This window comes from Spea bombifrons, chromosome 4 (genome assembly GCF_027358695.1).
Source record: "Spea bombifrons isolate aSpeBom1 chromosome 4, aSpeBom1.2.pri, whole genome shotgun sequence".
NCBI classification, from domain to species: Eukaryota; Metazoa; Chordata; class Amphibia; order Anura; family Pelobatidae; genus Spea; species Spea bombifrons.
In genome coordinates, this window is record NC_071090.1 from 49,782,018 (window position 1) to 49,854,106 (window position 72,089).

Consider the following 72,089-nt stretch of genomic DNA (forward strand, 5'->3'; position numbering starts at 1 on the left):
TTTATTATACTTTCCCAATATGCGAGAATAAATTGAAAATAATAGAATGCAAAAATAGAATCTTGTTTTTTTATTTTACTTGTCACTCTACCTTTTCAGCTATTCTTCCCCCCCTGATATTTTTAAGCGCTATTGAGAACAATCAATTGTGTATTATGTGTCTAGGTTCTGATCCTTACTGAGTTATCTAGCAATTTTACCCCTTTAACTGTAACATATGTACACTATATAACAAAAAAGTATGTTGACACAATGGACCATCACATCTATATGAGCTTCTTGCTCTCCCCTCCAATTTGCAGCTAAAACAGCCTTCACTCTTCTAGGAAGGCTTTCCAAAAGATTTTTGGAGTGTGTTTGTGGGAAAGTATGCCCATTTAGCCAAAAGAGCATTTACGTGATCAAGCACTGATGTTGTACGAGAAGGTCTGGCTCCCAAATGGCATTACAATTCATCCCATAGAAACATAACATTTAATAGCAGATAGGAACCATTCGGCCCAAGGTTACTCAATGGGATCATGCTACTGAGGACAGGCAATTTTACGTGCTACACCCTCCAGCACTCAGCAGCTGGGGGATTTGTATTTTTTTTTCCAAGAACTCATTTGGTACAAACACTACATAACTGATTTCCTGATTAAAATTGTGCTGGTCAACAGTCACAATCAATTATTAAGGCTTTATTTAATTTAGATTAAATGATGCTGCTTGCTCCAAGATAAGATTGTATTACTTGTCTATGTATACATTAAAACATGTATATTTTTTTCCTATATTAAAAATTAATGTCATATTTAAAAGGGTTTACTTTTTAGTATGCATGGAATTTTTGATAATTTACTCAATTATTAAAAGTACTTTAAGTTTTACATATATTGATAGAGCATAAACAGATGGAAGATCGGGTTTAAACAGGGAATCAGTGTTGCTGGTGGGAATTCTATTGCTTCCACCAGCTGTACAAGTGAACTGGATGTCATGGACTTGACAGACTTTGAATTGATGTGTTGGGGTAAATAAGTTTTTTTAGAAACGCAAATTCAGTTGCTCACTGGAGTTTTTGCCTATATATTGGCTTCTTAAAGTTTGTGAGTTAGGATGTTTAAATTAGATTTTTTTAACTATTATTTACAAATCTAATTTCCACATAATTCCATAATAATGGAAAGCACTGAACAAACTTGACATGTTTACATATTTAAACCGTTTGCTGTTTAATATTTCCCACAAGCATTTGGACCACTGAGTTAACAAAAAATACAAAAAGGAAACCATATAAATGTAGAGTTTGGGGTACTGCTAAAACGACCAATTATGTACATACAACAAAGCAAAGAATCAGCGCACAAACAGCAAAACAATCTGAAATATAAATATTGGGGATTCTGTCACACTACTGTATATACCCCTATTTTGTTGAGGTGTTTATGCTTGTGCCTGACAATAAAGGACTTCATAAAGGATATATTTCCCCCTGTGTGGCGATGTTTGAGTTCAACTACTGTAAGAGTCTACTAAACTGTAAGTTGATGAAAGCAGAATAGTCAGCAACAATACTCAGGTAGGCTGTCACGTTTAAACAATGCTCAATTGGTACTAAAGGGCCCAATGTGTGCCAAGAAAATGTCCCCCACAGCATTATACCACCACCACCAGCCTGAACCATTGATACAAGGCAGGATGGACCCATGCTTTCAGTTGTTTCTGCCAAAGTCTGACCATGCCATCTGCATGTCACAGCTGGAACATGATTGGCTGATTAGCTATTTGTGTTAACAAGCAATTGAACAGGTGTACCTTATAAAGTGGCCAGGGAGTGTATACGTTTATAATTAAGTGGTTGACAAATATGTTTCCAAAACCTGGCACAAATGAAAAAAGTCACTGTCTCTTATTTTGCAAAACTCCAAAGTGTCCCCCTTTAAGAGAATCTTCTCGAGAATCCCTTTCTTCCAGTGATACCCCTGCTTCCTAGGAGCCCAAAATATTATTCTTTTTTTCATTTAAATGCCTAATTTGGTTATATGGATATCATTAGGTCACATTTGCATCAAATGTGTTGGCAAAGTTCTACACTTCAAACCATGGTCCCTAAAAACTAAATGGTTCCTCCACAGCCATTTGAAATATTGGGAGCTATGCTTTTGATACCGTAGCCCACATACCATGCAAGGGACATTGTGGCATTAGGTAGCCTATTGAATGTGTGATTAACTAGTGACAAAAAGACAGAAAGAACAAGGAGTATAAAGGAAACAGAATGTAATTATATCTAAATTAAAAGGCTCTTTCCTTGAAAGTTTTTTTCCCATTATTATTAAAAACCTAGCAATATTTGTGTTTCAACATTTAATATATGGTGTACCAAAGTACATTTCTACGTTACATTTGATTAATAACACGAGGGGCATGTTGAGTATAAATGCAGATCTAGCACAATAACCCTGCAGAATATATACATTTTATTAGCTATTATATGCAGAGTGCTAGTTATTTCCTGCACAACAGTAGGTTTGACAAGTTCAACATTGCACTTTTCCTGAGCTTGGGGCTCCCTCTGCTGTTTGAAGGAAATATTTTAAAGTTTAAACTTTACCGTTATCACAATAAGTGGCAGTTTGAACATTTTGGGGGTTGATATTTATTCCTTTATTACTGTGAGATATTTTGTACTTAATATATTCTTTTTTCATGTTTACCCCTGTGTAAACAAGAGACCTAAATGCAAAATTGTTTGTTCAATTTTTGTGTACACTACATCGCTTGCTGATGAAAAAACAGCAAATGAAAAAAATCCCAAGAGATGAAATTGAAGCGTCTGTGGCACTCATTTTTCTTTTCTCTTTTGTTTTCTTGTGCAATTAAGGTTTTATCCAAGTGAAACTGCACATTTAAAAAGGGACACAGTATAGCATAATGTATTATAGTCAATGTAAAAGAGAGTTGAGACATTTTTAAAAAGTTGGAAAAAAAAATCTGGGTTTATTACATTTCAGGTGGGGGTAAGCACAACAAAATAAACAATTTGTAAAATGCCTATATCTATTAATTTCATGATTGCAATAAAATCACACGAGGAAGTTGATTTTTTTTTTGGCTGAACTCGAACTCATTTTCAAAGATTGGCATGGTAACGGTCCCGGTTTTGAAAATCCCTGTAAGCGTATTTTGCGTCTTTTTTGCTGTGGGGGATCCGTCCAAAAGGCTCATGGTCATTGAAGCAAGAATCAAATACTTCATCCACTGCTTTTTCAGCCGTTTCTCGACTGACGTTTCTAACAGCCAAAATGGATCGAAGAGCTCTATCACGAATACAGACCTTAGAAGACAGAAGCACAGCTGTCAATTTTTATGCTATTCGTGTTTAAAAACTTTAATTTCCTCCACTTTTCATTTTGAAGCTGCCATGCTATGTCAGTTTGATCATTGTTAGGCAGACATTTCGAGTTTGAGGGCATTAGTTATCTTTGTAGTACTACCAGTGTTACGCTTTAGCATGGTTTCTTTTGTTACATAACGGGCTGGAACAGGTTTAGTTTACAGTCTACTGATATGAATGATTGGATACCATGGATCAAGGGATGACATTGCTGGGGAACAACAGCAAATGAAAGTACTGCTGAGGAAAGCTCTGAAACACTGAAGGTCTGCCCAACCAACAAATACACAACTCTAAATACAAATTCCTGAACGGACGTTAAAGCGCTGTAACTTCAACATTTTAGCACCTTCTTTGCAGTGGTGCACGGTCGTCTTAAGCGCAGAGCCACTGCCCAGTTCCCTCTAATGACACGACATCCTGGGTTGTCAAAACATAGATTAAGTAACAAATAAGAACTACAATTAAATAAAGTCACATACCTTATGGTGCTCTTTAACACCGAATTTAAATCGAGAAAGCTCATTGCCAAGTGAGCAGTCTCCACTGAGATTGGCAGCTCTGATCTATAATGGAAAAGGGCAGAGATTCATTTGTGTAAATCTCAATTTGCCATTTGGTTTAGATTATGAACAATTGTTGTATTAAAGAGGTATAATGAGCAGCTTATTAAAATTATATATTTGACCCTTATACAACTGATAAGTCATGTAAAGCCTTGAGATCTAATTGGGACAAAAAAAAGGTACATCGATACTTACATGCATCTAGACAGCACTAATCATTGCAGCCTTAAAGGGCTACTCCAACCATTCAAGTGTCACTTTTAACTTAATGTTTCTTTCATCATGCAAAGGCATGGAATGATTCATCAGAATATGTTCTATGTGTTTGCACTGTCCCCCTACCCTGCTACACACCAATGCACATGCGAGATACAGTACTGTGCAAAAGTTTTTGACAAAAATAGACATGTTAATTTTTATCATTTAACAAAATGCAAAGCGAGTGAACAGAAGAAACATCTAAATACAGTCAATATTTTTATTGCTTTCAAAACAGCATCAATTCTTCTAGAAACAGTTGCACAAGACAGGGATTTTGTAGGCATATAGTTAGGCGTATGATTAAACAAATATACCAAACAGGTGCTAATGATCATGAATTTAATAATAAAGCTAAGCAAAAAACCGTTGCATTGACAATGCACACCTGCTTGGTGCCTCTGTTCCTGTTTCAAATAAAGCACACAGGCGTAAACAGCTAATTAACAGACTGAAAACGAACCTAAAAGGTCTCAGAGAGGTACTGCAGTGAAGACAAACAGAGCGGTCCACACCTGCTTTGCTTCCACTCACTTAACATCACAATCTGAATGTCTTAATCATAACGGTAACTAAAAGGCAACTTATTCCGTATGGACAGTCTCAAGCACCAGACTAGGGCTGAAACAACTAATCGACAAAATCGATAATAATCGATAATGAAAATCGTTGTCAACGAATTTCATCATCGATTAATCGGATCGATTTTTATCGATTATAAAAAGAGGTTTTTTTCAGAGCAAATGCTCTGAAAAACTCCTCTCCTTATATAATCCGACCTCAAACAGAGATCGGATTATAACACCGGAATCCAGATCCCCCGCTACGCTGCAGGGGACCTGGATTCCCCTCACTGTCGGCCGGTCTCTCACTTCCGTCTCTCTCCCCCTCCCATCTGCCTCCTCCCCCCTCCCATACATCACTCTGCCTCTCTACCCGGCACCGTTACTGACAGGCACTTTCCCTGCAGCTTCATAGAAGCCTCAGTGTAAGTGAAGGTGAGTAACGGAGTCTGTCTGTGCAATGCAGACCCCCACCGGCTGACGGAGAATCATCCTCTCTGATAGCCGGTGAGGGTCTGCATCGCACAGACAGACTCCGTTACTGCCCTTCACTTAGACTGAGGCTTCTATGAAGCTGCAGTGAAAGTGCCTTCAGTAACGGAGCCGGGTAGAGAGGCAGAGCGGTGTATGGGAGGGGGGAGGAGACAGAGGGGTGTATGGGAGCCACCCTCCAATACACCACTCTGGCTCCTCCCCCTCTCATACGCCACTCTGCCTCTCTACCCGGCTCCCTGGTGTCTTGTCAGAAACGGAGGTTCACAGGAGGCAGAGTGGAGTATGGGAGGGGGGAGGAGGCAAAGTGATGTATGGGAGGAGGCAGAGTGGAGTATGGGAGGAGCCAGAGTGGAGTATGGGAGGGGAGGAGGCAGAGTGGTATATGGGAGGGAGAGGAGGCAAAGTGATGTATGGGAGGGGAGGAGCCAAAGTGATGTATGGGCGGGGGAGGAGGCAGAGTGGTGTATGGGAGGGGGGAGGAGGCAGAGTGGAGTATGAGAGGGGGGAGGAGCCAGAGTGGTGTTTGGGAGGGGGAGGAGCCAGAGTGGTGTATGGGTGAGTTATAGTGGTGTATGGGGGGTATTATGAATTTTTAGGGCATATAGGGGGTATAGGGCATATAGGGGGTATAAGGCATATGGATATTAGGCATATCAGGGGGGGCATAAACATATCTGGGGGTAAAAGGTATATCAGGGGGCTCAGTGGCATATAGGGGGTATAAGACATCGATATTAGGCATATCAGGGGGGCATAAAACAAATCTGGGGGTAAAAGGTATATCAGGGGGCTCAGTTGCATATCACTGGCATATAAGGAGTATAAGGCATATCAGGGGCACAGTGGCATATCAGGGTGCACAGTGGAATCTGGCATATAAGAGGTATAAGGCATATATGGGGGCAGAGTGGCAAGCTGAGGGTCAGATGTGCATAACTGGGGGCAGTTTGGTAAATAAAAAAATTTAAACAAGGCTTTTTCTTGGTTTTTATTAAATATGAAAAATAGTTAACATATGAATTCATATTTACTAATAACTTTGTATTAAAACCTAGTTTGAGAAACACTGTGTTTGGGTTCTTGTAGCTTTTATTATTATGTCAGTAAAATAAGAAGGTGAATAGAGAGGCCATTACAATAAAGTGTAAATTGTAAGTTTTTTATTGCAATTTTTCTTCAATTTAAAATAATGTATTTTTTATCCGATTAATCGACAAAATAATCGGCCAACTAATCGATTATTAAAATAATCGTTAGTTGCAGCCCTACACCAGACACAACTTTTTACTGTTGTATGTTTTTAACAAATGCAAGCATCCTTTTTTTCCCATAATCACTTTACCTGGAGCTACTAACTTAGCAGCCACAAAAAACACTTCAGAATTTTGTTTTATAATCATTCTACTATATCTTTAGTGGGTAAATAGCTATGTAACAGACAAAAGATGTGCACACTGAGTTATACCCACACTTCATCACTTCTGCTTTAAGGACGCATGGAGAAGAAGAACCATGCATGTAAATTAAATATATACTTTCCTTCCATGAAGATGAATTTTAGCAATATTTCCTTTAACCAAAAATATAATCATGAATATAGCATATTATATACCTCAGAGCAGGCCAAATGCCGAACATTGTTGAACCAATCTACATGTGCACGGCAGTGATCAAACGCATGAATCAGCTCGTGGGTAACCACACGGTTCATATGGGATTGATTCTGAATGTTGTTTTGACACAGTACAATCTGTAAGAGTAAAATCAGTATTAAAAATGAAAGTGTTTTGTTTGGCAACATATATCTTTTACATTTATGTTACAATTACAAAATGTATATTGTTTCTAACAATATTGTTTTTCTGACTTCTATTTTTTCTGTTGAAGACAGCATTCACAGCATTTCTATGTACTATTGTCAATATTGTAAATATGATGTTATGACAAAAACAAGGTGGAATTTTAAGTAATCATATAAAAAGAGAAGATTCTGCAGACTCCCCTCAAGCATTTTCCAAACTGACAAGAAAACTTAAAGGGACCACGCAGCTATCACATGCATAGGATGGCTGGTAGGAATCCCTTCCCTGCTACAATCAACCACAAATACTATTATTTCATTTGTAGATGCATAGACCCCATAATGCAATGACTTAACTTATGGTTAACATTTGTTTACCCTGATTTGTATGTTCTATGACTATAAGGATATGATTGGTGGCGGGGGGAACTTATTTACCTCTGAGGTAGCTGCATCAAACCCTCCACTCACCGCACCATCACATTCTTCACAAGAAAAGTGTCTGTCTTTGTAAACTGTGCTAGAAAATAGCAAGGTAATTTCAGGTCTACATTCCTACATCTATACTACAAAAAAATGTATTTGGCTTGCCCACATAGATATGTATGCCATAGCAATCAATTTAACTACGTAAACATCAATATACTTAAATACGTTTTATACATTTATATGCATGCAAGGATAATTTAGTCCAGGTAATACTGATTAGGCTCTAAGTACATTATTTCTAATATTCTATTTATCTGAATACTACATATTAGTTTAAACACTAATGCAGATAGCATCATACGTGTTTGGTACACACAGTGCTACATATCCTGCCATTTTCATGTTAGGAAAGGCGCATTAGGATGCTCCTTAAAGAGTTGTATGACAAGATTTGTTTGCATGGCTAGAGATGAAACACACAAGGGTCTATATACAAACTCAGGAGATTGCAAAAATAATAAAAAAGCTCAGCTACATGACTCGGCTTAACTATGGGTCATAGTGAAGTCAGGTAGTAGAAACCGTTAACCCTATTGCTAACTCCTGCTTTAGTCAACACACCACTAACATGTGTTTATGGGGCCAACAACCATTGTAAAAAGTCTTTATGTTTCTGACAATGCATCATTTTGCTGACTGCAACTAAATCCCCATTTTGCAGTAGACTAGCCCACTCAACAGTGCATATCCCAGTGTGCTCGATATTAAACATACAGGAAAGGTGTTTGTAGTGGATGTAGGAACTAGTTCTATACTATGTTGTATAAGCATACATCTTATTTGAGGTTTGCTGTCAGTGCGAGCTATATGCAGGGTGCACTCTATGATCCTTCCAGTGGACATATTTGTAGTTCTCAATCTGTTCTGTAAGAGTATTTAAAAGATGTAATATTACTTACCATCCATGCTGCTTCATTGCATCCAAAAGCAGCTTGGCATATGGGCCTAAAGGGTCAGAGCACATAATAAGGCCAATCTATGAGAACTAAACATTACAACCTACATTTAGCATATCTCAGAGTGATGTTCCCTTAAACCTTTTCCAGTGAGGTACTAATAGCAAGTTCATTCAAATAACATTTTATTCATTGAGTATACCCAACATAGTTTTCTGAAGTCAAGTAGGTTTTTAAGTACCCAAGTCCTGTCATATGTACAAAACATTGAGAAACCATTCTATATATAGTGATTTAATTCCATACAGTAATTTTTGAGGCTAAACAATCACATATTAAATCACTACATGTCAAAGCGTGTCCATGTTAGAAAAGGAGACTGCACTTTGTGAAATGCTTGTATATTCAGACACCAAAAGGTAGTAGTACATACTAGACATGTGCAAATGGACCAATTTGCACAATTTTTTTGTTTTGTTTTAAGTCCATTCGTTGTCAATTAATTTTGGTTCCTGCACTTTCACGATCAGACAAAATCAGAGGGCATTTTACATTTGGAAGCGAAATTAGTAGTCGCTCACCATCATTCATGTTCTCTTACACTCATTCACTTTTTCTCTCACGTTCTCTTGCTGAATGCCTCCCTAATTTCTCTGTTGACTACTTCGGTGTCCCTGTCTCATTGCCACACAGCTCTGCTTCTTCTCTTGCATCTTTCTTGTTCTTCTGTCTTCGTTTACCTCTCCGTGGACATGGCCCCTCTGTGAACTTCCAAAAAAATTGGCAGAACGGGGAAGAGGCTATCCCCATGGCTCGGTTCTTTTGCGCAATTGCACAGAAAGGCTAAAATAATGCAGATAGAAGTGTTTCTGTGCAGACCTATTTCTAAGTTGTTCTGGAACACCCTCTCCGATTTTGTAAGGAGCAGCGGACACAAAAAAAAAAAAAAAACACATAAGAACAAGAAGATGCAGTGAGAAGCGGAGCTGCACGGCAAGGAGACGGGAACAAGAAAGCGGTCAGCAGGGAAGATATTTAGACATTCAGAGAGAGCGTGAGTGAAAGCGAACATTGTGAGAGAGCATGAGTGAGTAAAATTCAAATGAAAATTCTGCACTCTTGCTTTGTTTTTTTCATTTTCGGTCTTTGGAGATTCATACAAAATTGAGTAAAATTCATAGAAATCTTAATGCACAAGTCTAGTACATACCACAATACAAACGTACAAAGTATCAGAAGCATAATAGCAGAAAGAAGAAGAGCACCATGTGAGATCCCCCAATATTTCAGTGCTGTACATTATCAAGGGCAAGGATCCACCAAAACCATTGCGAAGAGGCAAACCCAAGGAGTTTCTGCTGCTAAAAGCGCTTTGCTAGCCCCGTATAATGCATAGTTAAATCAGCTAAGTCTCCTCACACTTAGCATTTTATGGGGTTAGCTCAGCCCATCATGCTGGATAAACCTGCTGGTGTTGGCCATTCATAATGAATAGAGAAGCAGGGAGTTGAAGCCACAATACTATTGCCACCACTCTCTTTAGTGAGTTACCCTATTAGTGGCAATGCAGGTAACACTCATGTGCTGCAAACATTCTGGGCACCAATAAAAAAGGAACAACAGTGGAGGTAAGAGGGGACAGAAAGACAGGACTGGCCTTACTAAAATGGTCCCCCAACTGCATATGTTGCATGTGTTTCTTCACATTTACAGCGCTGTAAGACTTACTTGTTTCTAGAGCTATATTCAGCATAACCTGGCACTTTTTATGGTTGTTAAAGAGTCTGTTTAGTGCTAGTCCTCCCTTCTTGCGCTCCCCATTGTGTCTCTCCGGAAACAAATGATACCCGAGATCAGGTTCCTCTGATTTATTTTGCTCCATGAGTTTCTGTGCAAGACTCCAGTCCGATAATGAACCTAGCTGACCCTGTCAAGGAGGCCGCCATGTATACGCATGACTGGTACGTAACCCCTAACACTGGAAGGTTACTACCGACGAGCCCTAAGCACTGGCTAGATGCTGCATTTCCCATGCAAAGTCCTATCGCGTTCTCTGTATTACTGTGTTCAGTTTAGGCGGCCACTTTCCACGAGATGAAGATTCATTAATATTTTTAAAACTACGTCCACGAAAATGGATCATAAAATAGATACAAGAGAATAAAAATATTGTGTCTCCGATGTTTAGAACTTCTTGGTATTGCGTGATTACGTCACTCTCCTTGATGCCTCCGCCACCATTTTTGATTAGGAAACAAAGGAATTATTTTCCTATTTTTTTATAATATCTATGGCTCGTTCTTATCGTGCTTAACCCTTGAAAGAGTATTTCTAAGTACGTTATTTCCAAATCTCAGTTATTGTCATCGTGGAATACTTTGTTTACACTTCCGCCATGCGTGATGCTCGCAGAGGTGTCGTGGCATCAGGGGGCGCTGTCTTCTAGTGTGACAATTCGGTTTACCCGATGCCCGTGTGGCTTTTGGTATCTATGACTACCGGCTAGCGGAAGACATGCAGGTGGTTAGTGTCGGAGAGGAGTGAGTGACTACTGAGTTAAGTGAGTATGGCTCTCTTGCCCGGCTGAGGTGCCACATACAGTGATTACATTGGTTTCAGTTATGCTAATGACAAGGCCTATCGTGATATGTTAGATCTTTCAATTCACTCGGCTCCAAAAATCATGGGGGGGGCCTATAGCGCCAGTTTCCTAAATAGAAAACATATGTTTTACTGGCTACCATTACTGCTGCTGTATTTGCTTTATGTTGTATTATTTATTAACACTTTCCACATCGATCCAGAGTTATAGAGCTAACAGGGCCCTAAAGGTAGGGGTTGCCCCACTCCAGTTCTGGAGGGCAGCCAACATGCCACAAATGCTATGTGTTATTGCTAAAAAATAGTTGTTCAATGACTTTTTTAATCGTCATGTCATTGTTGAAACTGGGGTAACTGAAAACTGTGATCCTTGAGGACATGAGTTGTTCGCCCCTGTTCAAGAATATAAAACGAACATATAACCACATGCAAGTAAGCATTACCGCTACATGTGTTAATATGTTACCAGACCATTTGGAAGCATTTGAATAATCTGCCTATATGTTGCTACACGTTATACTTAGATCAGTTGCACTTCTATCTCTTTCTTGCTTTTCTTTTGACACTTTGTTTATAAGAAGATTGTTATATTTGAGCTGTAAGTAATATGGGGTTTTTAATGCATTTAGTGACATCAGAGACGATACAATTTAATGTCAACTGTAACGTAGGTATAACTAATATGCTGTGCACTGATGAAGCTCATTTTGTACATGGTTACCTGCTATGTATATTTTGTTCCCCGAAAGCTGCCTGATGCAGTGATATGTTTATGCTGTTGGGGCTTGACTTATTGAAGGGAAGCCGACACTTGTGATGACGTTCCACAAAGGCATGTATTTAGTGTTCTTATTCTTCAAGGTGGGCAGTTGACTTGGTTTGAAAATCAGGATGTCTTCTCCAAACAAAGCTATTGAGCTGCAGTTACAGATGAAAGAAAATGCAGAAGAGTTGCAAGACTTTATGAAGGAGCTGGAAACTTGGGAAAAGGATATCAAGAAAGTGGACGCTAAACTTAATAAACAGACGGGTCTGGATGAAGAGGCAAGTGGTGAATGAAATTGTGGCTACAAGTGTAAATCTGTACATGTGTTCTACATTGAGAGTCTTCATTTTGCTTACTTGGATTGCGAGAATTCTATATAGAAATGTGCTTTTTTGTGTGACCTTAAATTATTTGTCATGCCTCAGGGAGGTATGGTTGCTGTTTCTCTTGGCTCAGGTAGCAAGGCATCAACATGCTTGCCAACTTCTTGTAGGCCTTGTCACTGAAGTATTGATTGTGTATTTATTCACACTGAGTAAGGGGTCAACATTTATATTTTGTAGGAGCGAGATGATCATGAAGCATTCTCAGTAGTTAACAAGTGAGGGAAACAACTGCTTTAGATACTCAAGTAAGGTCCATTCTGTAGGTTAAGGCTAGATCAAGAATGAATAACAATTTTTATGTTTTGTGTGCGTTCTTTACTAAACTTTTTATTTAGTTTGGTTTATTTAGATTCCTTTTTATTGAACAACTTTAAAATGCATGTTCTAGTTAACAGTACAATAATATTTATAAAATTCAGGCTTTGCAGCTATTGATGAGTTTAAGTTAATGGCAGCTGTAGTCAATGTCTTAAAGGAACAGTCTAGTCCGCAATTTTATTTTTAATTTTAATGCGTATAACTCTCTGGTATGTTAATGCAGTGAAAATATGAAAAACAAAAGTGAAAAGAAAATGTGGTTAGTCAATATATGTTCTGCTTGAAAGTAAAAAAAAAAAAAAAAAAAAAAAAAAAAAAAAAAAAAAAAAGTGAGTGAAACCTCTTAGCCTCTTGAATGTATGTTTGTATGTATGTATGTTTGTATGAAAACATGCATAGCATCATTGGGTATTACTTTTTGTTGCAGACATACTTATTAGTGGATACAAATACTCACAAAAAAAATGTTTCTGGTTACAAACTTACAAACATTTGTGTTATCTGTCTGCAACATTCTTCTGCTATTTTATATGTAGACACTACCACCAATTAGAAACAAAGATTATAAGAAGAAGAAAAAGACCAAAAGCAAACTGCCAACTGATAAAACAAACCACGAGGAGGTGAAAAAACCCAAGATAAAACTGCTCGATTATGAATACTGGGACAAGCTTGATGTTGTAAGTTGACAGTATTGAATTGTGCTTCTTTCACATGAATGGGGATCTTTCAGCTTTACTGATGTTTTTTTTGTTTTTGTTTTTTTGCAAGAATAGCATGCATTCTATGTAGTTAGATTTATATTTATAAATGTACCGTATTTGCTCGATTATAAGACGACCCTGATTATAAGACGACCCCCCAAAATCTGAATATTAACTTAGGAAAAAAAGAAAAAGCCTGAATATAAGACGACCCTAAAGGAAAAAAGTTTTACCAGTAAATGTTAATTCATGTAAACTATTTTTTTAAATAAAAGCTATGATTGAGAAAAATATTTTTTTTTTGTTTTTATTTCTTGTATTTTCCAACCTGTCCCCCAGTTACGCACATCTGCCCCCAGGCTTGCCACACCAATATGGCACTGTGGCCCATGATATGCCTTTTAACCCTCTATATGCCACTGTGCCCCATGGTATGCCTTTTGACCCCCTATGTGCCACTCTGCCTCCAGAAATGCCTTATACCCCTATATCCCATTCTGGCATTTAGGGGGTTAAAATGCATATTATGGGGCAGAGTGGCATATAGGGAGGTATAAGGCATTCCAGGAGGCAGAGTGGCATTAAGGGAGTTAAAAGGCATTATATAGAGCACTCTGCCTCCAGAAATGCCTTATACCCCTATATGCCACTCTGGCATTTAGGGGGTTAAAAGGCATATTATGGGGCAGAGTGGCATATAGGGAGGTATAAGGCATTTCAGGAGGCAGAGTGCACTATTAAATGCCCCCTTAACGCCACTCTGCCTCCTGAAATGCCTTATACCTCCCTATATGCCACTCTGCCCCATAATATGCCTTTTAACCCCCTAAGTGCCAGAGTGGCATATAGGGGTGTAAGGCATTCCAGAAATGCCCTACACACACACACACACACACACACACACACACACACACACACACACACACACACACACACACACACACACACACACACACACACACACACACACACACACACACACACACACACACACACACACACACACACACACACACACACACACACACTTACTTACTTACTTACTTACCGGTGCTTCCAATTTCCTCCTGTATTGCCGGGGCAGCGGGTTGACGTCTCATTCCGCGGCAGCCGGAAGGAGGTGGAGTTGGCAGCGGGGGTTTGTATGCGTCCGTCGCAAATACCTTCCCCGGCTGTCAGAGATCAGGAACTCTTGAACTCTGACAGTCGGGGAAGGTATTTGCGACGGACGCATACAAACCCCCGCTGCCAACTTCACCTCCGGAAGCACCGGTAAGTGTGTGTGTGTGGGGGGGGGGGGGGGCGACGACAGGAGGATCCAGGTCCCCTGCAGCGGTGCGGGGGATCTGGATCTTAGTCTCCTAATCAGACCTCTATTTGAGGTCTGATTAGAAGACGACCCCGATTATAAGACGAGGGGTATTTTTCAGAGCATTTGCTCTGAAAAAAACCTCGTCTTATAATCGAGCAAATACGGTACATATATTGGAACACTAGTATCACAAAAAAATGACACTAATAGACATCTCCAAAGTATGAAAAAATAGTAAAGAACTGTTAACTATCTAGTTCATCTTCATGCTGGTGTCACTGTACTTTACGGATAACCTTGGGTTTATTTTGAAGAAGACAAAGCTAGTTTTACAATGCCACCAAAATCTAGATACAAGCTGTTTTCTCTGGGTGACTGATGCTCCCTTTTTGCGTGCAGTGATACCATTGCCAACATATATATTGATTAGAGGGGTCTTAACTAGATTCATGCTACCGCTCTGTAAGCCAAACAAGCGTTCCTTACTGCTGAAGCAGATAGAGATCATCATTTGTTAATTTTCCCCGGGCTGAGGTGTGCGCTATGATCATTAACACATGTCTGCTGTCCACTATCTGTCAGTCTGACAACCACAGAAAATGAAATGTACCTCACTAGATGCACCTAGTAACATTGGCTTTCTGTTGATGTGTAATAAATAATTTCTGCCAAGATATTTTTTCCCCTCTTTTTTTAATATTGCCTACTTATTTTAAGCAGGGAATATCATATCTGCAGTTTCTGTCTTGTTCTATAGGACAAAGCATTAGAAGAGCTTGACAAAGAGGACAATACTCATGAATCAATGTCAGCAGAGTCAGATTCTGGGGATGAAGATGGAATAGCTATAGACACCGAAAAAGCTCTTAGAGAGAAAGAAAAGGTGAAAATGCTTGCTTTGCTCCTATGTTAATAAATATCCATCTTTTCATCATAGCTCAGTAGTTGATCTGTTGAGTGTTATGTAAATTCATACCTTGTGAGATAGTTTTATTTAAACCTTTTGTTCACATATCTGCTTTGTCTGTAGAATACAGAAGAATACTATTGTGTAGGGTGCCATATTTGTAAGCAAATTGCCACTTGTGAATATGCATGCATATTTAGTATTGGTGTATGTGCAATATTTTCTTTACATTTATTTTCTGTTTTAAATCTACATCACAAATGTTTATCGGTACTTGAAAATGATTACCTTCCGTACATTTGGCACAAATATATGAAAGTAAAGAAATGTATTAGTCAAGAAGTCTTTCTCAAGCTACAAATTAAACTACTTAAGTTTATTGCACTAGAATTTTCTCTGTATTTTGGACCAAATATTCAGTGTCTTTTTGTCTTCATTTGTGAAACGTATTCATGTAGATGTGTATATATAACATGCAGAAGTAAACCATGTTGTATGTTCATACACGAATGGCCATTTCATTTGCTAGAATCTCCTTTCTTCTGCAAAATAACATGAATGTGTTACTAAAATTAAGATATTTCACAGGGGAATAATTATTTCAAGATGGGAAAGTATGATGAAGCCATAGAGTGCTATACAAAAGGCATGAATGCTGATCCGTACAATGCAGTATTGCCTACAAACCGAGCATCTGCGTTCTTTAGACTAAAGAAGTAAGTTGTGCATCAAGTGGATGTTTTAAGAAAACGGTATTACAGAATGAGAAGTCATAGATTGCTTAGTCGGCTATCTTTCTTTTGAAGCAGGACTTTGTCACTTAAAAAAATAAATAAATAAAATGTTTCTCCCAGATATGCTGTAGCTGAATCGGACTGCAATCTGGCTATTGCTTTGAATCGAAATTATTCAAAATCATATGCTCGCAGGGGAGCAGCTCGTCTTGCACTAAAGAATCTGCAAGGGGCAAAGGAAGGTAAGCGCTGGACAAGCAATTAGCCTGTTTTCCTATGGCCCAATTCTTTGTATTTTATACATTCCTGTTTTAATATGTATGTTTTTAATATTTTAAAATAGTTGTGTTAAAGACTTAACCATCCACCCCTACACGCACACATAACACGTATGTTTATTCACTAAAGGGAATGTTTGCAGGAGTTGCGATTTTGGCTTACAAACTTTACTATGCATTATAAAGGGCTATCACTGGCAAGTTTCTCCTGCAAAACAACCAAGCCTGCCCTGTATAATTCATAATTCAATCGGTGAGCTGAATCCCAATAACTATTTCTGATGGAAGGGGTATGATCTGTGTTTTTTGGGCAGGGTTTGCTGGTCTTTATAGATCTTTCCCATAACCAAGGTGACATAATTGTATATTTCTTATTTTTTTTAAATGTATTACACTTTGTCAGATCACCAGTTCAATAAGCAAAATAAGTATTTCTAATTTACGCCATTCAAATGGGGTCTTTATGAATTTTGTGGACTTGGAGGAAGTGGAGTTGAAAAGTGCGCTTATATAGGTAGGTATATATGTTTATGATAAATGTTTTTGGGTTTTTTTTGTAGATTACGAAAGAGTTTTAGAACTTGATCCAAACAACTTTGAGGCTACAAATGAACTTAAGAAAATTAATCAGGTATTTATATAATTTGGAAAAATTAAGTGTCTTAAAAGCTGCAGTAATGACCTGTTTTCTGTGTCATAACCCTCTGAAGAAGCCTTTTCAGCAAAAGGCATTAGAGCTTCTACAATAACAATAGCGTGCTTATACTCATATCAACGTATTTTTTTGTGTATTTTTCTATGAATATGTATGCTTATGTATTAATTAAAAATGTAAAGTTTCTCAAATACTCTTCTAGCCATCCTCTTTACCCCAAGAATGACTTGCAGTTCAACCATTATTACTTCTTACCACCCACGTAGCCAGGATATCGCCCATGCTGTACCTGTTTGAATTCCTTACCCCATTCTGCCAGGCTTATTATTATAACATTAAGCGCTCACTGAAAACCTAACTATTCAGGGAAGCATACAATCTATCCTCCTAATACTAATACTCCCAAATTGCATTCTAAAAGAAACCATCTGTTTTAACCAACTTCGAGATCTAACTTCTCAGCGACATCTCAGTGACAATTCACCAAATGGTCCATCATCTTGTGTCTTCAGTTTTCAACCTCTGAAAAGACTAGAGCAGGACCCTCTCCAACTATACCAGTATGTCTTAATGTATGTTAATGTTATAGTCAATCTTAAGTTTCATCCTTCCCTTTTCACCCTATGCTATCCACTCTATAAATTTAATGTGGAGTACCCTGTTCAATTTTTTTTGGTGCTTAGATAATGTTGGTTTCATTGGATTGTGATTCATCCGTCATGCTTATATGAACAAACATGTCTACATATATATGTTTGAGGAATAATTCAGTTTTTCTTTTTAGCAAATACAGCCTTCCTCCAATATACCACAAGAGAAAAAAGACACTAAAAAGCCAAAACCTGTTGAAATGAGTGAAGAGGAGATGAAGCAGCTAGAGACACAACGGCTGAAGCAACAAGCTATTGTCCAGAAAGACCTGGTAATTGTTCCTTCTTTATTGCAACAGTAATGAAATCTCATGCGAAATTGTTGTGAAGGTGTTCAGACTTTGCATGCTTACTGTTTTGTTGTACGTGCTGACAGTCCACACATCGTAATTTTTGCAAAAATGTGTTTTTATTGCGGTATGCAACAATTTTACAGATTGTACCAAGATGTTAACACAGTTGCTGATGTTGAAATACAACATATAAACCTTTCTCATTCCAGTATCTGTAAATTATCTTTTGGAAGAGGAAAATTTGCAAAATATCTGCATCTTTCTAATTTCACAGATTAATTTTGTTTGTATTCTTGATTCATGGTGCATTTCAAATACTGCATGTAACAGTTTGTTTTTCCTCCATGCCTTTTGGTTATTATTACCCTCCTTCCTTTTATATTGAATTAAAATTTTCACATTCCATTTGTGCTTATGGTTTTGGGATTGGTATTCAGAATCTAAAATGTAAAATCTACAGGGCAATGCTTATTTTAAAGAAGGCAAATATGAAGCTGCTATTGAGTGCTACACTCAGGGCATGTCTGCGGATGGCACCAATGCATTACTTCCAGCAAACAGAGCCATGGCATATCTGAAAATCCAGAAGTAAGTGTTCTTTGAAAGAAGAGTTTTCTGCAAACTTCTAATATAGTATTTTTTTTTTTAAATCTTAACATTATGTCAGTGTATCAAAAGTATTAAACACGCAACTTAAATTGTCTAATATTGTATTTATGTTTGTTTGGAAAAAAAAAAAATTCCAAAAAAATAATAAAAAAAACAATTATTCCATTCTAGTTTAATCTCAGACTGCAGCATGTGATAAATGTATGATTTGTTCATTTGAATTATTGCTGTATAAGTAATGAAAGGGACATCCTAATATCCCATACATAAATAAAAAGCAGTTATCTGAAGCTCCAGCATAACTCACCCTCTGCTTTCCTTGTTTTATACCAGTTTTGGCTACTTGAAGCCACCAGTCAAAGAGCTCCCATTGTGCGAGGGTCTTATTAGATTCCACCAGCCAAATGCATCTCAGCTAGAGGCAGTGAAAAGGGTTAATTTAAACGGTGCACACAGCTGTCATGTGCATTAAAGTGCGTATGATGGCTGGACTGTCTCTGAAAAGCGAGCCTGTCATCCACAAACGTGTGATTAGCAGTTATGTAGCAAGCTTAGAGAAGTCAGTGTTTCTCTGAAAGTACATTATTTTCACAAAATTGCAGAGGCATCTTAAACGTAGCATCAGCTTCTTTAAAAAAAAAAAAAAAAAAAAAAAAAAAAAAGTGTTCTCATAAAGATATAGTGGCTCTTTAATTCTCACTTATAGCTACTAGTATTTTTTGGAAGGAAAGCTAGTATTTACCATAGGCACATACAGTATACTGTAGTTTTTATATAGTCATGTACAGTATGTTTATGTGTCTATCATTTTGGACCTAAATTCCAATTACATGAATTGAATGTAATATTTGTAAGTTATTTCAACTTAAAAATATCTAGTTTCTTTTATCTCGTTATCTGGGAAATGTGTATAGCTGTTACTTCACACTGTATAATCCATTTAAGTAACTATGGAATAACATGTAATAATGTGTTAGTATGTGGCTTTTTCATTGCATGGTAAAAATAGTCTCAGTTTAAACAAAAAATTAATTTCTGTGTATGTTATCTGTTTTGCAAGATATAAAGAAGCAGAAGAAGACTGCACCCAGGCCATATCTCTGGACACTACATATGGAAAAGCTTTTGCTAGAAGAGGGACAGCCAGGTCAATGCTTGGAAAGCTGAAGGAGGCGAAAGATGGTGAGGAAGACAAATCACTACCTCATGTTACTTAGAGTGCAAATAGGACATATTTATGAAGGCATAGATGAAGAATTTCTGGGGCAAATTGTTAAATGTGAGCAATCGCCAAGTAACTAATGTCATGTTCTGCCTCCAATAGACATCTTAGTTTTTGTTTTGTACCATATCAAGCATTTACATTCATGAGGTCATGTTTTAAGTAGATTTGCCGCTTTTAACCATTGTTTATTTAAAATAACAGTTTTATATTTTTAAATGTTTTGTTCTCAGATTTTGAAATGGTTTTAAAATTGGAACCTGGAAACAAGCAAGCGGTGTCTGAACTGGCTAAGATATCTCAAGTATGTGTGGTTACTTTGTAAGGCCTTTGAAGCTGTGGTTATTTAACAGTTTTGCGATGCTCCAAAAATTGAAAGCTGCCATTAGACAATATTGGGAATTACTATAGACCAACATTCATAATTCCTCTTCACAGAGCGATCTCTGGTGTGGCGCACACTAGATCGTAGATTCCTTTTGAGTGTTATGTGTAAATTATTGTTCGAGTGTGTGTCAGTGTATGTATGTTTGTAGCACGAATGTGCTTTGTCTACCCCCCCAGGCCAAAAGAACCAGCACCATGACAGCTTGTCAACCTACAGGAAAAATAATCCAATCCCTGCTTCTGTGCATGTATCATACTGTGTATGATAATTATGTCACCTACTGCCCTCTAATAAATAAAAAAAAATTTCACTACCTAAACAGATGTATGATGAAGTTTACATATAATGTAAGGAAATGTTGCTTTAGGGTCATAGATAAATGGTACTGCCTCAAATCGGAAGTGGTAGAGGCTAATGCAATACAGTCTAGACCGTCCTGAGACCTCTGAGCTCTCCTTGCATGCTGATAGTAGGTGCTGTGATCAGGGCAATGGAGCCCTGTTAATATGATATATTAAAAATATGCCTAAAAAACCCTTTCTTGCCCCAAAGTAGAAAAACTATGAAACAATAGTATAGAACGTAAGGAGACATTTTATAATATGATCAAAATAATGATATCTAAAAGAAACCCTTCTTGTAGTGGGGGGGGGACAATTTTCTCTGTATTGTGGACCAAATATTCAGTGTCTTTTTGTCTTCATTTGTAAAACGTATTCATGTAGATGTGTAATTTTGTGTGTTCAATAAATGAAAAAAAAGAGAAATTAGAGCTAAACTGTAGAAATGTTAAAAGGGTACAACATTTGAAAACCAGTCCAGTCACGAAGAGGCTGATTACAGATGTCACTCAAATCACTCACAAGGTTATTAAAAAATAATATATAGCTCTTCAAACGGCTTTCTTCATGTTTGAAGAATGTTCTAAACATTTACCATTCATTTGTGAAATATATTTATCTTGCAAATTTCTCTTTTCTGCCAGTTTCATCTCCTCTTTAAAGCATGTTGTCTTCATGAAACGTACTTAAATATTTTAGTAATTTTCCTATTTCTTTATGGTCTAGGAGCTAGGTACAAGTGATGTAAACGGCAACCAGCAACAAACTACAGTTAACAATACAGGGAATGAACAACGTAAAGTGTTAATGGCAATAAACAAACCAGAACATTTGAGATCTGCTGTAAGTATTTTTCTTTTTTTGGTCGGAAGTGAAAAAATATGGGTAGAGCCAACAGATTGCAGCTTCATGCGTGAGCTGACACATTACAGTAGTGTCATCACAGAGCAATCGTGAGAAATTATGCAACATTTGCATAAAACTTGCTATGGTTTTGGATGAACCTGAGTAATCTACATTCTTTAAATGAAATAAAATAACACGTACGATAGATGATTTTCCCTCTTTTTTTCGCTCTTTTTCTAGTTAGCAAATGGCTATATGCAAATTGTGTATATGTGATCTGTATGTCATTAGCTTCCAATGCAGGAGAAAACCATTAATAGAAAATAATCGTATTGTGTTTTTCTGCTTTATTATTTTTGTATTTAATAATTGCATATGTCACTTAAATCACTCAGAAGGTTGTTAATAAATGTATAGATCTCAAATAGCTATAGCTTAGAAACAGAAATTAAGACATGGAAGAATGCACAACCACACAAAGAGTTTCTGTAGACTAAGTAGTAATTATTTGCATTCAATATTTTGTTTTGACAGGTAATAAAAAGTAAGACTAGACTACCCATTGTTTTTGTTTTATTTCCTGCTTGGTCAGAATACTTGCTCATGGGCTTCTCACTTTATTCTCCTATAGCATAGATGTCAAAAATATTTTTTTATGATCATGTAGGATTTTTACACAATTGTGACTTCTAAGAACTTGTTTTGTTTTTGGCCTTGTCCAAATTGTTGCTCTTGAATTTTTTTTCTTTTTTGAATTATTATGTTATTGCATAGTAAGGTTGAGAAAAAATAGTTGATCTATTTCAAAATTTTCTTAACTGCAGTAATGCAGACAGAGGCCAAAAAACTCCCTAAACACATGCTCGTTTTATCATATAGAGTGCTTTAAAGTGTTTGTAGTGAAGAACATCCTTTGTTGAAGATAGAACCATGGCTAAAGTAGTCTTAATGCATGGCGCCAAGGACCTCAAATGTACTTTTATTATTACATACTAAGTACATACACACAGTGGTATTATTTTAACCAAGCTGCCAATAACCCAGAATAAAAACACATATGGTCAAGTACACTAAACACCTCATTTTTATTTATTTACATCTAAATGTCAAACTGTAGTCTTTACTCCTGGTATGTGGCCTTTCAACCATAAAAGATAACCGTAAAAGGCCATTGATTCATGGCTTTCAAAAGTGAGAGACAAAATCAATAATGACTTGTTGATCTCCACAGCTTCAAACATCTTTGCCTTTTAAAAGTAATTAATGTCTGTGTTCTAGCGGGGGTAGCCAAATAACTTGTATTCTTCAATAGACCGATTGTACTATCAAAATAAAGCCAGCTTTATTAAAGTTGATGGTAGATGTTTCAACCACTAATGACCTGTGCCTTTTGTATAGAGAAAAAAATATATATACATTTTCTTATTAAAAATGCCAGAAAAAGGGTAACAATGCTTAGAATACCATCTTACAACATGCTGAAACCAGCCGCAGGGATCACACAGCGAACGGAAGAGATTGCTAACCACCATCTCAGTGAAGTAAAACAATATGGGTTTCTCTTCTGGCCCTGAGGATCCAACAGCTTCTTGTGGACTCTGAAGCAAGAAGCGATTGCTGGTCCGTCACGGCTTAAGATAATGATTGTGCAAACCTTACTTTTTATATAAATAGGGTTTGCTTAATAAACTTAATAAATAAAGTGTGAAAAATAACTCTAAATTACATATCTGTGTAGGACTGTATTAATGAAATGACAAGCATTTACTTCTTGTAATAGCAAATACATGGAATTTAAAGACCGGTTACTTTGGTATATCTAGCCGTAGCTACCTGCCACAAAATCGCAAATCTTTAGGGTTTATTCACTATATCAGTGGCTTGCAGGTGGATTTGCAATTCTAGTTTTAACTCTCACTTCATTATGCGTTATAAAAAGCTGATGCCGACAACTTATGCTACGCACAAATTAGCTAGCTGGAGTTTTTGATGCATAATTCACTGCAGGGTGAAATTCACACAGTAGTGTTGGTAAATTGAAGTCATTTTCAAACTCCCACTTCTATTGTATTATAATTCATATCCCAAGCATTCTTGCAAAAAAAAAAAAAGGATTGTTCACAAATCCTACAGATCGGTATGCTTATTAAACATTTATAATGGTGTTTACCAATAGTCTTACTAACATTTTATTCATGTTGTTTTTCCCTCTAGAAACCTCTGAGAAGGATGGTAATAGAAGAAGTTGGAGGCCCAACAGAAAGTTCAAACAATGCCTCTACTGGCAAACTGAAAGTTTTAGCAGAACCACTTGCGACCAATCAAGACTCAAGTCAACCTAAATTAATTCCTGCATCATCAGATATTCCTACACCAAAAATCCTTAAAATGGAAGACATCAGTGACACTCCAGTTACTCAGTAAGTCTTTGAAACCTAAAATGCGTGTGTGTGTATGTATATATATATATATACAGGCAGATGTTCTGCTGAAGACTTAGGTAATTGGCTTCTAAAGAGACCCTCTGTGTGCATATGAGGAGAGCATTCCCAATGATTTCAATGGGATTTCTTCCTTTGCCTGTTGGCTGCTTCATCAGTGGTACAAATTATCGCACCACAGAGGAGGCGATCTGCTGCAGCTTCTACCTAAGGAAAGTTGTTTGAGTTCAATTATGCCTATTAAACTACTTAAAAATATACTATAGCTCCCTGGGGTATTAAAAAGTCAATTTTAAAGTTTGCTGTTTACTTGCAGGTATAAAATGTCTCCTGTAAATTAGCATTTGTAGGCACTGTCATGTATGCAGGGAGTTATGTGTTCTGGCATATTTGAATAGTAAAAATATACAATATAGAAATTTCTTCAGTACCATTGATTAAATAAATACCACTTATGTAACCTTTATCAAGATCATGATTAGGACAGGAAGATATGTTTACTAGCTGCAAATACTAATAATTTTATTAAGCCCTTTATGCATTCTTAGATACTACTGACCTAACTAAGCACCTTCCTTCCAGCTTCACAAAAATATAATGTATACTTACTATGTTTGGCTTTACCTCCTAGTACAATGTCATAATTATACTTTACTATAAACACATTTTAATATAGGCATATATGTTTGTGTAGTTGGGGCTTACGCATTATGTTTGTAAGAAAGAATGCTGTTTTCACAAAAAGCTCCTTAGTTTTGGTTCTTGAATTATAGCCACTGGATATCACTTTAGGAATCTTTTCATTTTATATCTATTTTTGGATTATTGAAACCTGTAGTACTCAAACTAACATGAAAATAGATTTCTATTATGATCAAACTAAAAAAAATATAGTTCAAGCATTTCACATAGCCAGTTTTTGATGGACGTAACACTTCATACTGCAGCTCAGAACAGGTCGGAACATATTATTTTCTTTCTACCTCACTGAATAGCTTTTTTTCTCGTTTGCAAAGATCTCCTCTGTTATTGAGTTTTAGTATATAAACTTTAATTATCTGCTAAGACCATTTCTCCAATTCTTTTACATGTGAGCCTTTTCCATTGCTATACCAGTAAAGCACCTTTATACATAGTAGCACTTAACACTCTTCTTGCAGTCCTTACATTAGATAGCTCAAGATAAATGAAAAGTTAACTACCAAGCTGTGTTGTACCTTCTTTCAAACAGAAACAGAATTTTCAAGCAACTGTTGTCTCATCTTTTCCAATCTTTTTTAACCCACTCTTTGTGTTAAAGGGACAGTCTAGTGTCCGTTACAGCCATAGCAATGAAGAAAACATCTGTGCTGGAGTCCAGTTTTGGCACTAGTTTTCAAGCCCCCCCCGTTACTGGCATATGCTTACTGAGCATTTGAGCAGAGGGTGTCATTAGACCCCCGGGACCCTTGCACAAACTGGAGCTTGCTGGCAGTGAGTATGCTGCTTGTGTGGGTTTAGCCAAAACGTCTTCTGGAAACCACGGATCTTGGGGGATTCTGATAAATCCCTCCATTTATTTGCAAGGTAAAGAAGTGTCATTTAACTAGGACCTATGCTGTCAGTAGACGTTGTTTAATTTTGTAGGTTTCATAAGTTGCCCCCTTAATAGTGTGTGTGAGGAGCCTTGTCCTATATTATAGGCGAGATGCAGGGATCAACCGTAACATGACGCCCTGACATGTTGAGGCTTGGACTCCACTAGACCTTTGAAGGTGTGTTGTGGTATCCGCACAGAGACCATTGCTCCGTGATCCAGTTCTTATGCTCACATGCCTATTGTAGGCATTTTTGTCAGTGGACAAGGGTCAGGATGGGCACCCTGACAGTTCTTCGTCTGTGCAGCCACAAACACAACAAATTGCGATGCACTGTGTGTTCTGTCGCTTTTCTATCAGAACCAGCATTAACATTTTCAGCAATTTAAGCTACACTAGCTCATCTGTTGGATTTGACCACAGGGGCCCCACCTTTAACCCCCTCACATGCATCAATGAGCCTTAACCACCCATGACCCTATCGCCAGTTCACCACTTTTCCTTCCTTGGACCCCTTTTAATAGGTACACTGCAGACTGGGAATACCCCACAAGAGCTGCAGTTTTAGTCTAGTCTTAATAATGTGCTCCTTGTCGAAGTCTTTGAGATCCTTATGCTTGCCCATTTTTCTTGCTTCTAACACTTCAACTTTGAGGATGAAGTGTTCACTTGTTGCCAAATATATACCACCCACTGACAGGTGCCATGTTAACAAGATAATCTATGTTTTTCACTTCACCTGTCAGTGGTCATAATGTTATGGCTGATTGTTGTAAGTAAAACCGAAATATACTGTCTGGAATACACACTGTCCTGATCGCATTAGAATGTTTTTTGCCCTACATACAACTGGTTGAAAACTTTAGAACAAGGAGAATTGGTAATATATGTACCATTTTTAAAGAAAAAATGGGTGAGCCGGCAAAACACGTTTATTTTATTTCTTATGGGATTCATATTCAACTGTTCAAAATTCAATTACTCCCGTTCAAAAGACTACATACCCTTAGTTCTTAATACTGTGCATTGCCCACTTTAGCATCAATGACAGCATGCAGTCTTTTGTAATAGTTGTCTATGAGGCCCCAAATTCTTGTAGGTGGTATGGCTGCCTATTTGTCATGGCAGAATGCCTCCAGATCATGCAAAGTCTTTGGTCGTCTTGCATGAGACACACCTTTGAGATCTCCTTAGAGTGGCTCAATTATATTAAGGTCAGGATCACCTTGGCCTTCTGCTTAGGGTCATTGTTATGCAAGAGCATCCCATGTGCAGCCTTCGTGTGGAAGAATGCAAATTGTCTGCCAGTATTTTCTGATTACATGCTGCATTCATGCTGATTACATGCTGCATTCATCTTGCCATCAATTTTCACAAAATTTACCTGTGCCTTTAGAGCTTGGACACCCCCAAAACATCAGCGAGCCACCACCATGCTTCACAGTGGGGATGGTATTCTTTTCACTATAGGCCTTGTTGACCCTTGTCCAAACATAGTGCTTATGGTTGTGACCATAAGCTCTATTTTGGTCTTTTCACTCCAAATTACAGTGTGCCAGAAGCTGTGAGGCATGTCAAGGTGTTGTGGGGCATATTGTAACAGGGCTTTTTTGTGGTATTGAAGCAGTAAAGGTTTCTTTATGGCAACTCAACCATGCAGCTCATTTTTGTTCAAGTATCGATGTATTGTGCTCCTTGAAACAACTAGACCGTCTTTTTTCCAGAGCTGCCTGTGTTTCTCTCGAGGTTACCTGTGGGTTTTTCTTTGTATCCGGAACAATTCTTTTGGCAGTTGTGACTAAAATCTTTCATGATCTACCTGACCTTGGCTTGGTATCAATAGATCCCCAATTTTTCCACTTCTTAATAAGTGATTGAACAGTACTGACTGGCATTTTTAAGGCCTTGGATATCTTTTTATGTCCTTTTCCATCTTTATAAAGTCCCATTACCTTGTTACACAAGTCTTTTGACAATTCATATCTGCTCCCCATGGCTCAGTATCTAGCCTGCTTAGTGCATCCACGTGAGAGCTAACAAACTCATTGACTATGTATACACAGACACTAATTGCAATTTAAAAAGTCACAGGTGTGGGAAATTAACATGTAATTGCCATTTTAACCTGTGTGTGTCACCTTGTGTGTCTGTAACAAGGCCAAACATTCAAGGGTGTGTAAACTTTTTATCAGGGCCAAGCGACTATATGATAATAAATGTCTTCATATGATTGTTTTTAGCTGAAAGGAGTGGCACCCTGTGTGGTCTTCTGCTACACGGTTCGACTTGTCGTTTGTTCAGAGATGGTACTCTGCATACCTTGGTTGTAACAAATGGTTGTTTGAGATACCGTTACCATTCTGCCCATTCGCCTCTGACCTTTTCTCTCTTTTTCAGACCAATCTCTGTAAACGTTTAGAGATGGTTGTGCGTAAAAAAAAAAATCCCAGTAGATCATCAGTTTCTGAAACTGTCTGGCGCCACCAACCATGCCACGTTCAAAGTCACTTAAATTCTATTTCTCCCCCATTCTGATGCTCGGTTTGAATTTCAGCAGGTTGTCTTGTACCTAATAAAGTGGCCAGTCAGTGTATAATATATATATAATACACACACACACAATATATTGGTAGCGGTGAGTTTTTTTTTTTTTTTTTGCATGTGAACAAGAGTGGCCATTACTGTAAATTGTATTATTGTGTTTAATGTAAATATCATTAAGAACTATTTTTGGAATGAAAGGGACCTATTGTACATTGTTGCATTGCCACAGTAACCAAACTTGAATTTCAATCACATCGGTAATTTATTTAATTAAATCAGCTTCTTCACCACTGCATTCTCTGGTTTTACTTTGAAGTTTAGAACTGCCTTCTTTTTAATGAAAATGAATGTGTTTATTAAATACAGCAATCTTGGAAAAATATGTGTTTCAAAGAATTAATCAGCTAACATTGTGTTTTTCAGAAAACAGGCATAGAAAATGATAATAGGAAATGTAAATCAATAACCTATAGTTTTATATTCGGTAAATGGGTATTTTTTGGCAGCCAACGCATTTACTAATTTTCAACGCATTTACTAATTTTCAATGCATTTACTAATTTTCAAATAATGTGTTGTTGCTATTTCGGCTAATATGTTTAGTTGATATAACAGTATTAAAGGTGATCATTGTTGACCTTATTTGCATGCGCCTACCCAGAATCCCTTGTGGTTGTGGCAGCACCATGAGATTTCTGAGGCAAAAAACAAGTCGTCTGGTGTCTCTAGATGAGTGTTTAATAATGCTTCTACTACCCCCTTAATTTTAAGTGGAATGGTTTTCCATCACCTTTACCCCCAAAACTTTTGTGGTATTTCTCGTGCTTCCCCAAGCCTCAAGTATTAAGCCAGTATCAAGACACATAGTTTTGATTGATAGCAAAGAGCCAGACGAAACCCGATGTGATATCATTATATGTCGACACAAGCAGTCCAATATCACAAATACAGTATATACCGCTAAAGAATTTCCTGATTTTAGCAAAGTGTTCTTTGTGTACGGAAAATATTGATCATATTTGCACTTAAATCAATTTATATAGGAATTTGTAAAATACTTGACCACTGAAGTATGGACCTGTTCCTGGTATTACGATGTGTTTTCATCAACGTTTTTTTTTTTTACATTACCTATATGATACTTCTACACAGTCCATGAGCTCTCACCTTTTTAGTTTGCTAGTTAGCCGTCTATAGTTCATAGCTCCATTGTCTCCGTATTTTTAACTTGTATTACAATATTTTGTCCTGCAGGCCTCTGTCTGCTGTTAAAGTTCAAAATGTATCTCAAGCAGCAGCCCAAGTGAAAAGTGTTGAGTCAACTTTTACTACTGCAGCACCAAGTATTGAGATTCCTGGAGTTCCTGCAAATTCTTTCCAGCTTGAATCCGATTTCAGAAGACTGAAAAGCAACCCTGATTTACTTTACCAATACCTGAAAGTAAGACATCCCAAACTACCGTATTTGCCCAATTATAACCCCCGCTGCTGCTGGCACTTCCACCGGCTGCCCTGCAACACACCAGGGAGTCTGGGGATGGATTGTTAAATCGAGGATGTGGGGCAAAGTGGCATATGGGGGGGGCATAAAGCATATCTAGGGGAGCAGAGTGTCATATATGAGGGCAGAGTGACATAGGGGAGAAGAGCGACAAATCTGGGGGGCATAAAGCAGGCAGAGTGGCATATCTGGGGGGCATAAAGCATATCTGCGGAGCAGAGTGGCATATCTGGGGGCAGAGGGGCATATCTATAAGTAAGGTGCATTATGAATTAAAATGGCTATTGGTTTTCTGTTTATATATAACATATGCTGACTAACTATAATAGATACATGTATTCCTGTGTGGCGTATAATCGAGCCAATACGGTATATAGTTATTGGTAACCATATAATTTACCAAGGTTTACGAACGCTGTAGTTGTTTGAAGGAGGCTGGGTGTAGGACGTTGAACATTGTTTACCCTTTTAATATCGAGTACCTGAAAATATTTTTTTTTAAAGATAAAATTACACCCCCCTCCCATTTTTGTCTTGAGCTACGTATTAAATGTTATAATAGGCATATAACCCCCCTTTCTAGTCCAGCTACTTTATGTTATCTAAATAACACTGACCCTCTGCTTTATACATGTTTGCCAGAATGACAATAGGTGACTTTGTGTAACATAAACATGTTTCCAAATAAATATTTTAAATACTCTATATTTTTTTGTTTTTTTTTGCAGCAAATTGAACCCTCCCTTTATTCTAAACTGTTCCAAAAAGCTTTAGACCCAGATGTATTCAATGAAATTTTGAAAATTCTTCGAGATAAGTACATTGGGTGAGTGATATTTCCCCACAGAAGGTTGGGGTTTTTACAAAAGAAAAGTTATTGTGTATTTTAGTTTTTGAGTAATTAGAAAATAAAAAAAAAAGGTGGCATAGTTTATACCTTGGTATTTAGGGTTTTTTTAAGTAGAGAAAATTAAAGTATATATGTCTTATCAGCCTTTTTTTGTTGTTCTTTAAGCAAAATTGTACAATTTCCAATAGGACCAAGAGAAGCCAGTTCTCTAATGCATTTATATGTTAGTAAGTAAAATCTGATAACTTATTATAAGGATAGAACATTTTGTTATGGTCCTTGATTGTTTTTTTGGTAATATATTTCTGCAGTTATTAAAGGAATGATAAAATAAAGTATTAACAAGTAGGGTGTTTGGAAATGAGTGAGGCTGGTCTGTAGACAATTTTTAATATTTTCAAAATATTAACATATCAACAGTATAAGACCTACTCAAACTCCAAGCAGTGCTTCCTGACTGAGATATGGACAACAGACCATTTCCCATGTCCACATAGTGCCTTTTAGATAGATATACAGGTTCCACTGTAGAGATGCTTGACCACTTCTACCTTGAAAGCTCTCCCATTCTGCCATATCTATTTTCTACTGCACTTTATCACATTTCGCCTAGGTAAATGCTACTGCATGATGTTCAGGGTTTCTTAATTCATATTTTAGCAAAATTATAACCATTAATAATAATACCTGGGAACTCTCTGGGTTTGCCCAGAGATTGCCGAGTGAAGCACCCTTCTCCGGGTGCCCCGCTCCCCGCCCATTTTCCATTTAAATTGTGGAGTTGTGGAACGCCCCCAGCAGGACCTCCCATCGACGTCAGGGGGAACGCCCACCGATGTCAGTGGGCAGTCCTGGCTGCATCTCGCAAGGGAAGGCTCCGGGTAGCCGGAGCCCAGAAGTTCCCAGGTATGGTGATAACATAAATTATATTGAAGAATAAAATCTATAATCTCTAGATCATTTGACTACTTTGCATCCTAACAGTGGTCTGAAATATGTATTTTCAACAGGAGAGAAGACGTATCCCTTATTGTAGAAATCTTACAGGGGCTATCAGAGCTGAGAAGATTCGACATGGCAGTAATGTTTTTGTCACAATCGGAAAAAGAAAGTAAGTTATTGGTATTATGAGGTTAACTTGTATGATTGTAGGGATAAGTGAAAGAATACGATATGGAAGTCCAAGAGGATGAATTAGGAGAAGTGACCTTTTTATCAGTGAGATTATTAATAGTTTTCTAGAGGTTTCAGTTTGCACAGAAACCGGTTTTTAGCCATTGCATTTATCATGTGAAAGAGGAAAAAAATATTGGAATGGGTATGCATTTGCATGTAGGGTCATAAAGAGAATAAACATAGCCCTTATTTGTCTACGAGAAGGATTGAGTCTTTAGTGAAAGTTAATTTCTGGTAGAGTTCCCCCCCCCCACAATTCTTTATTTATTTATTTTTTTATTAAAGATGAGCGAATACATAGTTTTAAAAAAAAAAATAGCCCTCATCCTAAAGTAGGAAAAACTGCCATGCTTAAGGAATAATTATATTATGTCAACTATAATTCTAAAACAAGATCAGTCCTGTATTTTAGAAGAAAATTGTCTCTTTTCTTACATGTCTTCTGTCTTCATCTTTGCAGTTGTTCATGCTTTATTTGCACACATAGAACAATCACAGACCAGTGATTCCTTAAATGCGCTGAAGAAGAAATATGGAATATGAATATTATGTATATGACCAGAACAACATGCAGTATGCCAAAATCCTTGATTAACATAGAAATGCTGTGTCTTTTATAATAAACATTACATTTTTGAAAAATCATGGTGTTTTGTTTTTCTAGCAAACAGATGTAGACTGTAGAAATGTAAAATATAACATATCTTCCTGAGTTACATAATCTTGACACCTATTATCAGCCCTCGGTCTATTAAGATTTCTTTGGAATTTTTTTAAGCTTTTAGTCATTAAAAAACTCTAGTTATCACTACCAGAGTTCACATATCCATCTGTATCTATAAATAGAAAATAGCACTGTGCACTGGCAAGCACTGTGAGCAGCAGAGTATTAAGTGCAGTGAGTGATCTATTTGGCATATTTGACCCACCGAGGAGACTGGGCAGAAGAGAGAGACAAGTACAACATCTTCTGTTCTCAAAGGGCCCAAACAGGCCATTGATTCTACACTATATGGACAAATATATTAGGGCACCTGACCATTCCACCAACAGGGACTTTTATGAGATCACATGTAGTACCCCCCTCATGCAGCCTATAACCGCTTCCATTCTGGGAAGCAGGGAAGGCTTTCCACACGATTTTCGAGTGTTTCTGTGGGAATTTCTGCCCATTCATCCAGTAGAGCTTTTGTAAGGTCAGACACTGATGTTTGACGAGAAGGCCTGGCTCGCAATCTCCATTCCAGTTCATCCTAAAGTCAGAACGTCCACACCAAACTCATCCAACCATTTCTTTACACCTTGTTTTGTGAACTGGGACACAGTCATACTAGAATAGAAAAGGGCCTTACCCAAAATGTTCCCAGAGAATTGGAACCATAGCATTGTCCAAAATGCATTTTGGTATACTGAAGGCAACATACCAAGAAATTCTCAAGACAATGCTATGTTATGGAAGAACTTGACTAGCCCGCACAGAGCTCTGACCTCAACCCCACTGAGTTTTTCTGTGGCCTCATGTTAAGGACACGCTGGTGTTACTGCTAACTCTTTAAAAGACTTTTAAATTGTAATGCTGTTGTTCTATATGAATTGTTAAAAAATTAAAATAAAAATTCAAGGTAAAATTTCAGTTTGCATTTTTTGTTTGCATTTAAGTATATGGTACTTTGTAATAACACAACATCATATTGGTTAATATTAATGTATCACATTCCACCACTTCATAATGTGCATAAATCAGGTGCAGTTTTACAGTTGTAATAAGACTAACAGCCTAGGTGCAAAAATGGCAGCCATATTTACTTAATGTCCCATACAACTTCACCAATACAGAATTGCTGCCGCAAACAAGTTAAAATTCTGCAGTGGCAAATTCTTGTACAGCTGAGTGCATCTCATGCAATGTAAATACCTTTGGGGGAATGCATAGAGGGTTTTTTCAGGAATCCCTAAATGCATTTGCATGCAAAAAATGTTCAGTTAAAGGTGACACATAGCTATGATAAGCATTGACATGCAGGTGATAGCTGGAGTGATTAGCGGAACTAGAACAGCAAAACACAGATAATGACTGGTGGCAGGAGCCAAAGCTGTTTTTTCTTTCAACACCTACTGAGAAAGCTTATATATAGAATTAATTTGCATTGTGCTAGGAACTCCACATATGTCGAACGGGTGGGTAAAGGAGCAGGATGTTCAGTCTGTTTGTTTTAAACCATCTTATAATAAATAAAACATGTTATAAAGGAGCATCTTTTATGTGACCTACTTCAAAGCTATCATCTGATGCATTTTCATTAAAAGTAGCAAAAATCAAATACATGAGCTCAGTTTCCGGTATTGATGTCCATTCTGTATGGACATCAATGTATTTTGCCGTGCTTAAATTGGTACATGAATTATTTTTTTTGCCTCCCCTTCCTTCTACATGCCCTGCGCATGCACTTTAGCAGTTCCAATTGCATACTCGCGAGTTCAAAAGTGACAATCACATAGTCACATATATGCTAGCTGAACGGCTATTGATTTAAGTGGGAGTGCTAAAGAGCTTGTGTGGGAAGTGTACAAGTGTTAAGGTAGATAAATCTAATTTGCTAACTGCAATAAAATGCACACAAAATGGACCTCTGTATGTATTTTACTTAATGGTAGGCCTGGGGTGTTCGTTTGGCTTAGAATGAAATCTATATCAAGAATGATATCTTCAAAAAGCCCATTCAACTACATTTACCATGTTTTTTTGTTACACTAATAAACAAATGTAAATGTTGCACTGTTTATGCAGATTTATTGATGGCAACGGTACATAAAACATTTTTACAATTCACCACGTGTAGTTTTATCATTTGGCAATTTATTATTGCTAATTTGTGCTTGATATTTACCCAAAACATGCAGATGGGTGTTACAGCGCATATGCAAATAAACTTAAACTTGAAAATTAAGAAACCATTTAATGCATTGAAAAATCAAAGTTTATATCTAGCAGATTATAAAAAAAACTGATATTTACCACAACAGATCATTTCACAAGATATTTATAAGTCATTTTCATAATAATGAAAAAAAAACATACCACCATCTTAATTTTTAAAATGTTAACACTTTATGGTTCATAATCATCTTGAATAAAGTTTTATACTATTTGACATCTAAAATGCAGCTGAAATCACATCTTGCTTTTAATCTAGATCAAATAGATTTAAGGATAGAAAGGTTATAACACATCTATTTACCCCATACCTTACCCCTTAGCATGATCATCTGTGTCGCAGACAAGGTAGATATTCGAGATACCAACATAGTATTGCTCAGTGATACACAGGATAATTTTTAGGTCCGTAAAGAGCATGGTATGCAGCTTCTAAGGTTTATTTGTGACACAGCAATCTAGATTTGTTCAGGGCCTAATGTTGTTGTTCAGGTAAACATATACTGTCTACCTATGTAAAAATGATTTCCTTTAGATTTGAATCTTACTAATGGCTAATAAAAGTCCAATAATGCTTTTATGTACCGTCATCTTTACGACTTGTAGAATGGTAGAAAATCCCCTTTTCAGTGCTTTATATTTTTTTAAACGAGGGTTTGCCTTTTTATGGGCAATGCCATAGGAACAAGTAAAGGTACTGCAGTGGCAGTGTAAGAATGTCTGCCCAGTACCCTAAAAAAGAAAAGAAAAAAAAAACTAAATTAACAGCTATTATTCAGTTTTCTGTAGTTTGAAACATTTAGCCTACTGTTAACATAAAATCACTGGCCGGAAAAGGTTCTCATCTAATCTTAAAGTTTTCTAGTTTTCATATTTTTTTTATGTTGCATAGAATTTTAATCCTATTATAAGCAAATGGCATCCCTTATGGGCTCTTGTGCCAAAACAGGTTTGTCTGATTTCAGGGATCCCTGACCCTATGCTAACAAAAGATACATTAAAAGATCAACTGCTGGTAATAGAAAGTATCCAAGCACATATGGGTCGTTTTCATCTTCTGGAGACAAGGTATGTTTGTGGTGGAATGCACAAATAGTTCAGAAAAACAATCTCCTTATTGAAATACAATCTTTTTTTTAGATGGAAGAACACATTTTACCTATACTATACCTGTACATTGTCCATGGCCCTCACCAGTGGTTGTGCCTTTTGAATCTACACAAACACTGAATTCAACGTGAAAATGTGTCTTCTTTAGTTGTACTTGCACACATACATATATATACATACAGCTTTAAAGGCACAGCCTCATGTCTTTTTCTACATATTTTCTCATCTATTGAAATCTTCCAGTCTTTTAAGCTCTCGGGGAAGTTCATTAGTAAATATGTTCCATTCTCCAATTAGATGAAGAAAAACAACAATGTAAACAAAAGATAAAAATGTTTTTCAAGAGATAGGAGCATATATTTTGTACTGTCAATGTGTCACCACAAACATATGTCCAACAATGTCTTCAGAGAAAGAAATAAAATATCACTTTGTTACTCCTAAATAGTTATCTTGCTCAGTATGTGTTTGAATACTTCTAAACCCCACTGTGTACTCCTTTTCCAGTAGCTCTGGAGTTTCCTCCAAGATTTGACCTGGCATTCTGAAACTCAGGGTACTTTGATTAACAAGCAGTCTAGTGCCAGTAGAAATAGGAAAGCTGTTCCTTCGGTCCACCACACAGCCAGTTCTTTGGAGAAACTGGAGAAAGTTCTCCTCAACTGAGCCTTCTTGACTTGAGAGGCCCAGTTGTTCATCCAAGGACTGTTTCAGAAAACATTTGGGTATCCTGGTGAGTTCTGCTCTGATTTGCCTGTTTAGACAGCCATAAAAGAATGGGTTAACAGTAAAGGATGTGTATGCAAACCATCTTACTATATTCTCCCACTTGTCTGATGCCTTGGATGGACTGGATTCCAAAGCATTCTGCACATGGAAAATAAAATAAGGCAGCCAACACATGACAAATTGACCCCCAATTATCATGAGTGTGAAAGCTGCTTTTGCTCCACCGATTGTCCTCTCTGGCGACACCCTATGAGATCTGTTCCCTGCCATAATGTTTGCCTGACTGCCATCCGAGTTGGTCCGTTGCCGAGGGCTAGCTGCCCAGGATGGTAGTGGTCCATGCTGCAGAGCTGCAATCCTTGCTACTTTGAAGACGTTGCAGTAGACAGTCAGTATGATTAGGAGAGGAATCACAAAATACACTGTAACAAAAAACGTCACGAACACTTTCTTGTAATTCCCTGCATTCCTCTGTAATGAGCAGCGTGTGTCATTGACAAGACTGCTAGTGTTGGGCTCAATGCCATCTACTTGTGGCGTGAAGAATGGCACGGTCGATGTCAAGGATGACTGAACCCATATAAAAACCATGACAGAGATGGCCAGACCCAGGGTCATCTTCACTTCATACCTCATGGGATGCACTATATAGTAATAGCGTTCTATGTTTATGGCAGACACTGTGAGGATGGATGCGCTGCTGAAGCAGACCTCCAAGGAGACATATGCTTGGCACAGAGAATCTCCGAACGCCACTCGCCCAGTGCTCGCCACAATCCCCAAAGGCATGAGCGTAATGGCAGCTAAGACGTCTATAATGCACAGGTGCACCACGAACAGAAATTTCCGGAGTTTGGGCGTTTTGAGGATGACGGCGGCCACGGCCACATTCCCGGTCACCGCTACCAGATCCAGGAGGAGCATGAAGAAGAGCCCAATGTACCGAGAGATGGTGTCCGCATCGTGCAGAGCTCGGTCCGCAGTATCCAGCAGGGGGAGAGACGAGCTGTTGTCGCTACTGCTGCTATTCAGGGCTGCGTCGTGTGTCTGCAAAGCCTCCATGCCCAGCACGGTTACCGCAGGAGCTGCGGTCATTTCCCCGACAGCTATCCAGTAAAGCAGGGCTCTTCCCTTGCTTGAATCGGTCATCCTTACCTCCCTCCTCCACCAGCCGTCCCCGGTGTAGCCAATGCAGCGGTGTAGCGGTGCATTCTTCACCTGAAGGTGGACCCTTCACATCACACATCCCCTTAGCATCTGGCTACCAATGCCATACCTGTAACGATCCACTATCCCCAGCCCCGCGGGCGTGTAAATGGGTAGTGCTGGCTTCCCACACTGGCTGTGACAGAGGAGGAGGCTGCCTGTGACTATCCATATGATCACACTTGACGTCAGGTGACAGGGACTGACCCCGGTTGCACTTATTATCATTGAATTCTTCACATTGAATCTTTCCCTGGGGCTTTTAATCAGGTGTACCTACGATGACGTCATTGGCTACTATAGCGCACTATTACCAAGTGTGGGGGGGCATATACAACATTGTAACAGCACGTTTGATGAAGTTGAGCTCCTCCAATTACCATTATAGCCAGAAGAAGACAAAAAATGTTCTACACAGGAGAAAAAAATGCTTGACTTGAAGGCATTTTTCTCTGGAAATTCCATTACAATTCTTGTACTAAAATACTATGAAGTATCAAGTGCATCCTCAAATACAACTTTTCTAGGCAGTACATTCCACATAATAACTAATCTGACTGTAAGAAAAACTTTCTATCTCTAACTTTTGTAAAACATTGTATAAATTGTAAGATCTCCATACAGTTCTTTATGGTTACCTAGAATATACTTGTGAACAGCAATCATATCCCCAGTTTGGTAAGTATTTTTTCATAGGTAGGATACATTCCTTTAAAGGGACAACCTAGTGTCCCAAGGAGCCCCCTTGAAGCAGCTAATCGGTTGCAGGAAAGTGCTCCTATGGAAATCCCATTAGACCCCAAGCCAGCCACTAGCTGAGGAGTGGGAAAATGGACAAATTAATTTGGGGACAATACAATGCATATCATGGCTAAATTATACGATGTGTATGATATTGTAAGTGTGGTCTTGCCAATGCTATGTTTTCAACTCATACATTTATTTATCTTTTAATACGATATAACAAGTTGGTTTCTTTTGCAGCAACTGCTACTGCTGGGAAGGCTAGTATCAGCAAATATTCCTGGATCCTTCTCCATAGATGATCTCCCCATTAAGCAGCCATCAATTTATAATTAGCAATTTTCTGTCCAAGTATACATATTTTCCATCAAGCCTTTGTGTTTTCGTTTATTTAATTACCTGTGGCACAGGTATCAACTTTTTATTAAAACACGTTTTTAACCATTGACAGCTTTTACTGTACTATATCATATGTGTATATGCCAAGAAACAATCACATGGCATGTTTCTATTTAATGTTCAGAGCTTCAATGTTTTGTGTCTATTATAAGGGGAAAATTGCCAAACATTATTAATCAGCTTTAAACAAGTAAAATTCTACCTGTAGTTAGATATTTGGTTCCCTTTACCAGTAATTAGTTCATTTCCAGGGATCCGGTGCAGAAGATTTCATTGGCACCAAGTAAGATAATTCCACAAGCTTTCAGAACTCCAGTGCTTAAGGTTGTTTAAAAAGGGGATGCATAACATATTTACAGGGCTGGAATGGGAATGAAAAGCAGCCTTGGAAATATTTGGACACCAGCCCCATATATTTTATGGTGTGGTCTAGTTCTTGTGTCTGCTTATACTTATATTTGTATTTACCTATCTGAGTCACACTATTTGCCATCCAAATAGCTACAAATCATTATTTTTAAAATTATATTAAATTGTTCCTGATAACAAAATACCACATTACTGTTGTTAAAATCCCAGGAACCAAAACTGTTAAAAAACAAAATAAGTACCTGGGGATAAATATTTTAAGGAGGTAAATCATGGAGAACGAGAGGGTCACAAACAATAACCCCTAATTTTTCCACCATTGAAAATAATTGTTTTATTGAGTAGTAGTGCCATATATCTAGGGCATAGAGGGCAATGTTTTTAGAGATACCATGGGAGGTAAAATTACAGGTGATCCACAGGTGATTAAAATAAGGCCTAGCAATAACGATGATGATGAGTTCATTTTTTTTAGCGATATTATCTTACAAACACAACAGGGTACTTTTCACAAAATATTGGTAAAGAAGTACACACAAATAGGTATACCAGCAACTATAATGTACATCAAGAAATCAATCTTCTGATATCTATGCTGATCTATGATGATATTCCCACTGTTTCAGACGAGATCTCTAAGAAACACCATCATCATTTCTACAATTTTGTTAATGGAGACAAAGACAAATCCTAAAGACTTCAAGTGCTTTTGTAAGGATCAGGTGCTTTTAGACAACACGTGTAAACTATTATCTTTGACGTAGAATACCTAAAAACCTGTTTTTTTTTTTACGTACGTGCAAATTGCTACTTCTCTGCTTTTCTCTCTATATGACCAGTTAGGGAATGTAATGCATACTGTACTTAAAGTAGATATACTCTAAGCCTAAAAATTAAAGGGCATTTTCTTCTGTAAAACAATTATCCACTCAAGGTTAATAATTTTCTTTTTCTTCCCAAAAATGTAAAAAGCTCACCAAATGGTAAGTCAATTCTAGCTACACAGTAAGGTAAGCAGCAAGTTTAATAGATTCATGGAGCCTTTCATTTACTTGGGTATGAGTCAAATAAATAACAGAGTTTAAGTAAAACATGAGTGATATACCTAAACATTATTTAAGATGTTTTTTTTTTTAAAATTTTGGTCAAATGTACCGCATTTGCTTGATTATCAGATGACCCTGATTATAAGACAACCCCCCCAAAATCTGAATATTGATTTATGAAAAAAAGAAAGCCTGAATATAAGACGACCCTATAGGAAAAAAGTTTAACCAGTAAATGTTAATTCATGTAAATTATGTGAACATTTTTTTTTAAAATAAAAGCTATGATTGAGAAAAATATTTTGTTTTTATTTTCCTTTTTTTCAACCTGCCCCCCCCCAGTTATGCACATCTGCCCCCTGGCTTGCCACTCTGCCCAAGAAATGCCCTATACCCCCTATATGCCACTGTGCCCCATGATATGCCTTTTAACCCTCTAAATGCTACTGTGCCCCATGATATGCCTTTTGACCCCCTATGTGCCACTCTGCCTCCAGAATTGCCTTATACCCCTATATGCCACTCTGGCATTTAGGGGGTTAAAAGGCATATTATGGGGCAGAGTGGCATATAGGGAGGTATAAGGCATTTCAGGAGGCAGAGTGGCGTATAGACGGTTAAAAGTCATTTCTGGAGGCAGAGTGGCATTAAGGGGGTTTAAAAGGCATTTCACAGAGCACTCTGCCTCCAGAAATGCCTTATGCCCCCCCATTTAACACTCCCTCCCCCCTCCCTCCTCCAAACTTACCAGAGCTTCTGAGTCCCCGGTGCGTAGTCCGGGCAGCGTGTAGAGCTCAGAGCTCACGGGGAACTCTGACAGTCGGGGAAGGTCTGCGCGATGGACGCAGACAACCCCCGCTGCTAACCGAACCTCCTCTCGGCTGCAGTGGAAGTTGTGTACGCAAATCACGTAGAGCTCTACACGTTGCCCGGACTAAGCACCGGGGACTCAGAAGTACCGGTAAGTTGGGGGGGGGACAGGAGGAGCCAGGTCTCCTGCATCGCTGCGGGGGATCTGGATCTTAGTCTCATAGTCAGACCTAGTTGATTATAAGACGAGGGGTATTTTTCAGAGCAAATACGGTAATTAAATGTTTTGATTTGTTTCTAATATAGTTCTTGAGTTTATTTGCTAAAGCAGGAGTTAGCAGGAGAGTTGCACTAATGATGCCCACGGGGTCTGCATAGACTAGAGGGGGCCTTGACAGGTATGCGGAGCAGGGCTAGGCCAGGGGGGGTCATGTAAAGTTCAGATGGGAGGGGGAGGAAGTGAAGGGGGTATATAAGGTTAGGTGGGGGGTTCTGGGCTGTTTTGTTGTGCCAGCTTACCCCGTGTGTTTGTCCTACCCTTTATTTATTGTGAGATGTTTTCTTGTTGCTATGTTTCTGGTTGGTGTTCATGTTAACTAATCTTCTCTGTTTCTGTTCTAGTCATTTTGTCATAGCCGGGGGCGGTAGCTTGCCAGGTAGCCGGGGGTGTTATGTGGTGTTCTAGCCACTGATGGAAAAGTGTTGGTGGAGGTTCCTGCCTGTGCGTGTTTGGTGGAACCTCGGATGGGGGTAGGGCTACATGGGATGCCCTCCAATAGGTGACGTTTATGGTTTGGCCCCGGTTGCCTGGCAAGCTTTTGGGTGTAAGTGGCTTTTGGGTCATTGTCGTGTTAACACACCTTTGATGTTCACAGGTTGTATGTGTCACGACCAGGTACAGGGTCTGGATCCGCGCTGCAGAAACAGCGCCCTCTGGAGGAGAGAGGACGTACAGCCACCAGGCACGAACACCACCAGAAATAATGTAAAGGTGGAACTCAGGAACAAAAATAAAATAAAAAATAATAACGGTATCCAAGGGGTCAGGCAAAAGAGTAGTCGGGGTCACAAGCAAAGGTCAGGGCAGGCAGCGAAACAACGGAGGTCAGGATCAAGCAGGAGTCAAAACCAGAAAGCTGAATCAGGATACAACGCTAGTGAAAGGCAAAAAGGCACTAACACAGGCAAGGTAGTAGTGCCAAATGAGGGTTTAAATATCCCTCCAACCATGCTGATCCTCCTACCCTCCTAATTAGGGGGAGGAGGAAAAGTTATATCTGTCACTTTAAGAGTGACCTGTAAATTCAAGAATTAAGCCATTCGCGCATGCGCGAACGGCTTACCCGAAGCAGAGGCGCGCGCCCCGTCACGATCACTAGAACTCGCCGGGGACGCGCGCCTTGAAGGAGGACGGACCCGGCGGCAGCTCACCGCGACGGCGTGAGCAGGGAGCCGACCACGCGGACTGCGTCTCGGCGTTCCTGCCGAACACTCGACGGACGAGGTAACAGTACCCCCCCCTCTACGAGAGCCATCCTGGCGATCGGGAGCGGGTTTCTGTGGAAATCTGGAATGGAAGACACGAATTTTGGCAGGAGCATGAACATCAGAGGCCGGAATCCAAGAACTCTCCTCAGGACCGTATCCCTTCCATCTAATAAAATATTGTAATTGTCCTCGTTTCTTTCTGGAATCTAAGATAGTCTGAACTTCATATTCTTCTTCATCTTGTATCATTACTGGTTTAGGGACACGGACCGAGGAAGAGAATTGATTAGTCACCACTGGTTTAAGCAAAGAGACATGAAATGCGTTATTAATGCGCATAGTTTTAGGTAAAACCAGGGAATAGGTAACTTCGTTAATTCTTGCTTTAATCTTGTAAGGCCCAATATATTTGGGTCCCAAAGTTCTGGCGGCTTGCTGAAGATGTAGATATTTAGTTGAGAGCCATACAGAGTCACCGGGATTAAGAATAGGTCCTTTGGACCGATATTTGTCAGCTGTCTTCTTTTGCAGTTTTTTAGTGTGCTTTAAATGTTCGGCCAGTCTTGCCCAATGATCTCGCAGAACTTGAAATTGGGCTTCTGCCGCTGGAACCCCCGTGGAACTGGTTTCCTGAGGCCATAACTGGGGTTCGTATCCATGAACTGCTTTGAAGGGAGACATCTTTAAAGTTTCATGAAATGAGCTATTGTAGGACCATTCAGCAAGATGTAATAATGTAGACCAATCTGACTGGTCTTCTGAGACATACATCCTAAGATACTGTTTCAGTACCTGGTTAGCTCTCTCCGCCTGTCCATTGGATTGTGGGTGATGGGAAGACGAAAAGTGCAGTTCTATTCCCATGAGCTTGCACATGGCCCTCCAGAACCTGGAAATGAATTGCGATCCTCTATCAGAAATTATTCTTTGAGGTACACCGTGTAAACGTACAATCTCTTTCATGAAGATCTCGGCTAAGGTACTGGCAGATGGTAGTTTGGAGAGAGGGATAAAATGAGCTTGTTTGCTGAACAGATCAACTACAACCAGGATTGTCGTGTGGCCTTTGGAGGGAGGTAGGTCTGTAACAAAATCCATGGCTATATGTTGCCACGGTTGCTCCGGAACGGGTAGTGGACATAACAATCCTGCCGGTCTGATGCGAGGTATTTTATTATGACCACATACGTTGCATGCTTGTACAAAGTCTATAATGTCCCGAGTCATGGCAGGCCACCAAAAATGTCTCTGGAGCAAAAATTTCACGTTCCGAACCCCCCGATGGCCCGCTACTGGAGAAGCATGACCCCAAGATAAAACGGCTTTACGAAACCGCGGCTGAACATATAATCTCCCAGGAAGTGGCATCAGTCCCTTAGGACGAGGTGTCTGTGATTTGGAGATGTGCCACATGAGGGTGTTGTGGATGGTGGCAATGATTTTGGTAGGAGGTATGATTGGTTCAACAGGGGTGTCAACATTAGGTGCTTCATGTTTCCTGGATAAAGCATCTGCTTTGCGATTCTTTGAACCCGGGCGGAAAGAAATTGAAAAATTGAAGCGGGTAAAAAACAGTGCCCATCGAGCCTGACGGGGATTAAGTCTTTTGGCTTTTTCAATGTAGACCAGATTCTTGTGATCGGTCAGGATTGTAATGGGGATGGTAGTACCTTCAAGAAGATGACGCCACTCTTCTAAGGCTAATTTGATAGCTAACAGTTCCCGGTTTCCAATGTCATAATTACGTTCAGCTGGGGTAAAAGTTTTAGAGAAATATGAACATGGATGAAGACGATTAGATTCTTGATTTCGCTGGGACAGGATGGCCCCGGCTCCACTTTCTGATGCGTCAACTTCCAGTATAAAAGGTAAGTCTGGGTTAGGACGTTGTAAGATAGGAGCCGTTGTGAAGGCCAACTTTAGTTTTGCAAAAGCCTCCTTCGCCACTGGGGTCCAGGATTTGGGATTCGCCCCTTTTCGAGTGAGAGCAATGATGGGGGCAATGGTTTGAGAGAAGTTCCGAATGAAGCGACGATAATAATTAGCAAATCCCACAAATCGTTGTACGCCCTTGACGTCAGAAGGTTCTTCCCAGTCTTTAATAGCTGCTAGCTTGTCTGGATCCATCTCTAACTGTCCAGAAGACAGGATATAACCCAAGAACTTGACCTTGTCGCATTCGAATTCGCATTTCTCGGCCTTTGCGTATAATGAATGTTCTCTTAAACGCTGCAGTACTTGAGTGACATGTCGCCGATGCTCAGTCAGACTTTGGGAATAAATCAAGATGTCATCTAGGTACACCATAACATGAGATAGCAACATGTCTCGAAAGATGTCATTCACAAAATTTTGAAAAACTGCCGGAGCGTTACACAGTCCGAAAGGCATAACTAGATATTCATAATGCCCGTATCGAGTATTGAAGGCGGTCATCCATTCATCACCTTCCTGAATACGAATCAGATTATATGCCCCACGGAGGTCAAGTTTGGTGAAGATGGTGGCGTCTTTTAATTGGTCATATAATTCGGTTATGAGAGGAAGAGGGTATTTATTCTTTACTGTTATCTTATTTAACCCCCGGTAATCGATGCAGGGACGTAAAGAGCCATCCTTCTTGGCAACGAAAAAGAACCCTGCACCGGCTGGAGATGCAGAAGGCCTGATGAATCCTTTTTCCAAACTCTCTTCAATGTATTGGGCTAAAGCTTGATTCTCTGGTTGAGATAATGGGTACGTGTGCCCCTTAGGTGGACTGGTACCGGGCAACAGCTTTATGGTGCAGTCATACGCACGGTGAGGAGGTAAGGTGTTCGCCTTTTGTTTAGAAAAGACATCCAGAAAGTCCCAGTACTGAGATGGTATTAGTTGGCGGGGATCTTCAGCAGGAGTGTCCAGTATCAAATTTAACTTAGCGGGAGTGTTACAGCATTTCTTTAAACACTCCTTACTCCAGGCCAAGATCTGTCCTTCTCTCCAATCGATGCTGGGGTTGTGAGATTGGAGCCACGACATTCCCAGGATAATGGGTATATGAGGACTGGACAGGACATCGAATTGTATTTCCTCAAAATGTAGTACGCCGACTACTGCACCAATAACGTCCGTCTGAGAGGACACCATCCCTGTTCCCAGGGGAGTCCCGTCTAGTGCAGAGATAGTCGTTTTCGGAGTCTTTGGCTTTAGGGGTATGTTATTATCCATAGCCCAGGTCTTGTCTATAAAATTTTCTGCTGCTCCTGAATCAATGAAAGCTTGGGTGGCCACTTGGTGGCCTTGCCACTGCAGCTTGATGGGAACAAACAGTCTCTGAGGTTGAGGAGGTGTGGCTACAGTAGCACTTAGTGAAGCACCTCCGGCCTTCACTAAGTTCTGGCGTTTCCCGACTTCTTGGGGCATGCAAAAATCAAATGTCCCTTCTGCCCACAGTATAGGCATAGACCCAAGGATCTACGACGTTGTTTCTCTTCGGCTGAAAGATGGAGTACCGGACCTATTTCCATAGGTTCCGTGGCCGCAGGAACTGGTTCGGAAGTAGTGTGAACAGTTGGACGAACTGGAGGCCGAAATTGACGTGGCCTTCTGTCTCGCTCTCTCTCTCGTTCAAATCTTCTCTCCAGACCTTTGGCTTCTAATCGTAGGCATAGGGTAATTAAGTTCTCCAGATCCCGAGGTAAATCACGATAGGTGAGAGCGTCTTTCAAGGACTCATTCAGCCCCCTACGGAAGGCAGCAGTTAACGCGCTGACATTCCAATCAGTTTCATAAGCGAGTGTTCGGAATTCTACAGCATACTGCGCCACTGTTCTTCTTCCCTGCTGTATCTCCATTAAGTAGGATTCGGCTGCTTCACGTCTCCCAGGAGCATCAAATACAGCCCTGAATGCAGAAATAAAGGCGTCGGCGTCGTCCAAAATGGAAGAGTCCTGTTCCAATAACGGCGAGGCCCAAGCTAACGCTTCTCCTTTTAATAAATTGATAATAAAAGTCACTCTGTTGTTGTGGGAAGCGAAAGTGTGAGGATGAGCACGAAAGTGTAGGGTACATTGATTCAGAAACCCTCTACACTCATTTGGGTTTCCAGAGTACTTTTCAGGTAAGGGCATCTTTGGTGCTTTAACCGAAGAACTTATTCCAGGCGCAGGAGGTGAGGCATCCGACGATGCACCTTGGGAGACTGGGGGTGCCAGATTCGTGGCCAATGACCGGAGCATGTCAGTCACGTCGTCCAACTTTCGGTCCAAGGATTGGAGCTGCGACGCATGAGCGGCTAAGACTTGATCTTGTCTCTCTTGATGGTTGGACATCCTTGCCAATTCTGCGGGATCCATAATAATGGCCTGTGTTAACTGTCACGACCAGGTACAGGGTCTGGATCCGCGCTGCAGAAACAGCGCCCTCTGGAGGAGAGAGGACGTACAGCCACCAGGCACGAACACCACCAGAAATAATGTAAAGGTGGAACTCAGGAACAAAAATAAAATAAAAAATAATAACGGTATCCAAGGGGTCAGGCAAAAGAGTAGTCGGGGTCACAAGCAAAGGTCAGGGCAGGCAGCGAAACAACGGAGGTCAGGATCAAGCAGGAGTCAAAACCAGAAAGCTGAATCAGGATACAACGCTAGTGAAAGGCAAAAAGGCACTAACACAGGCAAGGTAGTAGTGCCAAATGAGGGTTTAAATATCCCTCCAACCATGCTGATCCTCCTACCCTCCTAATTAGGGGGAGGAGGAAAAGTTATATCTGTCACTTTAAGAGTGACCTGTAAATTCAAGAATTAAGCCATTCGCGCATGCGCGAACGGCTTACCCGAAGCAGAGGCGCGCGCCCCGTCACGATCACTAGAACTCGCCGGGGACGCGCGCCTTGAAGGAGGACGGACCCGGCGGCAGCTCACCGCGACGGCGTGAGCAGGGAGCCGACCACGCGGACTGCGTCTCGGCGTTCCTGCCGAACACTCGACGGACGAGGTAACAGTATGGCACTGCATTGGCTGTGGTAAAAAGGTTTTGTACCGTGTTAGCCATTGAGAAAGCAGGAGAAAAGTGTCTGTGTTTTATTTGTGGGGTCAATTGGGCATGGCATAGCCCAAGAGTCGAGGCTACCCCTGTCATTGCACTTCGGATTAAGAAGTGCCAACTCCAGTGAGCTTCTTCTGCATCATGTATGATGCATAGTTGAACCAGTAAGATGTGCTGGAAATCATTTCACTGAGTGAAGTACGCATGATACAGCCCCAGATCAGCCCTTTTTGCAGGAAAAACTTGTCAGGGATGGCCCTAAATAATGTCTGATGAATTCAGTGAATTGATACCACAAATGTGCTGCAAACTCCCCTGCCAACTCTAACTATAATGAATAAGTCCAATTTTAATTCCCATTGAGCAGGAATGTGCAAATTCTCATCAAGTAATAGATTTAGTTGATTAAAGACGACTAACCCATTGTGGTGTTTGTAACAACCAATCAATAACTTCTTTATTTTATCCATAACTAGAGATAAGATTTCAGTTAATAATATAATGAATTCTAATTGAATCTTGTGTGTGCAGATCTATTATATATACAAAAGTGAATATAACTAAAGGTTATGGTATAATGCAATTTTAAATCTATTCTTATTGTCGAGAAGAATGGCTGTTGGGTCAGCCACATTTATATGTTCTCTAGTATTAAAGCCTAGGGCCGACAGGCCCAGGGCATAGGAAATCATTGGCCCAGGGCCAATCCTTATTCTCCAAATAGGGTTGGCAAACTCGGAGAGGCAGGGCTCAGCAGGGTCACATTTTGTGGCATTATGTGACCCCGAGGTAGTAGTGCAATGTGTGACCGCACAGTTTTCCTTCTAATCTTTAGGCATAAATGAATGAGGGTGATCACTGTCTGACCTCATGTCATAATCAATATCTGTGGAATGTCCCTCCACTGCAGTGTTCACATAGACAGCTTACAACTTTGGTCACTAATGTTATAAAGATCCCTGAAGCAGACAGGGGCAATTAATTATATGAATCCCCAAATCTCCATGGAGACACTGTTTGTGTTTTGTCACTACATACCAGATAGAAAATTTGAATATGAAAGCTCCATTTAAATATAGGAGAACCCTCAGTTGGGTCACACAATTACTTATTCTGAATATATAAAGGTAAGTGGATTTTGTTCCATTATAGGACTGTTTACACACTAAACAAAAAAACATGGATCTTTCCTATGCATGTATTATTTACTGAAATGTATACTACAAGAGGCAGTTGGTTATCTGAGCTGATATTTAGTTATTTCTGATTCTGATTTCTTTTACCGCATTATATATCCACCATTATTTCTCTGGGAAAAGTTATTACTCTATTTGGGGGTTTGTCAGCATATTACAAATACTGAATACATAGTACATTACAAAGTCGACAGCTCACATGCAGACAGTGGTGTATTAACCTTCAGAGCTGCCCTGAAGGCCCGACCCAGGGCAGCACCCCCAATTGCCCCCTTCCGCAATCAGCATCCTCAAAACATTAAAAGATGCTGCGTGCCTTTAAGACACAGAGTGCCAGGATATGACATCAGACAAGTACAGCCTCCATATCGTAAGAAGGCCGGTTGATCAAAGATCTCCCCTGTAACTGGCCCATTATGCAGTGGGACCTTTTCAGGCGGTTGTGATGGAAATAACCAAAGCACTATTATAAAACTCCAGAAGAAAATACTTTAAATTAAAAAGTAAATTATGAAAGTATTACAACAGGCTGTATACAAAACTTTTACCCAGAATTTTTTTACTTTTATTTTGTATATATGCCTTAACTGGAGTAGAAAGGGGATGCCTGGTACATTGATGGAAGTGTGTGTTACCGTTGATGCTGATGCACTCTTAGAATATTACTTCACATTCTATAATTATAAACAGTATGCCTTGAAAAGACCAGCCATGATAAGTGGAGATATTGAAAACAGATGACTATAATATGAACATCACAATATATATCTTTGTTTGATTGTAAATGAAAAAAAGCTAGCAAGTGTTGAATTATTCTGTAATATGAACTGATTTTCACTACCATTATGTATTAGGTGTCACCAGCTGTTAGCTTAAGTGGCAGGGGAAGGGATGACAAAGAATTTTGTTGTGTCAGATTTGAAATTCATGGTGATGGTCTCTGCAGAGTTTGTTAAATACCGGTATGTTTAAGCTTTTGAAATCACTACTTCTGTAGGTTACATTTTGAAATACACTTTGAGGACAGAATTGAAGAATCTATTACTTGCGGATAACAATCAGTAATAAGGACATGTACGGGCTCAAAATGCATTGTTTTCAATTGGTTTAGGGACCGCCCATTGTCCTTAAGGGGTTAAGGTTTTAACTGAAATAAAAACATTAAATAGATCTTATTTGTTTTGCTATACCTTTGCAGGGGATATTTCATTAATCTGTGTATGTAGTAATAATGTGCACTGTTTATCAGATCTATATAAATTAATTGACATTTTTACATAGTTGTACAAGTGCCTAGAATTATGTGGTGTGTGGTTGCCAGGCAACATTATCAGAATATTAACTTACAGAGTATAGCACAAATGTTGATTTTGAACACCAGAAACAGCCATATATAAAATATACTGTACAAGATAATAGAAACCTTTTAATACCAAACCAGAGACAATTTGCCAAGCATGGGCAGATGGGGGGGGGGGTGATTGGGAGTGGTTTTGGTGGTCATGTTTTTTTTGGAGTGGGAGAAGGCAGTAAATCATCCTTGGACCCAAGCAGCCCAATGAGTCCGCCCTGTAACCTGTAACACACAATGATTATTTCACAAACAATATCTGTACTGAAAAACACAGAATTTGATGGCACATAAGGCCCATCCGGCCCATCTAGTGTGCCTATTTTCCTGATGTAAAGACTTAAACTTTAGTCAGTCCTTGGTCCCATCTTAGATTCAGGATAGCTTTATACCTATTACATGCATCTTTAAACCCCCTCATTGTATTTTAAACACATTTTATCAAATCAGCCTGCAAGTTGATTCTCTAAGAATTACAAGTTCACATCTTGGTAGTAAAAAGGGAAAAAGGGAAAAACAATCAAAGTTGTTCTATCTTGAATTAATCCCTTGTGTTTTGGAAAAATATATTTAGGAGATAACCACCCAAACTGAAAAAAACCACTACTGACACCAACTGTGAATTAATTGTAAATGGTAAAGAACTTGAATTGATCAAATTAGAATTTTCTAGCTTTGAAATTCCCTTTTTGGAAGACCAATAATTAGACTTTCGGGTCATGGTTTCAGTCAATGTAGTAACATGACAGAAACTATATACAGAAAGACTGAGAATGAGCCCAAATAAACCAAAATAAGTAGTTTTTTTTATTTAATCAACTAGTAACACCAGGTGATATGATTTGTGGCCAGCTTTGTAAAAAACAAGATAGCTAAACTCATTACCATGGAGACTCCTCATTAAAATCTTTCCCAATATGGTAAATATGGTGGGGACGTGTAGGCAACTCTTTCTTCAAATCAACCTGAGATCAGTGGGAATTAGACAAGCCACATAATTCATTTCACATAAGCTACTTCAACATTCCACCTAGTTTTTTTTACTAGCCTGTGTTGTTAGGGAATGATAGCCATGGAAATTATTCCATTGATATAGTTGATTACAATATTTACACATATAACATTACTATTTATAATTTAACAAAATCATATTCATCATTTAAAAAACATATTTCATAATGTTACATGGGTAACTAATAGAGAAAAAAAGGGCACCGTCACAAGTGTTCATGTTTGATTTTGAGTCTTTGGTATAAAGAAATTAAAAAAATATATATTCTAGATATTACTTGTCTTGTTTTAGTCTTGCAAAACTGACCCACACTTCTTGCAAATGAATTAAAGTGACAGTTTTATATTTTCCTTAATTAAAATGTACAAATGTTTGGATAGCAGTGTATAATTCTAAATCATAGATTAAATAAATACACTTGCACCTGACATTTAATATGTAATTATTTCTAAGTTACTTAGCAGTTTATCACTGAAAGTGCTTTTTATCTTTCTAGGCACATAACTTACAAGATATTGATGCATTTTTTAACTAATGGTGGCTTTTATTGGATACTGAATCAATCTCTGAGTTTGTTTTCCAATAAACATTAACTGCATATTTGGCTTGTGTAATATTACTAAATGTGCAGGTATATTTCTATATGATATATCTGTGCAGGCTAGATATAAAAAAATCTTAAAGTTGTCAAAACAATAGAAAAAAAGAAGATTCTACAAACTTCTATTAATTGTGCTTTTCCACTTCTCAATTATCTCTATTCACCCCCAACCTATTCTTACAAAAGTTGCCTGAGCTACTCCACAAAGATCTGCAACTTAACAACAAGGCAGATAAATTAATTGGGAGAAATAATCATGGAAATACAGAGAACAGGACATTTAAGATATTCCTTAATATGATTTACAAACACCATCACACGGGTTTATTCAGTGCAGGGGCGTCCAACATGCGGTCCGTGGGCCAAATGCGGCCTGCCGGACTTCAAGGTGCGGCACACGCAAGCAGGGCCGAACTGGCTGGCCGGTCCGTAGGCTGGCACACAGAGATGCCATTGCGGCAGTTGTGTGGCCGCCTCAGACGACTGCTTAATGATTTTGAAGCGGCCGGCGTGCAGGCACCATGCCCCCCACTGCCTTAGTGAGGCTCTTCGTCCCTCCCCTTTGAAGATGCGATGTGATGCTCAAGGGGGCAGGCTCACAGGGAAGGGTTAATCGTGTCTGGGAGAAGAGCATGTTGGAGGACAGTAGTCTATAAAGTCTTTAAAAAAATACTTGGTGATAGGTGGAAGGGGACCCATATTCAAAGGGGGGCTGCCTTGGGGCAACAATGAAATAATACAAAAACGGGGTAGCTGAGGGTTATAAGCACACAGCAGGATGGTTGGGGCATCACATAAATCAGTACAAAAATGGGGGTGGTGGCTGTTTACTATACACATGGGTACGGGGGCATTACATAAAAATCAATACACAAGGGTGTTGGCTGGGGGCACAAATACACATGGGGCAATACACAAGGGTGTGGGGGGAGTACATTAATACTAAAGGGGGCAAACACACAAACAGCAAAGCAGTGTGGAAAGCATTTGTTATGTTTTGTGTAGCTTAACCCATCCTGATGTGGGTGTCGGTGTGGCAGAGCCTGTCCAGGTTTGTGTGTTTGGTTGTCAGTGCGACAGAGCCTGTCCTGGAGTGTGTGTGTCGCTGTGGCAGAGCCTGTCCTGGTGTGTGTGTGTTTGGGTGTCGATGTGGCAGAGCCCATCCTGATGTGTGTGTGTTTGGGTGTCAGTGTGGCAGAGCCTGTCCTGATGTGTGTGTGTGTTTGGGTGTTTGTGTGACAGAGCCTCTCCTGGTGTGTGTGTTTGGGTGTTGGTGTGGCAGAGCTTGTTCTGGTGTGCGTGTTTGGGTGTCGGTGTGGCAGAGCCCATCCTGATGTGTGTGTGTTTGGGTGTCAGTGTGGCAGAGCCTGTCCTGTGTGTGTCTGGGTGTCAGTGTGGCAGAGCCTGTCCTGGTGTGTTTGAGTGCCGGTGTGGCGAGCCTGTCCTGGTGTGTGTGTTTGGGTATCGGTGTGGCGAGCATCTCCTGGTATATGGTGTTTGGGTGTCGGTGTGGCAGAACCTGTCCTGGTTTGTGTATTTGGTCATCTGTTTCCTGGTACTTTACTTACTCTCTCACTTATCCAGAGATAAAATGCCCTCCTGAATTTGTAGTCAGTTCAGAGGACAAAGCTTTCTTGGCCCAGAAATCAGTGAGAGGAAAAGTAAAGGTTTTGTGGTATTTACTCTATTTCAAGTTGCATATTTTATTAAAAAAGATCAGTGGCACTAAATTACTTTTTTAGTGTACTGCTTAATCCCAATCCCATCACAAGATTGTCTCTTCTATTATCTGCCGAACACTGTCATCTTTTACCAGTACACATTGATGCCGAAGAGTTAAGATTCTGTCTATTTTATTTACTTCCATAAAATGGCCAGAATCCTCAGCACCTGGCCCATGATGCTCTTAATCCGGCCCTGATCAACTCAGTGTGTGTCAGTCATTTTAAATACAGCTTGTACCCACAGTGTGCTCCAGCCTTGTGCAGTTTTATTTGGCTAAACTTGTTTTAAATGGTTTGTGGACTGACTTTGTTTTACTGTTTCAGTGATTTAGTATTGATAGAATTACATATAAAAGTCGATAAAAAAATGTTTGTCTACTGCTTTTTTCCTTATCGCCAAATTAACCCTGTATTAATATGCATTATAAAGCTAAAAGACCATATTTTCTCTCAGTGAAAAATGAGTGCGGCCCACGCACACATACATTTCTTAAGTTGCCCACTGCAGAAAAAACTTGGACACCCTTGGCATATGGAGTGCATATGTTAGAGTGAGTGCGTGCACTGGTGTAACTACATGGGTCGCAGCGTGCCTCTAGGGAGCCCGGTGCAACCCCTACGGCTGCTTCTTCCTGTCTCCTCGTACCGATTCAAAATAGTTTAGAAAGGGCCTTTCCATACCTCCCAACATTTCAAAATGTGAAAGAGGGACACTTTTTTAAAAAGAAATCTCGCAGAACTCACCGATACAAGCAATTGCACTTTAAAATGTCGGGCTTGCATCGCCACTTAAAACACACTTCATTTTTGTCATGCATATTAAATATAACCAACACATTGAATTGAATTCCTATGAGGCTCAGCCAGATATTCTACTTCCATGATGCTGGCTGAGCGTCATGGCAAGTGCAGCAACAGTAAAGCTGCAGATGCTAGCTGTGAACAAAAATTCCCATGATTCTCAGCCAGCCAGGTGTCCACCATAATGCTGGCTGAGCATCATTGGAAGAGTAGTCCACAGCAGCAGAGATTTTTTTAAATGAAAAACGGCTAATGTTAGCCTCCCTCCCAGGAACCTTACACACATCTGCCCATAAACATACATATACATATACACTATCTTTACACACACATATACACTGCCCTTACACACACCTGCCCATAAACACACGGATACACATACACTGCCTTTACACACACACATATACACATACACTGCCCTCACACACACACATATATATATATATATCTACACGTACACTGCCCTTACACACACATATACACATACACTGCCCTTACACCCACACATATACACGTACACTGCCCTTACACACACCTGCCCATAAACACACATATATACACATACACTGCCTTTACACACACATATATACATGTTCACTGTCCTTACACACACATATACACATACACTGCCCTCACACACACATACACATATACACGTACACTGCCCTTAGACGCACACATATACACCTACACTGCCCTTACACATATATATATATATATACACGTACACTGCCCTTACATACACATATACATGTACGCTGCCCTTACACACACACATATACACGTACACTGCCCTTACACACACACATACATGTACACTGCTCTTACACACACACACACATACATGCACACTGCCCTTACACACACCTGCCCATAAATACACATATACACATACACTGCCTTTACACACACATATATACATGTTCACTGCCCTTACACACACATATACACATACACTGCCCTCACACACACATACACATATACACGTACACTGCCCTTACACACACCTGCCCATAAACACACATATACACATACACTGCCTTTATACACACATATATACATGTTCACTGTCCTTACACACACATATACACATACACTGCCCTCACACACACATACACATATACACGTACACTGCCCTTAGACGCACACATATACACCTACACTGCCCTTACACATATATATATATATACACGTACACTGCCCTTACATACACATATACATGTACGCTGCCCTTACACACACACACATATACACGTACACTGCCCTTACACACACACGCATACATGTACACTGCTCTTACACACACACATACATGTACACTGCCCTCACACACACACACACACACACATACATGTACACTACCCTTACACACACACCTGTCCATAAACACACATATATACATGTTCACTGCCCTTACACACACATATACACATACACTGCCCTTACACACACACATTTACACATACACTGTCCTTACACACACACACATATACACCTACACTGTCTTTACACACACACACACACACATATATATATATATATATATATTCCAAAAATATTTTTGGAATCTATATGCATTACTGCTTCAGTTACCAGGCACCGGGCAGAGTAATTAAGGTTGGTGTGCAATTGTGTACTTTGGACTTTTACACATACACTGTCCTTACACACACACATATACACCTACACTGTCTTTACACACACACACACACACACACATATATATATATATATATATATATATATATGCACGTGCACTGCCCTTACACACACATATACATGTACGCCGCCCTTACACACACACATATACACATACACTGCCCTTACACACACACACACATACATGTACACTGCCCTTACACACACACATACATGTACACTGCCCTTACACACATATATACATGTACACTGCCCTTACACATACACTGCCTTTACACACCAGCTAACAAATACATATACTGCTCTTACACACACCAGCCCATACACACACAAGCTCTGACGTGACAGACCTCACGCTCCCTAATGTTGAGCCGACTAGAGGGAGATTGCAATCTCCCAGCTAGTCTGCAGGCTACAGCTGCTGATCGGGTGGCTGTGTGCCCCCCCGCAGCTGCACCTGAGATAAGTATTGCTCTCACCTCACCCTTCCTCTGCCCCTGCAAAGCAGGGATAGTTGAGGGGCATGCCTTTCCAACATGGACATATCGGGGTCATGTGATGTCACATGACCCCGCGGTGAAACCACACTATGTGCGAGCAGCCTGAGAGAAAGCTGCAGGAGCGGTGAGAGGTAAGCAGGGGCAGGAGGTGGGCTATATGTATGTGTACTTGAGTACGGTTTATCTGTGAGCATGAATTTGTACTTTGTGTGTGTGCACATGCATGTGTACTTGTGTAAGTGTGTTTAAATATGTTGTATGTTGGTAGGGGGGAAGGGGCAAAGAAGACACAGACCAGTTGTGTCGGGGCAATGATGGCAGACTAGCTGTTAAACATTTTTGCACCAGGGCCCCGCTGTTTCTTGTTACACCCCTGAGTGTGTTAATGTATTGTGTTAGTGCGTAGGTATGAGTTTATATGTTAGTTAGTATGTGCAATCTGTATGTAAGTGTGTGTGCAATATTTGCAGGGGGGCGCTAAACAAATCCTGTATCCAGGCTCCAATAACCATAGGCTATTAGCTTCTCCCTCTTTCTGCTACAAACCATTACTCTATTTTTAGATTGAACATGTAATTATGCTATTAGAAAAAGTGAACCTTAAGAAAATAAAACACTGTAAGGATTGTTTAATTATACTTTATTATATTATTATTGTATATTTAACTATTACTTCATTTATCACAGTGTGTAAAACATTAGTTTGCAGGTATTGTGTAAAAGAGTCCTTTGAGTTTAGTGTTTAAATAGTTGGTTTCTTTGACACTATTGCCATCTCCTGGACATAATTCAAATTGCATGACTGAGGTAGCGTCAATGCGGCACCTTCTCCTCCCCCCCAAATAAAGACACAAACACTAAGGTAATATAACAATGCTTTATTATAAAGTCAACGATGGATAATTTTTGCCACGGTGCAGTCCGCTTTTCGTCTGTGACACTGACACAGATATAAAATAACTTTATTATAGTACAAACATACAATATTTGAAAACACATTATAAACATGATATCATATGGCAATGCACATGCCGCACCATATGACCCACTTGTAAACACGCGCAAGCCTTAAATATAACAATCAAGTGTTAGCAAGAAATCTAAAAGGCTAACACCTAAATTGTTAAACAACCACTTACATAACGGTAAACTACACCGACCCAGCTGGCACAGGCGTAAAACCGTAACACTGTAGAGACTACCGGCGTCCCATGCACGGCAGCCCTTGTCATGACTGGATTCAACAAGGCACCAGCCCAAGGAGTGTCCTGCACTTAGGCCGAGGGTACCACGAGTCAAACCACACCTAAAGGTGGTTAACCCTTGCTCTATGCCAGCCCAGTAACCAACCGCCAAAGCCAGGGAGTGCGACCACCTCACTGGCACCCCACCACAGACAACACACGCTCCAAACCAGACTGGACATCAAGCAACCAAATGGCCAATCCAACATCAGACAAATGTGTCCCATCCCGCCTAAACAAACCCACAGGATCCCCCTCCAACTCAATACGCTTAACTACGACCCCACCCTGAAAAGAAATGAAACAGGAAATAGTCTTATTAACCTGTTTGCGAGCCCTTTTAATACCCGCGTGAGAGTTAGCCCCGCGCCACCGAACACAAGGAACAATATCGGACAATCCAAAAAACATCTGCGGATAAGCAGCCCAGAACTGCTGCAAATCAGCTTTCATGGTCGAGATAAGAGACCTGATAGGGACCTGACCCAAATCATTCCCCCCAACATGAAGAAGCAGGACCTGGGGCACCCCATGCATTGGCGTAGAACTCCGGAACCAACAACCTCAACAATAGCTGCCCAGCTCCGACTCTCCCAGCCACCACATCCACGTGGGAAACCGGACGCCCACCTCGTCTGGCACCAAAGACAGAAAATCGCTCCCACTGCAAACAAGAAAGAGAACCGGCAACACTGTTATCAACTCCAGTAACATGAACAGCCTGAAAAAACATGTTAAGCCGCAAACAACAAAGGACCAATCGGCTCAAAAGCCTCAGCACAGGAATGGAAGCGGATGTAAGGTTATTCACCGCCTGAACCACTGAAAGATTGTCACACCAAAAAGGAACCTGGCAGTTAGCCAAAAGGTCCCCCCAAATCTCAACCACCACCAAAATAGGAAACAGTTCCAAAAAAGGGATGTTCCTAGTGAGGCCTGAGGACTCTCAAACGTTCGGCCAGGACCACACACACCAGTGACTTCAAAGATAGGCCCCAAAACCCACAGCCCCGGACGCATCTGTCCAAAGCTCCTAGTCCCTGTTAGCCACTGAGGATCCCAACCACAGAGACTTCCCATTACAATCACGCAAAAACAAATCCCACACCTGCAAATCCTCCTTTAAACAATGAGTCAACTGAACAAAATGATGAGGAGCCTGAACACCGGCCGTGGCTAAGGACAACTGGAGCAAAAAAACCCTGCCCATGAGAAGAACCCTACAGGCAAAATTGAGCTTGCCCAACAAAGACTGAACCTGGCGAACATTGATCTTGGCCAAACAGGATTGCAGGACTCACTTAGGCGATAAGGCACTGGCTACTGTATCCTGCTGCAGGTACTGAGCAGCAGGCAGACACGACAACCGAGCACTGAATGAGAGTCAGTGCTAGGTTTTAAACATACCGCGCTCTCACGTCCCGCCCCCAGCCTCTGACGTCACTCCATGAGCGTCCCTCTGTAGCCATGGATGCAGAGTATAAGCGGGGAGCGTGGTGAGTGCGTGTGTGTGCCGTCCTCCCTCTGGAGAACGAGGAAGGCATCGTGAGCCTCCGCTACACGTGGGTGCTCAGAAGCACGGACGTGGGATGCTGGCGGTGCAGGTAAGTTGTGGGTACCCGCTAGATGCGGGTACTCAGGAGAGGAGCTGCGTTGCAGCTCGTGACACTATCTCAATGCCAAGAAAACTCAAAACAGTACAAGGGCCCTCTGTTTTGTCAGAGGCCAGTGGCACCCCAAAATCCCTAGCCACCTGTTGAACAGAACGCAACAAAAGCAAACACTGCGCAGAATCCTAAGGACCCGCACAGAGAAAATCATCCAAAGACACCTCCACCCATTCCAAAAAAGTACTGAAGGTCTCAAAATAGGCAGAAGAAATCGAGGGAGACACGATCAACATTAATACCTCACTGCCACGTACAACCCAAAAGATGAACACAATCAGGATGAACCAGGAGCAAACGGAAAGCCGACTCAATATCTTAGCCATCAGCGCCTCCTTCCCAAACGACTGAACCCAATGAACCTTCCTATCAAAAGATCAAGAAGGTTCATTGGGTTCAGTCGTTTGGGAAGGAGGCGCTGATGGCTAAGATATTGCACAAATATTCGGATAAATCCCGCCATTAACCGACTGACCTTTTTGGAAACACAAGTGGTGGATCAAACGGAATTTACCAGGCTCCTTTTTAGGAACCACCCCCAACAGAGTGATCCGCAACCCCAGTAAGGGAGAAACCTCAAATGGGCTGGACGTACGGCCCAAACTAACCTCCTTACGAAGTTTCTCAGAAACCACCCGTGGATTAGCCAATCCAGACTTCAAATTCCGGGAACAAAATCCAGATCCCGAAACGGAATCTGAAAACCCTCCCGAAAACCGTCACCCAACAAAACAGCAGCCGCCCTATCAGGATACCTAGTCAGCCAGGGCAGCATCGTCTCCAGTCGTATTGGAGTCTCCCCACTTGGCACCACCAGTGGGCTTGCCCCCTTTTTGCCGCTTGGAACACTTAGACAACAGATGGGATCCATTGCAACCGGAACACTCGTATTTAAAATGGCAGAGGGAACCCCACTTGCATTGACCCTCGTTATACCTCCAACAGTAACCCCTTGGCATCCCAGTCGACAACCCGGAGGCTGCTGAAGCACTGGCTGATCCCGAAAAGGGCTGAGAATGAGGACGACCTGGAGCCATGACACGCAACCACAACGCAATGTTCTTATGATCTCAACGAAGCCCTTGCTGACATCCACTGATGAAACTGCTCGTCATAACGCAGCCAAGACTGACCACCAAAAGTACGATAAGCCTCCCCAATATTGTCCAGATAACACCTTCTGACCAATAACGCTTGCCAGTATAGCAAACGCATGTAACCAATTAGAAAATGTTCGGGGAATAAGCCAATACCTCCTCTTCTCCTCATCCTCCTTCTTACTAATCTCCCCTTTAGAAGGCTGATCCAGGTTAAATTTTTCCTAAGGAAGAAGGGAGAAAATCTCCACATATTCCCCCTCCAAATCTTTTCCCGAACCTCCTGCTTCAAATGAGTACCCAACGGGGCCTCGAAACAAACATACACCTCCACCCGAGCGGAATCCCCCAACCAGACCAAATCACCCTCTGCAATTACAGGAGCAGGAGACACAGCCGTAGAAACCACCCGAGACTCAGTGAAACCAGGAACGACAAGCACGCCAGGAACCACACTAACCTCCCTAGAAGCACCACCCAGCTGAGCCCCAGTAAACAGAGATGCACCACCCGGAGCCGAAACCGCAGGCTGGTATAACCCTCATGCCCCTACCGCAGCAGCCTCCGAAACCTGGCGCCTGCACTTATAAAGAAAGTCACCAAACCTGGCCAACAGCTGAGACAAAACTGGAGCAGAATCCACTAACCCGCCAGAAGCACCCCCAGCATTCCCAGAAGCACCCCCAGCATTTCCAACAGCACCCCCAGCATTCCCAACAGACTACTCAGAAAAAGGAAAAAAGAGAAACAAAGGGAATGGAAGCATGCTCACCTGTGGCTTGATTGCCAGGCAAGGTAGGTGCCACAGGCGTAACCTCAGAAACGGGTGCAGGAGATGAACCCTGTCGAAAAACAGCAGGTGTACCCATATCCTCAAAAGTCTCAGCTCCAGAAAATTAGGGGGCATATGAGTTTCGTCAAACCTAAACACACCACTGGCTAATAGTATTTAAAGGACAATAAAAGGCAGTTATACACATATATCCACTAAAACTTTTCAGTACCTACAAAAAAGGGATACTAGGGGAAGAAAGATATTTATTCCACAATGTCCATAGATGAAGTAACAGCTGCTCTGATTCTTATTCGTATAATTTGGGAAGACCTCTCTGCACAGGATTATTCATACTGGAGCAGTCTTGCACAACTCACCTGGAGAACACAAGGTTCATTCATCAGAATTCTTATGCACGGGAGTTGTGGAAGTGGATGATTCAGTAGCAAATCATTACATATACTATTGGTTCACTTGTGGAATCATTAATTAGAAAGGGTACATGTTGTATGAAGACAGCTAGAAGCAATCTCCTTCATATAGTATGGGAGTAGCTTTTAATAACAGTCAACATTTGTCTTGACTTATTTATTTATTTTAGTAATCATCCCAGATGTATGCCAGATGCAAAATTTATATATCATTGATCACATACAAATAATGGTTGCCAAATAATCTAATGGTTAAAGGAAAATAAATTAAATATTTATAAATGTTCCCATTCAAAATGCATATTATAAATTCTAGCAGATCAAAAATGTGCCTTGAAGCCTTTTGCTGTTTGCACACATATTTGATTCTAGGAATAATTGCTTATTTATTTTTGTAATAATTAATTACCATATGTGCTCCAAGGAGTTTAATTTCATTTCAGTTAGACAAGATTGTACATGGTATGCCCATGCATAATGCTGAAAAAGTGGTATATTACTGTTTTGGATGCTTTCCAATAAAGCCTTTCTTCAATTGTTGAACTGCTCCAAATTATGTGAATATAAATGTACGTGCACGGAGAGAAAAATAAGACACACGACACACTCTGGGTCAGGTCCAAAATCACTCTGCTTTATTTTGTTTATATTATAGATTATATAGGGACGTCAAAAAGGGACGTCAGGTTACGTAAAGCTTATTAATTGGTTAATCCTGAAACTATGCGGAAATAGGCAGAAAGGCAGAAAACCGTTAGAAACAAATATTAGATACTTTCCTGCAACAAGATATAGCCAGAATGGCGCTTGCGGTTAGTAAAATATAGATAACTGAATACACTGCTACTTGCGTCTCTCACGTATCTGCGTGAGGTGTAACCCTTTATTGGTCGAGGCCAGCTTATATTCATTAAAGCAATAAGCGTTTCTTGCTGATATATATAATGGTTCCATAACAGTCCCCCCTTGAATATACGATGGCCGACTGTCCCTAATCCTGACAGATCCTACCGGACATGATCCCGCATCCTCTTCACCTGCAGTGGCGACAAATTATCCCTATTGGATAAAATCCCGGTTTCAGGTCTTGGACATGTCCCTCGGATCTATATGTCCCTACACGGGGCGGGGATTACTGTCAGGGGGAACTATCGAACTAGATGGTGTTTCATAAGAAGATGCAAAGCTTGGCATCGTGTCATCGTACATAAGCATTAACGGGATAGTCTCGCCTACTGCAAACATTTTATCGCATAGGCGTTGAAGACAAGGGACTACACAGAATAGCATAAAAGCAACAATAATCACAATAATCAGTAAAATTATTCCCAGCTGGACCAGAGCTTGTTTCCATCCTTTGAGCCAGCCAAACCATTCGGCCCATGGATGATCGATTCCGGAGTTGCGCTTTAATTCGTCTCCTAGAGAATTTAACTTTTTAATAGCCATGGTCACTTTTCCGTCGGGGCCTGTATTATCTGGGATGAAAGTACAACAAGTTTCTCTAATTATTCGACAGACCCCGCCTCTTTCTGCCAGAATCATATCTAATGCCATACGATTCTGAAAAGTCATCTGGGTTGCAGCCTCCAATTGATCCGAAAGTCCTTGGAGTGCATCTCGGGTATAGTTGACAAATCTCTGCTGATTATAATAGATATAGTTAATCCAGTCAACATTTTTATTTATTGTAACAATGGGAAAAATGGGTTCGAAACCAGCGGCTACTTGATCTCGGGCTTTATACTCATCTGGGACCCCCCTAGGAACTCCTATTGCATCTATATACACATGGGGGTCGAAACTTCCTTCGGGGGCTTTTGAGACACTGCGTTTTTTACGGAACAGGGTAGACTGGGCCTCAACAGCTTCTGGCTCTTCCGACATTATAAATAACAGCATTATAACTTTGGCCAGTGCGCATTCACCAGTCCAACTACCTTCTAATCTGGTGCGCAATTTCATATCTCCACATAGCCAATAGATGTCTCCCAGAGAATATACTTGATTCTGTGTGGGGGGACCGGTCAAATTGCTGTATTCAGCACAATTACCATTAGAGAATTTACCAAGAAATTTGCCTGTTCCTTTGGTGTTTGAAATACAAATATAAGTGCCAGAATATATAGTAATTTCTCCGTTGAGCTTGGGAGCCTCGATTAGTAGAGGATATTCTCTTTTCCATTTCTCACATTCGGTGAATTTGTTACTGGTATTGGTATAAAGACTCAACAGACATAGTAGTGACTGATAGGGCAACTGTAGGGGTACTGTACCCAGATGTGGACGGGCTTTACCACACACATAGCAATTGGACTTATTGTGCTTAATAGCAGAATATTGCATCCACTCGAGCCATAGATTAATATCATTATATCCAGTTTCTATGGCTAAAGTATCATCATAAGTGGGATTCGCTATAGCTATCATACTTTGAATGGCGCGCAGAACAGCATATGGAATTTCCGGTGGTTTCGAAACTGGTTGGTTTGATGGTTTACCTTGTGGCTCTTCCCATTCTAAACTATTGTACATATCTTTAAGATAGAAGGGGGCCTGGCCGCTCATGAAACCATATTTGTAAATCCCGAAAATATATTTTCGAGCATCAGTTGGCCGGGGATTCTCTATAGTAAAAGTGTATCGTTGGTTATCACCAGTTCCGGTGGATATGAGAGTCATTCGTGAGAGCAATGATTTACCATATTGATCTTTGAGGGCTAGGGCTTCAGGGGGCTTATATTCCCATTTGGTTCCTGAATTAGTTATAACAGAGCCCCAATACCTGCAGTCGTCCCCCCATTGCCCTCCAACATAGCATATGTACCCAACACATTCTCCTATTTGAACATCACAATACCCGGGGTCAAAATTGTCGGTGGTATCCCCTTCTTGTGTCATCACCCCGGTATATACATTGGTGTAGCGTTTAGAAACACAATCTATAATGTGACAAAATTGGAATGAGTATGTGGCTACTGTTGTGCTACTGGAGTTGTACCAAAAAATGGGAGGACCTGCTTGTTTTGCATCTCTTGTAATGGCTACCCGACCCCCCTGGTGACTGATAGCTTGGGCTGGTTTTCCCCATGTATGTTGGAAAATGAATGATAATAATAGTGGGATGCCCACTCTTTTGCAAAGGATATGCATTCTAGGAGTCATTGATTGGAGGATCGTATCCTTTGACTCTCTTGCAATGCGATGCGTGTATCCACGTGGGTTTCCCTTCAACTTTTATTGAGGTAGGAGTCGTTAGTAGCACTTGAAAAGGGCCCTCGAATCTCGGTTCCAAAGTAGATCGGACGTGTTTCTTCACGACCACCCACTCTCCAGGCAATAGAGAGTGAGTACCTTCGAGGATATTGGGATCTGGAATAGAAGAGAAAACTTGGGTATATATATTAGATAATTGAGTAGTCAAAGCAATAACGCAATAACATATTTTGCCATTGTTTCATAATTCATTTGCAACTGTTGTGGGAAGTATTGTCCTAACCTAGGGCTGCTTCCAAAAAGTATTTCGTGTGGGGTCAGTTTGTGTGACGCCTTTGGCGTATGTCTGATAGCAAAAAGTACGATGGGTAGGCACTGTACCCAATTTAGACCAGTCTCTTGTGTCATTTTCAATATCTTTGATTTGATTATGCCATTTAATCTTTCCACTTTCCCGCTACTCTGCGGTCTGTAGGGAGTATGGAAAGCAAGATGTGAACCTATAATTTTCCACACTTCTTGAGTGACGTTTGCCGTAAATGCAGGTCCCTGATCACTTTCTATGACTTCTGGGACACCGAACCGGCAAATGAGTTCCTGAATAAGCTTCTTTGCGGTAGTGGGTGCGGTTTGGTTTCGTACTGGATAGGCTTCTGGCCATCCGGAAAACACATCTACCACTACCAGTACATACTGAAATGTCTGACACATCGGCATTTGAATATGGTCAATTTGAATCCGTTGGAAAGGGTATTGAGCATTCGGTAAACATTTGGATGGTGTAGGTTCTGTCCTTCCGGTATTGCACTGAGCACAGATTAAACATGATTCGGTGGTTCGTGCTAGCATTGGGGTGATTCCTGGTGCGATCCAGATTTTGTCGATAATCTCCTTCATAATGGTTTTAGACTGATGCGTCGGTCCATGAGCTAGTGATGCGACTAAAGGATATAAAGTCCGGGGTAAACAAAGATATTGGCCTCTGGCCCAGGCTCCCCGCTCATCCTCGGATGCTCCTTCTTGTATCCATTGATTTTGTTCCTTGGTTGAAGCTTGTTGTTGTAATTGAATTAAAATATCCCAGTCTAATTCCATTGGTGCTTTCTTGGTCACCGTCATTAAAGGGACCACTGAGTCTTCATCGAGAGCTGCTTGCTTGGCTGCACTATCTGCTAAGGCATTTCCTTTTGCTTCCATAGTGTCAGCCCGTGAGTGTGCCTTGACTTTGATCACTGCAACTTGTTTCGGGAGTAGGGCCGCAGTCATCAAAGCTTCAACTGCTTTCCCGTTCTTGATTGGAGTCCCTGCTGCGGTGATATAATCTCTTGCCTTCCAGATGACTCCAAAATCATGTATAACTCCAAAGGCGTACCTGGAATCCGTATAGATATTCGCGGTAGAATCTTTAGCCATAATGCAGGCCTCGGTGAGGGCAGCTAGTTCAGCCTCCTGAGCCGACTGATCCGGTCGTAGAGCTTTTGCACAGAGTACAGTCGTGTCAGTCGTAACCGCCATTCCCGTATGGAAATGACCCTTGTCATCGGCATATCTGGAGCCGTCCACAAATAGGGTCCATTCTGGGTTTGAGAGTGGGGTATCCTGTATATTCGGAGGCGAACCGACTTCCGCTTGCATCATGGTCAGACAATCATGTGGATCGTCCTCGGGTGGTACATCTGGAAAATCGACATTTGATGACTGTGTATGCCACAATAGCTGTTCCTGAAGATCTTCTTCTGTGGCTAGATCAATAAAATCCGTAGACGGAATATCAGTATACTCCCCCCTTGGAAGTGGAAGGAGGGCAGCCGGATTGAGAACATTGCATCGTTGAATAGTAACATTGTCGGGCAACAACAGACTCCCTTGGAGACGAAAATGACGCTGAGCAGTGAGATGTCTGGGTTGAGTCTGTTGTAAAATAGCTGAGATGTCATGTGGAGCTAGAATTGTCAAGGGATGTCCGAGGACAATATCTGAAGTGACGTCCAGAAGACAGCTGGCAGCGTGAATAGCCCTTACACAGGAAGGTGTCGCGCGAGCAACTGGGTCCAATCGTTTGGAGTAGAATCCGAGGGGACGATGTCGACCACCGTGCATCTGAGTGAGAACACCTGTGGCATGGCCTTGCCGTTCCATAACATAGAGACGGAACGGCAGAGAATAGTTCGGAATTCCTAAAGCTGGAGATGAGACAATCATTTGTTGTAGAGCGTCGAATGAGTCCAGTGCCTCTGGTGTTAAATAAAAAATTGCTGGTAGTTCTCGAGGTATACAGTCATAGAGTGGTTGCATTAGCACAGAAGCGTCGGGAATCCAGGGACGATAGTATGAAATGAGACCCAGAAAGGTCTGTAGCTGATGTGGAGTTTCTGGCGGAGCCAACTCCAGGATGGCCTTTTTTCGTGCCATTGTAAGGTGTTTACGGCCTTTGGTAATACAGTGTCCCAGAAAAATCACTTTTTGAAGGCATAACTGTAGTTTCGATTTGGAGACCTTACAGCCAGCTGTAGCTAGAAAATAGAGTAGGTCCAGGGTAGTTTCTTGACACGTGGATGGGTCTGGAGCACAAAGAAGTAGGTCATCCACGTATTGCAGGAGCTCAACTTCCGGGTGAGCGTCTTGCCATGAAGAAAGCACAGAAGACATAGCTTTGCTGAAACTGGACGGGCTGTTTTGAGCTCCTTGTGGCATCACCGTCCAGGTGTATTGCCGACCAGCATGTGTGAATGCAAAAAGATATTGACACGAAGGGTGTAATGGAATGGAGAAAAAGGCATTAGCAAGATCAATTACAGTGAACCAGGATGCCGTAGGTGGAATACTGGATAGAAGAGTATGTGGATTTGGCACAATAGGGGTATCCAGAACCGTGGCTTCGTTGACAGCGCGTAAATCTTGTACCATCCTGTACACTGGAGGTTGGCCTTTTATCTGCTTCTTTTTGACTGGATACAGCGGAGTATTGCAAGGAGAAGTAGTAGGTATTATTGCACCGGATTCTAGGAGTGCAGCTACTTGAATAGATATTGCATCTAGTTGGGCCACTGATAAAGAATATTGGGCCTTGTATGGAAGAACATTAGGATCCTTAAGCACAACTTGTACCGGTGGGACATTGAGACGTCCAATGTCCATAGGTCCAGAGGCCCATAGGGTAGCTGGAAGATGGTCTAGCATGGTATTCAAAGAATTAAATAGATTATCCCAGGTTTCGGCACCAGAATCATATACTACTGCCATAAGCATACAGGTTTCTTCAGGGGCAAGAGCAGTGTTGAGAGTGACAGTTCCTTTGTCAGTGAAGGTAATATTGGCTTGGATTTTGCTGAGAAAATCCGCTCCTAGAAGATTGAAAGGGCAAGTGGCACTGACCACAAATTGAGCTAGAGTAGATGAAGGCAGATGTATTGAAGAGCTTGTGACGGGTAAGGGGCGTGTGAGTGGGTTGTGTTGAACCACGCCTTCTAACCCACTACAGGGGAGTTGTATATCAGATAGCCAGGATGGTAATGCGTCCGTCTCACAAAGCACGCTACGAGCAGCGCCAGTGTCAACAAGAAATGAGCAAGGTTTTCCGGCTACATCAAGAGTGATCTTAGGGGAAGGGCCGGAAGGAGGGGCGGAGACGGCCATGCAAATAGAGTCCCCCTCCTCCATTTGCTCGCTTATTTCCTATGGCTGAGGAGGAGGAGGTGGAGGAAGAGTGTTCTGGTTCTGGTTTTGGTTCTGGGCTTGATAAGCGGCCCACAGATGGCGACTACGGCATACTCTTTTAAGATGACCGACTTTTCCGCATCCAAAACATTTACGAGGTTGTCGCTGTCTGTCCGTGGCTTCATTAGTGGCGTCGGCTCCGGTCATTACCGCCATGATGGCGGACTTTTTCTTGCTGTTTCCTGCCTCCAATCCTTTAGCAACCTATATAAAAACTTCAAAATCCATTGACCTCCATTCCGGGCGGCAGGTAGTGAGTACTTTGTTGAGATCAGAATGGAGGCCGTCTACAAAGGCACGACCCAACATACGAATATGTGCCACTTCTTGGAGTGAGAATCCTAGATCACGAAAATGTCGTTTGATTCTGTAGGCATATTTCTCCACTGACTCTCCTTTTTCTTGAGTTATATCCTGTAGAGATACTGTTTGTTCGGACAATCTGTCCTTCGCCCAGATTTCCAATTGCTTGATAAACTGTTGACCTGATTCAGTGGATCTGGGATCGCAAGGTAGATAAGATGGGTCTCGTATAATTTGGTTGAGAATAAGATCTGCGTAGTCTCCTGCTTTGGCTTGGACAATACTAACAAGGTCAGACCAGGTACATCCATAGGTAGTCCAGGCCTGTGAAACTTTTCGATAAAATGGCATTGGATGTGTATCAGGTTCAGGGAGATCTTTGACGATTGTATACAGTTGTTGCGGATTGAATGCTACATACTTGGAACGCGGCTCCGTGGAAGCGAGACCATCTCGTGGAGTAGCATTTTCTGTGGCGAGTCGGGTGGCTTGTACTATAGCTGCAGACATAATTTCAGCGAATTGAGAAGAAAACGGATTATTGGGATTTGTATTCCCCATGGATGGTGGCTGAGGGGCTGACGTACTTGAGGGCTGTTCGGTATCAGATTGTCGAGTATATCTTATACAGCGATGGCCTATAGGAGAACGTACAAAAGGTAAGCTCTGGTAAATACTTTGGGATTCCTCCCCCTCCTCTGAGCCCTCTTCTTCTGATAGACTGTCATGAGTTGGGCGCCAACTGTTTTGGATGCCTATTTCTTCATCAGTGAAAATAGGTTGGTGCTTAGGCCTAGCTCCCATCTCCTCAGCATGGAGAACAGGTGGGTCAAAACCCACCAAGGGGGACTGTGTGTGTTTGGGCTTAGTTCTTCTTTGGGGTTTAGTTATTGGTTTCGGTCTAGGTAACCTTTTTCCCTTTTTAAGTATCATACTGCTGTCGGCATCGGATTGGGTTGGGGCAGCTGTTGCGCCCTCGGTCGTATCTATTTCCTCCCCTTCTGGACTGTCGCCTGGGCCCATCATCATTAACGGGACAGTAGTGCTGGGTGTAGGTACCGGGGGTGTAACTACGGGAGAAGTGGGTGGAAATAGTACTGTTTGAGGTTTTTCTAGTGTTTTGCCTTCCTGGAGTAGTAGGCCTTCCTCAGCCTGGTGTTGGGCCGGAAGCATAACAGCACTAGTAGATATATTTTCCTTCTTTGTTTCCTCACCGCTTGCCATTATCATGATTGGGACCATATGTCTGGGTGCTGTAATCTGGGTAGGTAATACAAATGTGCCATCCGGATTAACTACTGGGTACAATGACACTGTGGGAATAGACATAGAAGATAACGGAGCTGGAGGTAGGCCAGAATTTTGGGCGTTGTCAGTTAACAAAGATGGCCTCGATGCCTGTACCGGATTTAACATGGAAGGCGGGGCAGGCAATTGGTGGGGATTTTCCACTGAAGACAGTTGGTGAAGTGCGTCACAAGATGGCGCTGGTGTCTGTGTCAGACACGACACAGTAGCCGGAGTAGACGGGGGGCGGGGGGCCTCACAGTACAGACAAGAGCGACGGCTTCCTGACGTCATTGCATTACAGGCTGGGCAGCTCCACCCCTTGTCCGACGACTCGGCGCCATTATAGAGCTGTGGCGTATAAGACATTGGAATTTTACACAGATATCTTGAGTGCTTTTCATCATACATTTCTTCGCCATCTAACGATTTAAATTCTTTGCTACAATCTAGCCAGATTTTAACAGTATCTTTCAATCCGTCGTCGTCTAATTTTCCTGCTTTTTCATTTAGGAGGTTTTGCCAGGTGCAAATTGATAAGGTTCCTCCTCTGGGTACTTTATATCGTTTTTCCAACTTAGATAATTGCTTAATGTATCTTTTCCCTCGTCTGTCAGCAACTAATTGGGAGGGAGTACAGAACCCACTTGGAACGCTGTTATCGTTCCCCATTCCGCAGCGGTATCGTAACCTTGTCCGCAACCGTCCGAAACCTTCTGATACGAGCGAGGCACACACACACTGTAGTAATATTATGCACTGGGGACAGGCGACTGGGCTGTCCAAAATAGTGTTAGTCTTACGGCACCGTCTGGGATCAGAGCAACTGGGTTGATCAGGTGTAGACTTGAAACACTTTACCGATTTCTACAGTGTGCTAGGGACAGACGACTAGGCTGTCCAAATTAGTGTTAGTCTTACAGCACCGTCTGGGGATCAGAGCAACTGGGTTGATCCGGTGTAGACTTGAAACACTTTCCGAAACCTTTCCGAAACAGTGTGCTCGCCAGCAAAAGGGAGGCACCACAGTTCAACAAGTGATTATACAGTAGATTTACATGGGGTTCTTTTATTGCCTCTCGAGGGTGCGTCAACCACCTGAGTTCCCTCCTCCGAATACACACGTGAGTAACGAGAGACACACAAGGTAGATAAGAAACGATCTTACCTTGTAACTGGGCTGCAGTCCCAGGGTCTAATCGTTAGCTCACGGCGTGAACTCTCCCCGGGAGGGACCTCCGACAGGTACGGCTTCCTCGAGCCCCACGTTGGGCGCCAACTGTTTTGGATGCTTTCCAATAAAGCCTTTCTTCAATTGTTGAACTGCTCCAAATTATGTGAATATAAATGTACGTGCACGGAGAGAAAAATAAGACACACGACACACTCTGGGTCAGGTCCAAAATCACTCTGCTTTATTTTGTTTATATTATAGATTATATAGGGACGTCAAAAAGGGACGTCAGGTTACGTAAAGCTTATTAATTGGTTAATCCTGAAACTATGCGGAAATAGGCAGAAAGGCAGAAAACCGTTAGAAACAAATATTAGATACTTTCCTGCAACAAGATATAGCCAGAATGGCGCTTGCGGTTAGTAAAATATAGATAACTGAATACACTGCTACTTGCGTCTCTCACGTATCTGCGTGAGGTGTAACCCTTTATTGGTCGAGGCCAGCTTATATTCATTAAAGCAATAAGCGTTTCTTGCTGATATATATAATGGTTCCATAACATTACCATAAGTCATCAGTTCCAGATCCACGCATTTGTACAGTGGTCACATCTGTTTTACCTATTAGCACAATGTTCATATAAAAATAGTTAAATATTGAGGAACCGTGTACAATATAAAACAATCACACACTTTAATGTTAATTACAATTCAAATATACAATAGTTTTCTTCAACTAAGCAATATACAGCTAGATTAGAGTCTCTAACTGATACAGTATTGTTTTCGGGGCCCTGTTGTGTTCTGTTTACAGCTGCTGCACAATGTGCCCATGGCTTTGTTGATTCCCCCTAATGCAATTTTTCCACTCAGAAGTTGTGTGCATGGCGTCACATAATGATACTGATCCCATGGCAGTAAT

General features: G+C 40.6%; 3 protein-coding genes across 3 annotated transcripts; 1 reads left to right on the forward strand and 2 right to left on the reverse strand.

Annotated features, from left to right (window-relative positions):
• Window positions 1-2,954: 2,954 nt before the first annotated feature.
• On the reverse strand, window positions 2,955-10,420 carry ATP23 (ATP23 metallopeptidase and ATP synthase assembly factor homolog). The gene is made up of 6 exons (XM_053462166.1): window positions 10,179-10,420; window positions 8,454-8,499; window positions 7,504-7,585; window positions 6,877-7,014; window positions 3,865-3,948; window positions 2,955-3,322 (listed from the first exon to the last, which is right to left on the reverse strand). Exons 1-6 carry the CDS (start codon window positions 10,330-10,332, stop codon window positions 3,119-3,121), a joined length of 708 nt encoding a protein of 235 aa, XP_053318141.1. The 5' UTR covers window positions 10,333-10,420; the 3' UTR covers window positions 2,955-3,118.
• Window positions 10,421-10,824: 404 nt separating this feature from the next.
• Window positions 10,825-32,191, forward strand: RPAP3 (RNA polymerase II associated protein 3). The gene is made up of 17 exons (XM_053462564.1): window positions 10,825-11,010; window positions 11,913-12,095; window positions 13,058-13,201; window positions 15,295-15,420; window positions 16,033-16,160; window positions 16,299-16,420; window positions 17,017-17,087; window positions 17,896-18,033; window positions 18,515-18,642; window positions 19,724-19,845; window positions 20,119-20,189; window positions 21,341-21,457; window positions 23,675-23,880; window positions 29,277-29,463; window positions 30,252-30,349; window positions 31,384-31,484; window positions 32,010-32,191. Exons 2-17 carry the CDS (start codon window positions 11,943-11,945, stop codon window positions 32,090-32,092), a joined length of 1,995 nt encoding a protein of 664 aa, XP_053318539.1. The 5' UTR covers window positions 10,825-11,010; window positions 11,913-11,942; the 3' UTR covers window positions 32,093-32,191.
• Window positions 32,192-35,799: 3,608 nt separating this feature from the next.
• Window positions 35,800-37,677, reverse strand: LOC128491230 (G-protein coupled receptor 61-like). The gene has a single exon (XM_053463503.1). The coding sequence runs from the start codon at window positions 37,470-37,472 to the stop codon at window positions 36,021-36,023; it is 1,452 nt and encodes a 483-aa protein (XP_053319478.1). The 5' UTR covers window positions 37,473-37,677; the 3' UTR covers window positions 35,800-36,020.
• Window positions 37,678-72,089: the final 34,412 nt, after the last annotated feature.

Bases quoted from the DNA above. Each gene is read 5' to 3' on its own strand.
- ATP23 (XM_053462166.1), bottom strand. From the start codon at position 10,332: ATGGAGCAAAATAAATCAGAGGAACCTGATCTCGGGTATCATTTGTTT. The intron at 8,500-10,178 runs GTAAGTCTTACA...CTGACCCTTTAG, and splicing joins GAATATAGCTCTAGAAACAA to GCCCATATGCCAAGCTGCTT. The intron at 7,586-8,453 runs GTAAGTAATATT...GCTATTTTCTAG, and splicing joins GCAATGAAGCAGCATGGATG to CACAGTTTACAAAGACAGAC.
- RPAP3 (XM_053462564.1), top strand. From the start codon at position 11,943: ATGTCTTCTCCAAACAAAGCTATTGAGCTGCAGTTACAGATGAAAGAA. The intron at 21,458-23,674 runs GTAAGTATTTTT...TTTTCCCTCTAG, and splicing joins CAGAACATTTGAGATCTGCT to AAACCTCTGAGAAGGATGGT. The intron at 23,881-29,276 runs GTAAGTCTTTGA...TTTGTCCTGCAG, and splicing joins AGTGACACTCCAGTTACTCA to GCCTCTGTCTGCTGTTAAAG.
- LOC128491230 (XM_053463503.1), bottom strand. From the start codon at position 37,472: ATGACCGATTCAAGCAAGGGAAGAGCCCTGCTTTACTGGATAGCTGTC.